General features: G+C 38.7%; 5 gene segments (V, D, J or C); all 5 read right to left on the reverse strand.

Annotated features, from left to right (window-relative positions):
* The window catches only part of LOC127526525 (immunoglobulin heavy variable 3-30-3-like), a 449-nt gene extending 144 nt beyond the window's left edge, over nucleotides 1-305 (reverse strand). Inside the window, 2 exon segments of the V gene segment in view lie at nucleotides 1-149; nucleotides 263-305. The exon segment at nucleotides 1-149 is cut by the window's left edge and continues 144 nt beyond it. Of these exon segments, the coding sequence occupies nucleotides 1-149; nucleotides 263-305 (192 nt within the window).
* An 8,273-nt stretch (nucleotides 306-8,578) lies between these two features.
* On the reverse strand, nucleotides 8,579-45,173 carry LOC114645107 (immunoglobulin heavy variable 3-30-like). The segment is given in 3 exon segments: nucleotides 8,579-8,865; nucleotides 44,903-44,983; nucleotides 45,094-45,173. Coding segments are annotated over 3 exon segments (417 nt in total).
* Nucleotides 45,174-48,990: 3,817 nt separating this feature from the next.
* Nucleotides 48,991-49,510, reverse strand: LOC114645108 (Ig heavy chain V region 914-like). The segment is given in 2 exon segments: nucleotides 48,991-49,346; nucleotides 49,451-49,510. Coding segments are annotated over 2 exon segments (405 nt in total).
* Nucleotides 49,511-64,389: 14,879 nt separating this feature from the next.
* On the reverse strand, nucleotides 64,390-64,925 carry LOC114645109 (Ig heavy chain V region 3-like). The segment is given in 2 exon segments: nucleotides 64,390-64,760; nucleotides 64,875-64,925. Coding segments are annotated over 2 exon segments (420 nt in total).
* Nucleotides 64,926-69,808: 4,883 nt separating this feature from the next.
* LOC114645110 (Ig heavy chain V region 3-like) lies at nucleotides 69,809-70,392 on the reverse strand. The segment is given in 2 exon segments: nucleotides 69,809-70,218; nucleotides 70,330-70,392. Coding segments are annotated over 2 exon segments (459 nt in total).
* Between the last annotated feature and the right edge of the window lie 1,697 nt (nucleotides 70,393-72,089).

Here is a 72,089-nt window from a genome sequence, read left to right on the forward strand (position 1 = left end):
CAGTCCTTTACCAGGAGGCTGGCGAATCCAGTGTGCACTGTAACTGCTTAAGGAGAAGCCTGAAACTCTGCACGACAGCCTTAATGTCTTTCCAGGGATTGTTTGTACCACTGAAGTTGTTGGAGTCAACATGACCTGAGAAAAAGCATCTGCAATAAAAGCATAATCATAGTTAAAAAACAAACCATGGTTCATAATCCACAGGGGTCTGATTTTATGCAACATGATACATGCACATACAAAGTAATACCAATATATGTACCTTTTGCCAAAATTATTATCATGAAAAATGCTGTGAAAATCATGTTTTCAAATAAAGCACGATTGTGATTAGTTTTGAGATTTCTGTAAAGTGTTCAGGTTTATTAAATATAAATTGAATTTGACTGAATTTGCATAGCCATACCTTCCGCTATTAGGGTAGTATTTCTAAAATCAGGCCACTTCATAGTGAAAGAAAGCTAAACATATTCACCAAGAAGAGCTCCCTCCATTCAAAACTGTTGCTGGCATTTTCCATAGGTTCTTGGTCACACTCTCAATTCCTGAAGCGTTACCTTTAAATTAAGTTGGATCAGAAAATGGATGGATGTTAAGAAAGTTTCTTATAGCAAATCATACAACTACACCGTATTAAATCAAGTGTGATTCCTTCAAAATATTTTTTCTGAACCTGCTTGTACTGGCAGCTCTAGGCAAAGAGTAAAAAGTCAAAAACACAAAAATGAACCTTTTAATTAAAAAAAAAACACTTTTTAAAATTGTTATGAAAAACAAAAATAATTGCTAGATCATTAGATGTACTTCTAATAAAATATTTTTTCATATATAACGTAATATGTTGAAATATTTTCATATATACTGTATGATAAGAATATTCTATTAAATCAAATATTATTGATTCATAGTGCTATTTTTAATATTTGCAATAAAATGTAACAGAAAATATACATTTTCCTAAAGTGCAATTGAAGAACAGAACAAAGTATTGACAGCTATGGTTTTTAATTGTGTATTACATATTGCTACATTCAGTGCCTATAAATAGTGTTCCCACCCTTGGACGTTTTCACATTTTATTGCTATACAGCATTGAATTACAGTGGATTTAGTTTAACATTTGAGACAGATTAGCAGAAAAAGACTCTTTAACGTCAAAGTGAAAATAGATCTCTGAAAAAGGGATCTAAATTCATTACAAAAACAAATCACAAAAGAAATGATCAAATAAGAATTCACCCTTTCAAGTCATCATTTACCAGATGGTAGCAATTCCTGCTCATGTCTCTCTTGATTAGCTTTAAACATTTCAAAACTGCTCAAGCTCTGTCAGATGTCATGGAGGTTGTGAGTGAAAAGCCTTTTTCAATGTCAAGCCACAGATTCTCAGTTGGATTGAGATCTGGACTCTGACTTGGCACTCCTGGACATTAACATTTTTGATTTTTTTTCCCATTCCTATGTAGCTTTGGCTTTAAGCTTGTGGTCGTTGTCTTGCTAGAAAACACATCTTCTCCCAAGGTGCAGGTTTCTGGTAGAGTTCATCAGGTTCCCCTCTAGGATTTCCCCCAAATTTTGCTGCACAGAAGCAATCCCAACAGGATGATGCTGTAAACTTGCTTCACTGTGGGAATGGTGTGTTTTTGGTAATGTGTAGTTTGCAAGCTCACTTTTTGGTGTCATCAGACTATTGAAACTTGTTACAGCTGACTTTAGGGTCTCCAGTGTACCTTCCGGCAAACACTCATTGAAATGTCATGTACATTTCTGTAACTTTGCCACTTTCCATTAACATGTGCGCCCATGTTCCTTCCTTATTCATGACAGCACTTTCCAAAAATGGATGTGGACATTGTGAGTAAGTGACTTTGCATATTATGTATTTTGCATTTTTTCATGCATGTTTCATGGACGTTTTGATATTGTTTGCTGTTGTACTATATTTAACAATAGAGCCTGATGACCCCGACTCTCTTGGTTAACTGACCCAATGTCTTATTTGTATTTCTGAAAGGATGGGATAATTTATTTTAGGTAGAATGCCCAGTGGGGGCTAGGCGGTCTCATGACCTTGGGATCCCTGCAGATTTTTGTTTTTGTCTTTTCATTCCTCCCAGCTATCAGACCTTACTTTATTCTTTGTTATTTAGTTTTGCTTAATCTTAATTTTATTTTTTATAAACTTTTCTTTCTTCATATTGTAAAGCACATCACTTGTATGACGATGTGTTATATAAATAAATATTGTTGCTGTTGTTGCATTGGGCTCCTTCCATGACCGTTGAATCATAAACTTTCTTTCCTTCTTTCTGCATGAAAACATGTGATTAAAATTTTTTATCGGCCATCACTATAAAGCTTATGGGGTAAGAATCATTTAAGCAAAATATAATTTTTGAGTGGAGTAATCCTTTAATAACTGATTTAACTGGATATCATGAGACTTGGATGTTTTATTGTCTCCCTCCTAGTCTTGTGCTTTTCTTTAATATCCTTTTCAATTAGTTGCTTGGAATTTTCTTTTGTCTTCATTATTTAGTTTAGCCTATCATACTGACTCACCACAAACTCTCTCCTGCCACATGCAGTTGCATTTATATGACAGTCTACTGAAAGCCCAGACAGGTGATCTCCATTGAACTAATTCTGAGATTTCTAAAAGCAATGGGCTGCACCAGTGATGATTTAGGAGTGTCATATTAAAGGGGGTGAATACTTATCTGATCAATTATTTTGTGTGTAACATTTGTTCACTAATTTAGACCACTTTGCTGAGATCTGTTTTCTCTTTGACATTAAAGATTTTTTTTCTGTTGATCTTTGTCAAATAAATAAATCCACTGGGATTTAATGTTGTATAATAATAAAATACAAAAGCATCCAAGGGGCTGAGTACTTTTTCAAGGCACTGCGTATAACCAAATAACAAACTTTCAACACTCAAAAACCCAAATGAGTAAGTCTTGGAAAATTGTATGTATTAATTATGTCAATAATCAACATTAATGACTGTTGGTTTCATTTTATTCTGCACAGATGTATTCAAATAGCTAATATCTAGTATAAGGTTTCTAAAATGATGTTTTTAAATTTTGATTTTTAAAAATTGACCTGTAGTTAAATCTACCTTTAAGTATAAGCAAATCTAGAGCCTAAACAACCATTTATTTTATTATAAGAAGTTTCATTTTTAACATTCAGAATATACTTTATACTGTAAGTATTTGTATAGTTAAAACTACATTGACACATTTTTTTCCTTTTGTCACAACAGGGACAAACTCCCTCAGAGCTCTTTCCAGGTATGTGATACCATCAAAGGCCAAGAGGGGGTGCTGCTAACTGTCTTGTAATTTTCTTACTAAACAGTGCCAAGAAACTACCTAGTGAGTGCAACTGACTGTCACTTTTGGTCCCTGGGTTTAAAAAGGGCAACCACCTGGAAGTAGGCATAACTAGAGCAAGAGGCGACCTAAGATAAGGAGCTCCACGAGTATTGCTCAACAAATGAAAGAGTCTGATTAACAGTGGCTAAACCTTTTTGTTTTCTATTTTGTTTTCCCAGTCACACCATTTTGCATTTGTTTTGTTTAAAGACTGAAAATGAAAGGGGAAAGCTGGGTACTTCAGATGACCACAAAGTATTAAAAAATAAGTCCAGGTAAATGTCTTCATAAGTGAGTAAGTAGATAATCTACCAGTGGTAAGAGGGACTACTAAGGAAGTGATTTAGAAAATGTAGAGGAAGAAGTACTGCTCTGATTAAATAGGCTGAAATCAAACAAATCTTCAGGACCAGATATTATTTAATCTTGAGTTCTTACAGACATATATACACCCTTGACGCATATTTTTGGGAAGTCACTGTGCACTGGGAAAATTCCAAAGGACTGGAAATTGGCAAATATTATCCCAATATATAAAAAGGGTGTAATAGCAGATTCAAGCAACTCTAGACCAGTAAGTTTAATGTGCATCACAGGAAAATTAATGGAAGAAATTATTAAGGAAAAGATAATAAAACATGTTACAAGAACTGGAGTTTTACTGAGCAGTCAACATGGGTTCACGTTTTATCAACATTCTATGAGGGAGAAACACAATGGTATGACCAAAGTGAAGAATATGATATTATTTATTTTGACTTTCAGAAAGCATTTGATAAGGTGCACATGAGAGGTTGGGGCATAAAAGTAAACGAAGTAGGAGCTCAGGGTGATGTTTGTAGATGGATGCAAAATTTGCTCAGACACAGGAAGCAGTGGGTGATGGTGTGACAGACTTTATTAGAATTGACTGATGTTAAGAGTGGTGTTCCACAGGGGTCAGTGCTAGGGCTGCTGCTATTTTTAAAATATATAAATAATTTGAATAAGAATATAAATAATAAGCTGGTTACATTTGCAGATGATACCAAGCTAGGTAGTGGATTGACAGATAATCTGAAATCCATTGAATCATTATGGGGGACTTGGACAGCATGCAGGCTTTGGCACATTTGTGGCAGATGAAATTTAATGTAAGTAAATGTAAAAAATTACATGTAGGAAGTAAAAATGTTAGGTTTGAATACACAATGGAAGGTCTGAAAATCTAAAGTACATCTTATGAGAAGGATTTAGGAGTCATAGTGGACTGGACACTATCAATTTTCAGAGAGTGTTCAGAAGCCATTAAGAGGGCTAACAGAATGTTAGGTTATATAGCACCTTGATGTGTACAGTACAAGTCCAACGAGGTTATGCTCAAGCTTTATAATGCACTGGTGAGGCCTCATCTGGAATACTGTGTGCTGTTTTGGTCTCCAGGCTTCAAAAAGGACATAGCAGCACTTGAAAAAGTCCAAAGAAGAGCAACTAGAGTCATTCCAGAGCTATTGAGGTTGAATTATGAAGAAGGATTAAAAGAGCTGAGGCTTTTCAGTTTTATGCAAAAGAAAATTACGAGCAGACATGATTGAAGTGTGTGTAGGGCACCAACCTGAAATCACACGGACACAGTTGGAAACTTGTTGAGGGTAAATTTCACACAGATATTAGGAAGTTTTTCTTTACACAATGAACCATAGACACTTGGAATAAGCTACCAAATAGTGTAGTACACAGTACAACTTTAGGGATTTTTACAACTAGACTTGATGTTTTCTAAGAATTAAGTGGATAGGACTGATGAGCTTTGTTGGACTGAATGGCCTGATATCGTTTAAATTGTTTTGCTGCATTTTCTCCAACACCTATTCACTATAAATGCGATGGATATTTCAACCTAAACAAATTTATCTTTACAGCCAGATTCAGCAATATTTTAAAAGGTTATACAAAAACTGAAACTCCACCTAAAAACTTTATTTTTTATCTATTACTTACCCTGTGTTGTTTGTAGTAATAGCTAAGAAAACAAAAAATTATGCAGAATGGACACAAAAGTCTTCAATGGGGATCAACACTGGACAAACAATAAACAATATCGAACTGTGTATATACAAATCTCACTTTACTCTTGTTGCATTATCCATGTGACAGATATCCAGTTGTATACTCACAAAGTTCCGGGCACATGTATTTTAGCCAAAATATTATTAAATAAACCACTTCCGGAAGATCCAATCATGAAGGTTTGCTGAAATGAGGATGACCTTTTTGAACTGAAGATTTGCCTACTTACCACCAATACACTATCATTTCACCACCAAAACCTCATCTCCACTTCCTCACCTCTCTTTCTCTTATTAGGTGAGCCTTTCTCCACTGACTTGAAGTTCAACTGCCCTTCAGATAGAACAGTTTTTAAAAGCCCAAGCCCATGACCATTTCTGGAAACATTTCTAGTCCTCCTGAAATTATCTCTGGATCAGAGGCTGTTTTCCAGTTGGATCAAGGATGCATGGCACACACTCCCCTATTGATTTCTGGCGTCCCTGCAATCCTTGCCTAATGTTGATTTTAAAAATCAAAACACTATGACAGTCACTTCAGTGTAGAAAGAATGTCCTTAATATCTCTTATATCTTGATTCCTGTCCTGTATTAACTGCAATCTCTTGCACCCTCCTGCAACTGCAATTCAGAGTCACAGAGGGATGGAGCAATGAAGGAACCAACCCTGAACCGAATGTCAGGCTATTTAAAATTGTATCATATTAGCTTAAACTACCTGGCGCTGCCTTATATGTTCTTATATCTAGAACATCAGCACTTGTTTCTAATGTGAAAATAAAACAATAACATATGTAAATCAATTCAATGTTTATTTAAAAAAATATAGTGTATCATTTTCTTCTTCTATCTTAAGTACATACATATGTCATTGCAATATGGCTAATTACAGTCATATGAAAAGTTTGGGAACCCCTCTTAATTCTTTGGATTTTTGTTTATCATTGGCTGAGCTTTTAAAGTAGCAACTTCCTTTTAATATATGACATGCCTTATGGAAACAGTAGGATTTCAGCAGTGACATTAAGTTTATTGGATTAACAGAAAATATGCAATATGCAGCATAACAAACAGGTGCATAAATTTGGACACCCCAAAAGAGATATTACGTTAATACTTAATTGAGCCTTCTTTTGCAAATATAACAGCCTGTAGACGCCTCCTATAGCCTTTAATGAGTGTCTGGATTCTGGATGGAGGTATTTTTGACCATTCTTCCATATAAAATCTCTCCAGTTCAGTTAAATTTGATGGCTGCTCAGCATGGACAGCCTGCTTCAAATCATCCCATAGATTTTCGATGATATTCAAGTCAGGGGACTGTGACGGCCATTCCAGAACATTGTACTTCTCACTCTGCATGAATTCCTTTGTAGATTTTGAACTGTGTTTTGGGTCATTGTCTTGTTGGAATATTCAACCCCTGCAGTAACTTCAACTTTGTGACTGATGCCTGAACATTATCCTGAAGTATTTGTTGATATCGGGTTGAATTCATCCGACCCTCGACTTTAACAAGGGCCTCAGTCCCTGAACTAGCCACACAGCCCCACAGCATGATGGAACCTCCACCAAATTTGACAGTAGTTAGCAGGTGTTTTTCTTGGAATGCGGTGTTCTTCTTCCGCCATGCAAAGCACTTCTTGTTATGACCAAATAACTCAATTTTTATCTCATCAGTCCAAAGCACTTTGTTCCAAAATGAATCTGGCTTGTCTAAATGAGCATTGGCATACAACAAGTGACTCTGTTTGTGATGTGAATGCAGAAAGGGCTTCTTTCTCATCACCCTGCCATACAGATGTTCTTTGTGCAAATTGTGCTGAATTGTAGAACGATGTACAGATACACCATCTGCAGCAAGATGTTCTTGCAGGTCTTTGGAGGTGATCTGTGGGTTGTCTGTAACCATTCTCACCATCCTGCACATATGCCACTTCTGTATTTTTCTTGGCCTGCCAGACCTGCTGGGTTTAACAGCAACTGTGCCTGTGGCCTTCCATTTCCCGATTCCATTCCTTACAGTTGAAACTGACAGTTTAAACCTCTGAGATTATTTTTTGTAGCCTTCTCCTAAACCATGATACTGAACAAACAATCTTTGTTTTCAGATCTTTTGAGAGTTGCTTTGAGGATCCCATGCTGTCATTCTTCAGAGGAGAGTCAAAGGGAAGCACAACTTGCAATTGACCACCTTAAATACCTTTTCTCATGATTAGACACACCTGTCTGTGAAGTTCAAGGCGTAACGAGCTCATCCAACCAATTTGGTGTTGCAAGTAATCAGTATTGACTAGTGATAGGCATTCAAATCAGCAAAATTACAAGGGGACCCAAATTTCTGCACAGCCAGTTTTTCACATTTGATTTAATTTCATACAACAAAATACTGCTTCACTAAAAATCTTTGTTCGGTAAACACCCCAGTACTAAGATGTTCCCAGGAAATGAAAGACATACCACTGTTATCTTTTTTTGTTGAACGTAGAGTAAATTATTATGCAGGCTGAGAGGGGTTCCCAAACTTTTTAATATGACTGTAATTAAAGAAATGCTTTTTGCTTGACAATGATCACATATTACATCCATTTTTCCAACTACAACTTTCAGATAAAATTAGTCATCGTAATTTTGATGATAATTAAATGCCTCTTATTGCTTATTGGACCACATAATTGTTTGCTTTGATTAGGCATGTTGTATATGGTCATTTTCAAGGTGGGCTTCCTGCAGTTGAATTGTTACCTTAACTCAGCATTTGATATTTGTCTTTGTTCAAGTCGAGATTCTCGATTTGAGTTGTTTATACAGCCACATTAAGGAAAGCTTACTATTTTAGGCCCAAATACAGAAAAGACACACTTTGATCAGGCTTATTTGAGCACCACTTTAGTGTTTTTAGATATCAGTATTTTTTATTTTTTATTTTTCACTGTTTTTCACTGCCTAAGTATTCCTTTTGTTTGTGTGCTGGAGATGCAACCCCATCTGGTCTGGAGATTTTATTTTCATTTTCATAGCTGCAGTCTAACTGTTAACTATATTAATACTAATAAACAAAAATAATTACTCAGTTTCTGGGAAGGACAAGAACTACATCCTTCTCTTGACTTTAACAAAATGTATTGATTTCACTTGATTTTTTTAATTAAAATTTTGTATGAGCGATATCAAGAAGTTCCTCATTGTGGGTGTAGTGCAGTAATATGTGGCTGTGTCTTTAGTTTTGAGGCTGCTCATATCCAAATACAGAGCCTGTTTAGAATTGTCTCTAGAGATTGTAAATCTTCCTTTAATGCTGCTGGCATACTCTGTAGCACTGCTGTCATATTTAATGTAAGCCAGCCATTCAAGTCCTTTTCCAGGCTCTTGTCGAATCCAGTTTAAGTTATAAGCAGCAATGGTTCTTCCAGAACTGTCCTGCCCTGTACCTTGACAGATCAGTCGCAGAGACTCTCCGAGATTTTTGACTTCACTGCTTTTTTGGAACAGGACAATATCCGATTGAACACCTGAAAAACAAAAGAGAATTAGAAAGATGCCATGCAATCTAAAGCAAAAGTACAGGTTATTTGAAAACAGATTAAAGAGCAAAGCAAAAATACAAATGAATCTTGACTTACATGACAATATGGTCATAAACATGAAAATATATAAAGTCTCCATGGCCATTACGTGTGTGAGGAAGGAAAATGCTGAGTGTACTGTAGGAGTGAGCTGACGGAATTTATATGATAAAAACTAAATCACTTTATTTGCATATTGGATACCTCAGATATGAGGGGAATATTTAAGAACTGAGAATCCACACAAGAAAAGGAAAGATACTTACAAATAATAATTCCCTGTTTTTAACTTTTTTAATGAAACTAGCTAATTTAAACATATATACTGTATATATAATTGTATTTCTTGTGGACTGTCAAAGTATTTATAAATATTAATTTGTTACACTGCTTATATACCAGAGAAAAACATCAATAATGGATATAAATATTTAGCATATGTTGGAAGTTATTATAGTTAACGAAAACTAAAATCAAAACTGAAATAAAATTATTAACAAAACCGAAATGAAAAACTAAAACTAAATGAAACTATTAAATTAGCTGGAAAGACTAACTGAAATAAAATAATAATTTACTAAAATATTTTTAATTTTCATTTTTGAATGAATATTCTTGCCATTAGTCTTTAACCCTTGTAAGTTTAAACTCTAAAACAGAAAGTCATCCACCACGAGCCTCCCGCACATATTCATCCAGTGAACGGCGGCTGTTCACACAGCATTTGCGGTGACAGAGCGAGCTGAATGCGGGCGTGCAAAGCGTGTGAAATAGAAAGCGATTTACGTGCTGCCTTTCTTTGTACTTGTTTTATATCAAGATGTAATTCAAACGACTGAATCAGAATGTGATGGTCAACAAAACGTTTACCATATGGACAGAAAAATCATGAGTGAGTAACGTTTCAGCTTATTTCTCAGGTGACTGCTTTTTGTTGACAGCAATTCACCTGTCACTTCGCACAGGAGAAATCATTTTTACTTTCTCATATACTAAGTATAGAGAAAGTATAGTAATCATGAAAAAATTCAACCTCGATATTTTGATGAATCTTGACATTACAGACCTCCCAGAGTCCAAAAATACAGTTTTTTGGAATTGTGTGTGCGTGTATGTGTGTGTAAACATGATAACTCAAAAACGCATGATGGATGGATGAAATTCGGCATGTAGTTGTTACACCACAATTGTAGATCTGTATTAACTTTTGGGCCAAATCCATCACCCAGAAGAAGTACTTTACCTGAACACATACTCGATTTTTAAAATTTTTTTTATTCAGGCAGAGTCCGATTTATTCAACTTTACTCTTATAACAATTGTTCAATATCATATTTATTTGATTTGTTGTTGATGGTTCTTTAATGTACATAATATAAAAATATAATCATTGTCTTGTAGTTTACTCCTCAAATATCCATCCCCATATCTGAGTATACAAGAAAGTCGAGGGGAGACTACTGCCGGTTTTTGAAAATAAAATGGCACTGATCGAGAGACTGACAAGGTCATCATACAAGATCAGCATATTGTTGCTAACCAATCACTTTTGCTTTAAAAACATTGTTTAACAATGAAGTGATACAAACAAAGGTAGGTAGGCGAAGAGAGTCTGCCAAGTGATGAAAAACTAAACATACTAATGGGTTTTTGTATTTATTCCTTTATCTTTTTAGTTCATATTCAAAACTTAAAATACCTGATATTGTGAAAGTAATCCATTAGCAGAATTATATTTTGTCTCTTTTTTTTCAATGTTTTTCTCTCTCTCTCAAAATAGATAGTTGAAGTATCATATTCGTTTTGTTCTTAACTTCAGCCTTATCATACATGTTGCATACCAGGGATTTTTCCTGCTTTACATCCAAACCCGCTTGGGTAGGCTTCAAGTTTCCTGCGATCCTGCTCTGGATAAACAGGTTTAGATAATGTATATATTGTTCTTAATCTGAGATGCTGTCTCTGTTGTTTCATGCCTGTCCATATCCCCTATTACCTGCTCTTGCTCTGCTCATTATGGGTTTACTGTCCTTTATGTTGGGCTATTCAAGTCTCACCACCCCTAACCTTGACACTACATGCTTGTTTTTCTTTGTTTCCCTCAATACAGCTAGGTGGGGTCTGCACACTGATTCAAGTCTAAGAACCCTGTTCTTCCTAATCCCCCATGATTTTCATGAGAAAATATTTAAAAAATTATAAAATTGTGTAAAATTGTTCATATTCAGTATCTAGTTTTGATTATGCTTGTTTTTATCAAACCAGTAAACCATCTAGTGTAGTAAGCTTCCACTAATATTAAACTCATATACAAATCTGTTAAGTGTACAGTTTTGTCTGATTGTGACACAAAATTAAACTCTATAGGAGCTCCATGCCATAATTACTAAAACTAAAACTGAAACTAATAGATATAAAATAAAATAGAAATGTCTTTGTGAAATAAAAACTAAACTAAAACTAAAAATACATGATGAAGGAAAACTAAACGAAATTTCCAAGTAAGGTCAGAAAAAATATAGAAATAAAAACTAATATAAAAAGGCAAAACTATAATAACCTTGGTTGGAAGAATTGATTTTTTTTTTTTTTTTAGTAGAAACACAAGTTTTTAAATATACTAAATTCACGTGTCTTTATTTATTTGCTTTGGCTATGTTAAACTGCAGGAATAGTTGGGTTTAGGAGAAATGTCCACAATAGATAGATTCCTCATTACTCTTTTTGTGTTTTTTGTGAAGAAAACATTTATTTACATTTTTATTATTATCTGTAGAATTACCTTTGTTAGCCATTCTCAGTGATATTTTTTCCATTTGACTCCAAGACTATATTCTCTACTCATGTGGCAGCTCTGCCTGTTAAAATGTACTAATGGTACATTAGACAGGACTGCAACACATACTGCAAGTGACTGAATGAGATATGTAATCAGTAGGACAATGCAGAAAGCTGAAGCAGGGGAGACACCTCAGGGGTCCACATTTTATTACAGTACATTATTGATACTTACAGTGGACATTACAATATTAGTTTAAATATAGGAGTCACAAATTTTTCTAGTGATCTTCATCATTTATTTTGTATTTTCTGAATTGAACGGCACCAACAAATGTCTTACAGGACTGACAAATTGGCCCTTTGAGCTAGTGAGCTCTTAAAAAGTCACTATTGAAATAAAGTTTAATTGACTCACCAACGTGGGATCAGTTCAGAGTGTCCAGTGAACCTAATGTGTGTGTTTTTAGAATCTGATAGAATGAGACATCCCACACATAGTGAATGTGCATGTGTTTCACAAAAAGTGGTGAAGCCAGGAATTGAGCCCAGATCCCTGGACAATGCAATACATTAACACTGACCAGATACATCTAAAACGTCTACCTTACTACAATTCTGTGTTTTTATATTTAACAGAACATGACCTACAGTATAAGCAAAAATGAAAAGCAGAAGTAAAACCAAACCTGAATAAAAAAATCAAATAACTTGCACCAACTAAGTTACAATGCATCCGGAAAGTATTCACAGTGCATCACTTTTTCCACATTTTGTTATGTTACAGCCTTATTCCAAAATGGATTAAATTCGTTTTTTTCCTCAGAATTCTACACCCAACACCCCATAATGACAACGTGAAAAAAGTTTACTTGAGGTTTTTGCAAATTTATTAAAAATAAAAAAATTGAGAAAGCACATGTACATAAGTATTCACAGCCTTTGCCGTGAAGCTCGAAATTGAGCTCAGGTGCATCCTGTTTCCCCTGATCATCCTTGAGATGTTTCTGCAGCTTAATTGGAGTCCACCTGTGGTAAATTCAGTTGATTGGACATGATTTGGAAAGGCACACACCTGTCTATATAAGGTCCCACAGTTGACAGTTCATGTCAAAGCACAAACCAAGCATGAAGTCAAAGGAATTGTCTGTAGACCTCAAAGACGGGATTGTCTCGAGGCACAAATCTGGGGAAGGTTACAGAAAAATTTGTGCTGCTTTGAAGGTCCCAATGAGCACAGTGGCCCCCATCATCCATAAGTGGAAGAAGTTTGAAACCACCAGGACTCTTCCTAGAGCTGGCCGGCCATCTAAACTGAGCGATCGGGGGAGAAGGGCCTTAGTCAGGGAGGTGACCAAGAACCCAATGGTCGTGCTGTCAGAGCTCCAGAGGTCCTCTGTGGAGAGAGGAGAACCTTCCAGAAGGACAACCATCTCTGCAGCAATCCACCAATCAGGCCTGTATGGTAGAGTGGCCAGACAGAAGCCACTCCTTAGTAAAAGGCACATGGCAGCCCACCTGGAGTTTACCAAAAGGTACCTGAAGGACTCTCAGGCCATGAGAAAGAAAATTCTCTGGTCTGATGAGACAAAGATTGAACTCTTTGGTGTGAATGCCAGGCATCATGTTTGGAGGAAACCTGGCACCATCCCTACAGTGAAGCATGGTGGTGGCAGCATCATGCTGTGGGGATGTTTTTCAGCGGCAGGAACTGGGAGACTAGTCAGGATAAAGGGAAAGATGACTGCAGCAATGTACAGAGACATCCTGGATGAAAACCTGCTCCAAAGCGCTCTTGACCTCAGACTGGGGCGACGGTTCATCTTTCAGCAGGACAACGACCCTAAACACACAGCCAAGATATCAAAGGAGTGGCTTCAGGACAACTTCAGTGGCCCAGCCAGAGCCCAGACTTGAATGCGATTGAACATCTCTGGAGAGATCTTAAAATGGCTATGCACCGACGCTTCCCATTCAACCTGATGGAGCTTGAGATGTGCTGCAAAGAGGAATGGGCAAAACTGGCCAAGGATAGGTGTGCCAAGCTTGTGGCATCATATTCAAAAAGACTTGAGGCTGTAATTGCTGCCAAAGGTGCATCGACGAAGTATTGAGCAAAGGCTGTGAATACTTATGTACATGTGATTTCTCAGTTTTTTTTATTTTTAATAAATTTGCAAAAACCTCAAGTAAACTTTTTTCACGTTGTCATTATGGGGTGTTGTGTGTAGAATTCTGAGGAAAAAAATGAATTTAATCCATTTTGGAATAAGGCTGTAACATAACAAAAGGTGGAAAAAGTGATGCGCTGTGAATACTTTCTGGATGCACTGTAAACTCTGACATTTTCATCTGGTGGTATGAATTTCCTTCTTGCCCATTACAATTATTTAATTTTATTTCCATAAAAGAAGAAACTTCTTATTCTTCAAATCTAGCCACCTTGTCAGTAAGTTGTGTTTCATTTTTCTATTTGTAGTGATTTGATCAATCACATCAGACATACCATACTGAAGACAGATGGTCCCCCCTAAAACATGGTGCCATCTCCTAGCACTCCAACAAGTACTGTTTTACCCATGCAATTGAAGTGGGTCCACACAAGACAAGATAAGCTACTAAATTAGTATGCAACTCCATGTCCCAAAAGCTATTAGGGCCCCATAATCTTGTACACGTCATCACTCTTTGGAGAGTCAGGACCCCTTCTGAAAGCTAATACCTTTTTCAAAATAATTGTACCTGTTGGAAGATGCTCTGAAAACCCACTGTAACCTAACATGGCAACACCAGTCCCTCAGGGAAAGTTCTGTCTTTGTTTATGGATTATGGTGGGCTGCTATTCCTCTTCTTAAGACTCTTTGAAATTCCTCTGAGGATCACATTCATCTGACAGCCACTCCTGAGAGAAAAATGGATCCAACTGCTTGAGGTATGTTAACTGAGAAATGAATATAAGAGGAAAGGAATTATATAAGCATCATTCTGCAAGAATAGAGTGAACAAATATATACTCTGTATTTACGTTACACTAATAACAACTTCTCATGCTGTATTATCTGCACTTTACAATCTTTTTGCATTTCTCTGACGCTATTATTTATAGCCGAAGCTCCAGCTCTGCTTCTTACCAAGGACTGAAGACAACAATTTTCCCATGAGACTTCAACTGAGATTTTTTTTTCTTTGGTTCCTATTTACTTGTTAGTTTGCTGGGTACTTGTTAGTCCTCTAACACATGTAATTGCATTCTATTATTATTGCAATTTTTTAATACAACTCATTGTTACTAAAATCTACAATGAATATCTGATAACTGACTTTTTAATTAAGTAATTAAAAAATCTGACCTCTCCAACTTTCAAACCACTTAAGTAACCCCCAAATTGACCTGAATGTTACTATTGGCTATTTTCTTGTTTTTAATCACCAAAGATGAATGCACCACTATTTCCAGAGCAGGAACATCTAAAAAAAAAAGAACATATTGATACTTAAAATTCACATTTTGACTACTTGTACCAAAAACAGTGCAACACACTTCTGACAGTTGAAACACAGCAGATTGTGTTATATTATCCTTTATCTGAAGTTCATAAATCAAACAAGCTATGAAAATTATAATTATATATTCAGTTTAAAAAGTACCAAAATGTATGCAATGCATTCTTGTTTAAATATTAAATATAAAATATATATTAAATATACCTTTTAAGAAAAACAATAAAAATCATGTCTGTCTGTAAAAATATGTATATGTTTATCAAATTCTGTGTAACTCTAGTGGTAAGTTGTCAAGATCCACGGATCACATCCTTTCAGGACCATTAATGCAATATTTGTAAAAGGATCTACATTTTGGTGTTCAAGTAGCCAGCACAATTAGTACTGGTTAGTTAACTTGAGTGTAGAATTGTGTGTTATAATTATTTTTCAACAAATAAAGATCAGGTAGTGCTAACTCATACCTACATTATTAGAAGTTTAACATCTGCCCAGTAAATAGTAAAGTAAATATAAAAAAGTAATGAAGTTTTCTTAGTCAATCCATCAAGTACATCTTGGCGATTTAAACGCAGTAAAACTTTTCACTTTGTATTCCATGTGTTCTCTACACTACACACTTCATTACTTTTGATGCTGCCGTGTCCAGGAGATTTTATAGAACAGAAGGACTATGTAATCAACAATTAAGTCACAAAGTTAAAACATTCCCATGTAGCCGTGGTACTCTTCACTTTGGCAGTGTTCTTGACACGGTACACCCCTACAGAGCTCCCAGGATACAAACTCAAATGCACACACTGCATGGAGTGCAGAATAGAACTGTCTTAGTGAATCAAGCCTCAACCTCTTGTCCAGGAATCAAGACACAGGAAATGGTGGTTGCTAGCGGGATACAGTAGGCTTTGACGCCAATACAGTGTTGTGACTTTTATTATTTTATTATTATTACCATGCTTATATTAGCTTCACCTGTTTGTTGTCTGGTACAAATCTTGCAGTCGATATTTAACCCATTTCCTATTGTCCAAATGACTTGAAATTTTGCACACTTACTCACTTCTGATGACAATACATGAATCAATAATCAGTTTCACTACTTGATCAATTAATCCATGTAAATTAAGAAATTAAATTTTCATATGAAGAATAGTTCAAGATTTCACCAATAGATGGCGCTAGTAACAGATAGCTGTGTGCATATAAACGTCAAAGGAAGTGTTAAAATATTGATTACAAAATTATATTAAAACAAACCCAAGGCTAAAAAGTTGAAAATAATATATATAAAAAAAATACTTTTTAAAAAACACGCTTATATTACGTTAAAAAGTGTACTAAAAAGTAAAAAATAAGTCTCTCATACATCACTCGTAAAATAAAAGCGTGGGCGCTTTTCACCAATCAACATTCAAAAAAGTGGCCACGCTTTTATTTTTTTTTTTATGAGTGATGTATGAGAGAGTTATTTTTTACTTTTTAGTACACTTTTTAACTTAATACTGTATAAGCGTGGTTTTTAAAAAGTATTTTTTATATACATATTACTAGCAATTTTATATCATCATTGAATTAACTGGTTTTGAATCATCTTTATGACATTATCAAATACCACCAATGGTGCTGTCTCTTGTAATAATACATAGGCCTAAAGCACTGTCTTTGAATCATAGTCCCCCTTCCAAATCACCCCCCACATCAGGCACTACTGTAGATGCTTTCCATTCATCAATTCAATTATTCAACAAGTAATCCAGTTGATTAATGTAGAACTATATATATATTCATGAAATTGCAGTTAGTCAGGAAATGCAAAAAAGTTCATGGTTCCAAACCAGCAATGTGTTACCACAGTTATGGAATTCAGTCATACACAAAAAGAAGAAATTCTCAACTCATGATAGCAAGTGAATTGATAGAGCAATGACAACAACAACATTTATAAAGCACATAAATATTTATTTTCTTGCCTTAACCCATTATATTCAATCATACCTGAGCAACACTGAGTTCTTTGGGTAGCTCTTTTATAAATGGATTGTCTAACAAATGTGTTCTTAAATTTTCTAGTTAAGTAAGAAAAAAGTTTTGAAGTAACACTGATACACTCACTAATCAATGCACTGGTGCTCCTCATATCTTTTTGTAAAACTAAAATACCTGTCAAGCAACCCTTATGTGAAATAGCCATATCTTTTTTACTTGAGGACTGAAAATAAATATGCAAACCTGTCTTATTTTTAAAACTTCATGCTGTAGTTTGGGGTCTTGGTCAATACATAAATCATACCTTGGCAAATCTTCTCTCCTTACTTTGTATTTCATGCATTCTTGATACCACACCCTTCATTACATTTGCCTCCAGAAGTAAGGCCTACATTTTTTTCCTTTTGCCAGATGAGAAGAACTATGTAATCTTTGACTCACAAATTTAAAGCATTACATTGTTAAATGGGTTCTCTTCACTTGGGCAGTGCTCTCAACACAGCACGTGACCACAAGTAGGGCCACCTGATATGCTAATGGGGTCACAAGAAAATATTTAACAATAGAAATATAAAACATTAAAGAATGTATTGAATGTGAAGTAAATGTCAATATTTCAAAGAGCTGGGGTCGTGAAAAAGCTCAGATTTCAAAACAGGGTTACAAATGAAAAAAAGCTTGGGAACCTCTGCATTAGGGCATCCGGACACAAACTCAGGTCCATACACTGTATGGAGTGAGCATGGGAACTATCTTAGTGAGCAGAACCAAAGGAACAGCTTCAGCTCAAGTGACTAAATGGGCTTCAAACTGCAAGGATGCCGCTACTTCTTGGTCAGAAAGACACTTTACAGTACAATTAGTCAATTTTTTGCTTTACTGGTGTAGGACAAATTGGGCAATCCCCATTCTGTTAGGCTTTCAAGGCACTCCAGACCTCTTAAGAAAGCAGATTTAACAGGGATACAGGCACCCAGATGCACAAAACTCTCACTTGCATTCCAGACTTGTACCAGGATCTGCCTGGACTTCATCTGATAACAAAGATGTAAATCAGAGTTGAACTGTCAACTTTTGAGAAGTACCTTTGCAGACCTCTGGAGCCAGAAGGAGTGAAATAGGTCCTGTAATTCAAGGGATGACAACCAAGATGGACAGTAGAACCCCTATTAGAAGATAGTGATATTGTAACTGGAAATGACTTTAATCCCATTAGGAGAAGGTTCAGCCTTCCTTTAAAATTCTATGCACCATCCTGAAGAACCTCTCTCTGTCTCTGGGATATTTGCTGGACACTCATTGAACTCCGAGGAGGTTCTTTCAGGGCACACTCATTGGTATTCCTTTGGGGTGGGTAGGGGTAATATACAAAATGACTTTCTGAAACCTGCTCCACTGTCACTGTCCTACTCCACTGATAGACTGAGAAGATCGTTCCTACCCCAAACTATGTGACTCTTCAATTCCACCCGGGGGAGTAAACATTAACATTATACAAAGATATCAGAATCAGCTTTATTGGCCAAGTATATGTACACATACAAGGAATTGGACTCCGGTTTTACCTAGTATTGTCCCTGATGCTGTGAGATTGACTTAAGTGTTCATGAGAGTGATGGCCTGAGGAAAGAAACTGTTCACATGTCTGGTAGTTTTGGCGTACAGTGCTCTGTAGCACCTACCAGAGGGAAGAAGTTGAAAAAGGTTGTAACCAGGGTGTGATGGGTCTGCAATGATGTTTTCTGCCCGTTTCCTGACTCGAGATCTGTATAAGTCTTGAATGGAGGGCAGATCAACACCAATGATTTTTTCTGCAATCCCGACTGTCCGTTGAAGTCTGTTCCTGTCCTGTTTTGTGGCTGAGCCAAACCAGACTGTGATAGATGAACAGAGAACAGACTGGATTACTGCAGAATAAAATTGGATGAGCAGCTCCTGAGGCTGGTTGAACTTCCTGAGCTGGCGCAGGAAGTACAACCTCTGCTGGGCCTTTTTAACAATTGTGTTTATGATTAGTTCCCACTTTAGGTCCTGGGAAATTGTGGATCCCAGAAACCTAAAGTTTTCCACAGCAGACACAATGCTGTTGAGTAGTGTGAGAGGGGGCAGCACTGGGGGGCTCCTCAGTCCACTGTCATCTCCACAGTTTTAAGCTTGTTCAGCTCCAGGTTGTTTTGACCGCACCAGAAGGCCAGCTGTTCGACCTCTCGTCTGTATATTGTCTGTTTTTTTACCTGCATTATTATCAATCTTTAATTTAATATTGTTTTTTGTATCAGTGGGGTGCTGCTGGAGTATGTGAATTTCCTCTTGGGATTAATAAAGTATCTATCTATCTATCTATCCTGGTCTCTGAAGCCAAAAAAAGTAATGAGCCTAGGAGAGCTACAATAAATCTGCCAAACTACTCTTTGTGAACCTCAGATCCAGAAGCTGCCATCACTTCAAAAGCTTTCAAACTCATGCGTCCAAGGAGTAATGTTTCTCCCTAAGTTGCAGACAGCACTGCAAAGTGCCTAACAGTAGAAGGCAAGCTGAGGAAGCAGCAGCAGAGCACTGACAAGGATCATACAGCAAAGAGAAAGAGTGCACTCCAACTCAAGAAGAATCTTCAACTTGAACTTAGACCAACAACAAAGCAACATCTCCACACAACATCAGACATCAAGATAAGTTAAACTATAAACATCAGACAACAAGATAAAGTAGAACTATAAAAATCAATAAACAGCCAGCCTGTATGTTATACAGTATGATTGTCTGTCAAGTGTGTCCGCATCCAGGCTTATATGTCAACATATCTATTCATTTATCATACTTCTATAATCCTTGTGCTGATCAATTAATGATACTATTCTGTTTCTTAAAACGAGTGTGCCCTAGTTACCTTGATATAAGTCTAAAGACCGGAGACAGCCTGCTACAACAGTGAAAGGTAAGGTAAGGTAAACAAAGTAGGAGCCTTGCCAAATTATTTGATCAATGACCGGTATTGCTGAAGGTAAAACTGATCGTTAATTAACCAAGTTAAACATTTCTTTTTCAAATCCCATCATATTATGGCATCCTCCTGGATGGGCATCTACACTGGTGTCTTCACCTGTTGGTCAGTGTATGCTTCTAAACTGACATTTTTTCATTGTTATTGAAAGTGTGCCACATTAATGTAAGTTTACTGGTTTTGCTTTAAATATGGGCAGAACACTCCTTTATTAGGATCATATGAAACACCTAAATGGTCAGGATGAGCAACACCATACTGAGCTTTGGATATCACAGTTTGCTTTTGTTTCTTTTCAATGCAACAAGCTTGTATTTGGCTTGTAATGGTAGTGTGGTTATGCATTATGTTAGATTCTGTAAGTTGTTTTTCCTCTGTGTTTTGAGTTAATAACTAAGATTTCCTTTAAAACTATGACATCCACAATTATTGATTCATCTTTAATGCAAAATGGAATGCTATCTGAATAATAAAGTTATGTAAAGGGTAGAAAGGATATGTTTTTTAACATTTTAACAAATTCTTTTCTTTTTTTATTTGGAAAGGTGTGGGGAACAGCCCGGACACAGACAGGTAGACATGTTGGTTTCATCACACACACGTTTATTATACATTACTTATTTACAGTTCGTGCATCAACCCAGTGCTGCAGCACCATTCACCCCTTAAGTCCTTGGCCACACAACACAATGCCTTCAGTCTCTGGTCTGCCTCCACTCCTCTCCTCTGAGCCCCGTCCTTCTTCCACCTGACTCTTGGCAATGACTGGAGGGAGGCGGCCCCTTTTATACACCCCGGATGGACTCCAGGTGCATCCTGAGGAGCCTCCGTAGACACATCCCTGTGTGGCGGAAGCTCTGGCTGTGTACCCAGAAGTCCTCCGGGTGTCCCCAATCCTCTTCCCCCCAGCACTTCCGGGTGTGGCGGAAGTGCTGAGGTCCAGGGCTCCCAAGGCATCGGGGTGCCCCCTGGCGGTGGCCCCTACAGGGTAGAGCTTCCATGCTCTGTACCCGTGGCCCCCAAAGCAACCAGGGCTGTCGCCCCCTCGTGTTCTGGAGGAGGCACAAGCCCTCCTCCGGTCCTCCTGGGCATCCCGGGCAGGCATGAACCCCAGCCGGGTGCCACAAAGGAAACATTTTGGTAATGATTCTGTATAGGTCACAGTAAGAACTTCCTTAATGTGCTTGTAGTGCAGTAATATGTGGCTGTGTCTTCAGTTTTGAGGCTATTCATGTCCAAATACCCAGCCTGTTTAGAATTGTCTCTAGAGATTGTAAATCATCCTCGAATGCTGCTTGCATACCTTATATCACTGCTGTCAGGGCTAATGTAAGCCAGCCGTTCAAAACCTTTTCCAGGCTCTTGTCGGAACCGATACAAGGAATAAGCAGTAACAGAGCGTCCAGCACTATCCTGCCCAGAGCCTTGACAGGTCATACACAGAGACTCTCCAGGCTTTTTGACTTCACTACTTTTCTGGCTTAAGACAATATCTGACTGGACACCTATAAAAAACAACAGACGTAATGTGAACTAAAGCCAAAATACAGTGGTGTGAAAAACTATTTGCCCCCTTCCTGATTTCTTATTCTTTTGCATGTTTGTCACACAAAATGTTTCTGATCATCAAACACATTTAACCATTAGTCAAATATAACACAAGTAAACACAAAATGCAGTTTTTCAATGATGGTTTTTATTATTTAGGGAGAAAAAAAAATCCAAACCTACATGGCCCTGTGTGAAAAAGTAATTGCCCCCTTGTTAAAAAATAACCTAACTGTGGTGTATCACACCTGAGTTCAATTTCCGTAGCCACCCCCCAGGCCTGATTACTGCCACACCTGTTTCAATCAAGAAATCACTTAAATAGGAGCTGCCTGACACAGAGAAGTAGACCAAAAGCACCTCAAAAGCTAGACATCATGCCAAGATCCAAAGAAATTCAGGAACAAATGAGAACAGAAGTAATTGAGATCTATCAGTCTGGTAAAGGTTATAAAGCCATTTCTAAAGCTTTGGGACTCCAGCGAACCACAGTGAGAGCCATTATCCACAAATGGCAAAAACATGGAACAGTGGTGAACCTTCCCAGGAGTGGCCGGCCGACCAAAATTACCCCAAGAGCGCAGAGACGACTCATCCGAGAGGTCACAAAAGACCCCAGGACAACGTCTAAAGAACTGCAGGCCTCACTTGCCTCAATTAAGGTCAGTGTTCACGACTCCACCATAAGAAAGAGACTGGGCAAAAACGGCCTGCATGGCAGATTTCCAAGATGCAAACCACTGTTAAGCAAAAAGAACATTAGGGCTCGTCTCAATTTTGCTAAGAAACATCTCAATGATTGCCAAGACATTTGGGAAAATACCTTGTGGACTGATGAGTCAAAAGTTGAACTTTTTGGAAGGCAAATGTCCCGTTACATCTGGCGTAAAAGGAACACAGCATTTCAGAAAAAGAACATCATACCAACAGTAAAATATGGTGGTGGTAGTGTGATGGTCTGGGGTTGTTTTGCTGCTTCAGGACCTGGAAGGCTTGCTGTGATAGATGGAACCATGAATTCTACTGTCTACCAAAAAATCCTGAAGGAGAATGTCCGGCCATCTGTTCGTCAACTCAAGCTGAAGCGATCTTGGGTGCTGCAACAGGACAATGACCCAAAACACACCAGCAAATCCACCTCTGAATGGCTGAAGAAAAACAAAATGAAGACTTTGGAGTGGCCTAGTCAAAGTCCTGACCTGAATCCAATTGAGATGCTATGGCATGACCTTAAAAAGGCGGTTCATGCTAGAAAACCCTCAAATAAAGCTGAATTACAACAATTTTGCAAAGATGAGTGGGCCAAAATTCCTCCAGAGCGCTGTAAAAGACTCATTGCAAGTTATCGCAAACGCTTGATTGCAGTTATTGCTGCTAAGGGTGGCCCAACCAGTTATTAGGTTCAGGGGGCAATTACTTTTTCACACAGGGCCATGTAGGTTTGGATTTTTTTTTCTCCCTAAATAATCAAAACCACCATTTACAAACTGCATTTTGTGTTTACTTGTGTTATATTTGACTAATGCTTAAATGTGTTTGATGATCAGAAACATTTTGTGTGACAAACATGCAAAAGAATAAGAAATCAGGAAGGGGGCAAATAGTTTTTCACACCACTGTATATGAATAAACATTACACATTAAAGTTGAAAAGAAAGTGACTTACATGATAAAATGGTCATAAACAATGAAAATATAGCCTCCATAACTGTTATTGAGAAAGGAAAGAAAACACTAAAAGTACAGTAGGACCAAACTCTCTGGATTTATACAATAAAAATAAAGTCATCTTATTTGCATATTTTCCACATCAGATGTGAAAGGAATATTTAAGCATTGAGAATTCATGTAAGAGAAGATATATGAATGCATTGTTTCAATATATTTTTTACATATTGAATCTTATGCGAGCATATTTTTTCTTATGATGAGTCAACATACATGGAAACGTTAATTTGACACAATGCTTGTATACAAGAGTAAAAAAAAAAACGTAAAAAAATAGAAATTTTGAACACATTTTTGTAATTTGCTTCTTCTTCTTCTTCCTCTTCATCTTTGCCTGCTTCTATTTGGAGTTGGTGATGCTTGATCAATATTCTCCATACAGCTAGGTTCTAAGCTAGGTTCTCTTCCATAGTCAAACTCTTTTACTTCGGATCATATTTTACATTATCCATCCACCTCCATAATTTGTCATTTTTCAGAGGAAAATCTGTATACTAGGGCAGCACAGACACACAGTGGTAGTGCTGCTGGCTTTCAATAAGAAGACCAGGGTTCACATTCTGAGTTCTCCCAGAGTTTGCATGTTCTCTGTGTCTGCATGGGTTTCCCCCCACAATCCAAAGACATGCAGGTTAAGTGGATTGGCGTTTCCTAAATTGTCCCTAGTGCATGGTAGGGATGTGTGTTTGCCCTGGGATGGAATGGTGCCCTTGTCCAGGGTTTGTTCCTGCCTTGTCTCCTATGCTAGCTGGGATAGGCTCCAGCATCCCCCAAGACCCTGTTCAGGATCAAGCAGGTTAGAAAATGATTGACTGAATCTATGTACTGAATATTTACATTCACACAATGCATATATGATTATTTATTTTTTTGCTTGTACAATCTGCAGAAAGGCCCAGGATTTGGGCAAATATCAACAGCAGCTCCAACCTCAGCTACTCTTTTTAGTTTTATTTATGTAAAATAAAGACTAAATTGTGTCTCTTTAGAATTACTGTAAAATAATATTGTCTTCACCTTTACATTACCTTTACATTAAGTGTCATTTCTTTCCATTTCATATCAAAACTACACGCACAGTTCATGTAAGTCTACATGTTAAAATGTACAGAAGAGATCAGAAAAATTTTGAAGTGACAGAATGAGCTAACTAAGAAGCAGGTCAATGGAGTAAGCAGGGGAGATGGCACATTTGTTATACAGGGCTCTGAAAACTGTTGATAAATACACTGAGTGCCTTTCTCTGCATGGAGGCCATAGACCACTAAACACTGTACATACCGTTCTGTTTATTTTTGGAAACGGCTTTGAATCTCAAAATCATGGACAACCAGAACAATGCTGGCAACTGTGAACACAAGGCAGGTACAGTACCAAGTCATGATGGGATGCCAGCTGATCACCGAGCACATATCCATGTCTACTCATACCGGAATAGTTTAACTCAGCCCATCAATGTAACCAGCATGAGTACAGTAATCCCTCGCTATATCGCGCTTCGCCTTTCGCGGCTTCACTCTATCGCGGATTTTATACTGTATGTAAGCATATTTAAATATATATCGCGGATTTTTTGTTGGTTCGTGGATTTCTGCGGACAATGGGTCTTTTAATTTCTGGTACATGCTTCCTCAGTTGGTTTGCCCAGTTGATTTCATACAATGGACGCTATTGGCAGATGGCTGAGAAGCTACCCAACTTACTTTTCTCTCTCTCTCTTGCGCTGACAATCTCTGCTCTTGACAGCAGGGGTGTGAGCAGGGGGGCTGTTCGCACACCTAGACGATACGGACGCTCGTCTAAAAATGCTGAAAGATTATCTTCATGTTGCTCCCTTCTGTGCAGCTGCTTCGTGAAGCGACATGCTGCACGGTGCTTCACATACTTAAAAGCTCGAAGGGCACGTATTGATATTTGATTGTTTGTTTTTCTCTGCCTCTGTCTCTCTCTCTCTTTCTCTGCTCCTGACGATGGAGATGTGAGCTGCCATCTTCAACAGCTTTGTGCCGCGGGTGCTTCGCATACTTAAAAGCCAAACAACCCTATTGATTTGTTTGCTTTTCTCTCTCTTTCTGATATTCTGTGCTCCTGATGCGCACTCCTTTGAAGAGGAAGATATGTTTGCATTCTTTTAATTGTGAGACGGAACTGTCATCTCTGTCTTGTCATGGAGCACAGTTTAAACTTTTGAAAAAGAGACAAATGTTTGTTTGCAGTGTTTGAAAAACGTTCCTGTCTCTCTACAACCTCCTGTGTTTCTGTGCAAATCTGTGACCCAAGCATGACAATATAAAAATAACCATATAAACATATGGTTTCTACTTCGCGGATTTTCACCTTTCGCGGGTGGCTCTGGAACGCAACCCCCGAGATGGAGGAGGGATTACTGTATCGTAAGAAATCCCAAGGAGAACAGGCGAACTCCACATGAGAACAGCATCACTCAACACAGCGCCACCTATGATCAAATACATTCATTACATAAATAATCAAATAATACAAAGAATTTTGTTTGGTGGAGTTCATTTGCTTCATTCAGCTTTATAACAATGACTCAGTTCTTAACTGACATCAGAAAAATATGTAACATAAAACCAATACTGTTATTAATAAAGTAACTGGCAGAGTAAAGTCAACTTAACAATAATAATAAAAAAAAAAAAAAAACATTATTCAGAATGTTAGTTTTTTGTTTTCTTTTCTGAATTAAGTCTTTTAAGGATTTGCTAGCATGGAGTTAAAGCCTATCCCAGCAACATTGGACTCCAGGAAGGAACCCATTCCAGATATGATGGTGCAAATTGTAGTGCAAATGTCCTGTTTTTCATGGAAAAATAATGTCTGATTAACAAACCCACACCAGATGAATTTACAGTTGCCAATCAACCTAAACATTTCTCTGATTGTAAATTGTGAATAAAGTACATAAAAGTAAATTTGTTGTAAAAGCCTACAAAAATCTGAGTGTGCATCTTCTCCGCAGATAGTGTTAAAATAAAGTGAATTTAGGTCACTGAAGGCGGCAACACTGACTACAAGCATTTAACACCCTTCTTTAGGTACATTACAATCTAAATACATTGTTTAATGTTTACTACGCTGTCGTCTACCACACATAGATCAGGGATGAACAAAGGGAGGAAAACAAATACTGAACAAAGTAAACCAAACATTTGCACTGTCCTTCTGAAATTTATATTTTTAAAACAAGTTGACCCTTGGGGTGTGCTTAGCAATTCCAGACTCAAGGCACTGATGCACCATTGCATACATTTTGTTAACCCGGTTTAATCCTGTGCAGGATAGTGGGGGGCTGGAGCCTATCCCAGAAAACATAGGGCAAAGGGTAGGAACAAATGCCCTGGATGGGGCACCGGTCCACCGCACACACACTACGGCCAGTTTAGTGTCTCCAGTCTATTTAACCTGCATGTCTTTGGACTGTGGGAGGAAACACATGCAGACATGAGGAAAATATGCAAAATCCATGCAGGGAAGACCCGGGACATGAAGCCTGGTCTCCTTACTGTGATGCAGCATCTGGCACTAATGTAATGTTTTCAAAACCAAACATTCTGGACATTTTTGAGCATAATTCAATATCAGGTGGGTCAGTTGCCCACTTGGGTGGCTAGATCAGTCTCTCAGGTAGAGTTCTGTCTCTTTGTGTGAAGAATGACGAGCTGCCATTTCTCTTCTTATAACAATAAAGGCTTTCTTCTTAAGAATCTGAAGGTACAGTCAACTGAAGAGACAGTTACAACTCCTTCTCTCTGAACTTCCTGGGCTGGTTTGACCACTTGATATATACCCTGTCCCACCTCAGGACACTCCTGCAGTTCAATAAAGAACAGAGAGAAGAGCAGGCTTTGATATTCCAAAAGTTGTAAGATTCCATTTTATTAACTTCTTCTCTGTTCCCAATAAAGAAGAAAAAAGGATCTAAATGTTAAAAACGGAGTCTATTAAAATAAGAGGAAAACAAGTATATTTCATTCATATCAATAATTATTTGGTAATTAGGAAAGTGGCTGGAGTGAAAACCTTCAACCACTGTGGGCCTCTAGGGTAACACTGGAGTACTGGATAGTAGCTTTCTCCACTTAAGCTTTTATTGCTCTTTGTCTATATACTATTAAACTTTGCTCTCAAGCATAATAATAAGTGCCTGGGTCTTCATTCACCACACTGTTAATATTTCAGTATTTCATCCTATTGACTTTGTCTTCAGAAACCTTGAATGAATTTTGATTGAGGTGTTGTCTTAGCCAAGCCTTTCTAGACACTTTAACCAGAGGTAGGTAAATCCAGTAGGATGTGTATCTACTTAAACTGAATCCTGAGACCTGGCATAACAGGTTTATTGTTAAAATTTGCATTACAACCATTGATTACTATAATCTCGTAACTCTGACTTTCTCTAGCATGATTTAGTAACGTAATATACTAAAAAATATATATGTACCATCGAACATCAATTAGTTAAATTAATAATAATATGAAAATCATGTTTTCATGAACACTATCATTAAGTACATTGCTAGTGACATTAATTCTGTTTTATCTATTTAAGTAACATTGTAATCTGTCTGTTTGTCCAAATGTTTGTTCACCAGTTGCACATATATTGCTTGTGTGTTCCCATTGGTTCAGCTTAAAATATTTACTATATTTCAAAACAGGGAGAGGAAATCCATTGGAGGGGGCAATCTAAAACACCAGCACCCTTTGTGGGTACTACAATTCCTATCAGGCAGTAGGAGAGCATTGGGGCTGTTGGGAGAACACCATTATCAGTGCACACAAAGTTTTGTACGAGCCTCAAAATGCAGGTAGAGTGGAGTGTTTTCTTCTCAACTAATCTGTACAGCAGCTATATTGTCCAGCAGGATTAAAGGTTTTGTCTAAGAGTTTGTCATTTTGTTTGTTGTGTTTAGCCATGCTGAACTTCCAAATGACAGTTTTTCTTGTTTATTTCATCTAGATTTCATTTGAGACATGAACGGCCCATGGATTCATTTATTTACAAAGGCTTCCTGTTTATTAATGTTTGATTAAACAACTATTTGTAAAACCACAGTAAAACAGGAAATACAAAGAAATGGCATTTATTGTTCCCGCTCAGCAAAGTGTTACTGCAAATACAGAATCCAATCATGCACAAAATTATCAGTTTAGGAGAGCAGACAAACTGATAATTATCAGAGAGAACCTGTAGGTGATGGATGGGACATTTCAGCCAGCAATGGCAAGAGGGACACCATTTAAAAGATATAAACATCTGCTTTTTCACCTAAACACATTAGACAAATACACCTGGGCAACACTGGGTACTTTAGGTAGCATTCAAATGAATGGATTTTATAATAAATACGTTCTGAGATTTTCTAGGTAAGGAAGACTTGAAGTTTTGTGGTAAGGTAGTTATACTTACTAATCATGGTGCCACAGAATGGCAATATTTTGTATTCTTGATTAGCACATTCAAATAAGAATGTCAGTATACTCTCTGCACATAATGATAAGGACCTTGACTATAAACTTGCCTTCCATAAGTGAGTGTGACTGGGTGCATAAAATTCTTATGCAGTGGGGTGGTATTCTGCTTAAAGTGGGTTTCTGCCTTCCATTAAATTTCAAATCTGTATAAACTTGCATTGTAAATCAGAGGGATAGAATTTCAATACACATGGTAATCTACCCCACAAAAAGTGGGAGAGAAAATGGAATTTCACTTATGTTAACCAATACCACTGCTGTGTAACTTGTAGTGAAAAAGTATTGAGATTCATGGCTGGTTGGTCTCATCCGTTATAGGAGATGGACGTCTGAAGCAGAGCTCCGCTAGCAGCGGCTTTATTTTCCCACGTATTTCATACTATTTAGAGGTATCCTGTATGTAACCCGACCAAGGAACTTCCACTACAATATACAAGCATGAGTAACAAGAAGAAAAGTCAGAAAGAACCGGAAAAGAAACTTAAAGCTGCATCGAAGTCTGGACAGACATCTGGCCCAAGTGCAAGGTATGGCCTCTCGGAGACTGACCTGGAACAGGCAGACGAATGCGCAGATTTCCTAGGACCTCGCTCCATTGTATCGTCTCCAGTCGAGAGTGAAAATGGGAGCGAAGGTGCAAGTGATACAGGTCGCGATGGATCGCCGATTTCTGAGGATCATTCGAGACTAGAAAAGGCCCTGCAGGATGTGCTCTCATCTACTCATCGCGAGCCCTCAGCACCTACTGTAACAGGAGCTGCATTTCCACTCGCAGAGCAAGAAATCCGATACGAACTGTCCGAACTGAAAGAGATGATCTCTACATTGGCAATTGCCATGGCTACGGCCATAAATGAGCTTAAGAAGGATAACAAGAATGAGCTTAAGAAGTCTAACATTGAGCTTAAGAAGGGTAAAAAAGACCGGGAAACGTCGTCTATTTAAACATTTTGACGTGACCTTTAAAAGCATGTTGGAGAAATTAGAGGAACACATCGAAGAAAACAGATCCAATCTGAAAAAACTTGCCAATCAGATGAATGACGTTACAGATCAGCTGGATGACGTCAAGCAGGCATTCACGGCTCGAGTTGAAACAGCGGAACAATTGGCGTCTAACACCGATGAAAAAGCTACAGCTGCGAATTCCAAATGCAAAAAACAGACTTGCAGCCTGGAAGATGGGTGCAGAAGAAATAATATAAGAATTGAGGGTATACCTGAGAAACGAGAAAGCTCAAACCCAGTATAATTTGAAGTAGAATTACTCTCTAAAATAATTTGAGATGATTTTAAACTCGACACTGAGATAGCAGCAGCTTATCGCATATACAGATCAAGCACCTTTAAACCTAGGTCTTTTATTGTGCGCTTTGAGCAATTACGATGTAAGCTTGATGTGATGGCACTTCTCAGACACAAGCAAGAGATTATATTTGAAAATAATCTTATTCGTATTTTCCCCGACTTCTCACCATTAACAGCTGCAAAATGCAAAAAACAGAAAGTCAATATCAAATACAGCCTCTTGTATCCCGCCAAACTGAAAGTGGAAGTTCAAGACCAATATTATGTATTTTCAAGCAAGGAGGAAGCTGAAAAGGAACTAAAGAAGCTGTTTCCGACACTCTTTTGAAAGTTAATAAGGAACCATATTCAGTCAAGGCATGGGAAGGACCTATCATCTGCTGTCGGATCCACATTTAAAGAGACTGGTATTATAATTATACATCCTTTTCTTTACTTGGACACTATATGTTTATGTCTTAATTACAGTAATAGACGTGAGTGTGGAAGTAATTAAAGTAGGGTTTGTTTTTTTTTTTTTAACTACCTTAAAGTAGACTGTTTAACATCATACTCTTGGTTTATTGCTATTTCTACTATTACATTAGGATTTACTATGTTTATTCTAGACCACTTTTTAAAATCATTCCCAGGGTTCATTCTTTTATTATCTTAATATCTTAAAATTGCTGAAGATTATTTTAAGCTTAAAGATGGTTAATGATTCTATTTTTGGCAGATAGTATTTAGAATTCAGCTGCAATAGATATCTCTTTGTTTTAATTCTCAAACGCCGTTGCAGGGTGGGGTTTGTTTTGTTTTGGACGTGCTCTGTCTCTTTGTATGTCAGAGGACTGGGACATTGCTAAGTGGGATCAAGCCTCATGTGGGGAGGCAAAATGGGTGGGGTGGGGTGGGGGATAAAGGGGGGAGAGAAGGAGAGCAGGCTATATCTAATCTATTCTTCTCATCCTTATAACTAAATATCAATGCAACAACAGGCTAAAATGCAATAATTCATGGGGAATTTTGAAATTAAGATTAAAACTGTCTCACTACCAGTTAAGACTATAAAATGACATTAAAAACTCAGAATCAATGTCTCCATGATGAGACAGTTAACTTTGTGAGCTGGAATGTTAAAGGCCTGAATCACGAATTAAAGAGAAAGAAAGTATGCTCTCAGCTAACAGGCTTAAACGCTAAAATAGTATTTTTATAGGAGACCCACTTACTAAGCAAGAATCAGTTCAGACTACAAAAAGACTGGACTGGCCAAATGTTCCATTCTAGCTTTATAAAGAAAACTAGAGGGGTGGGAATTCTCATACACAGAACAGTTCCATTTGTAGCATCAGATGTAGTATCGGACCCTGAAAGGAGATATGTGATGGTCATGGGAAACTTATTTAACAGTAAAATGATTTTGATAAATGTTTATGCACCCAATGTCGATGATAAGGAATTCATGCAAAATCTATTTGCATCCATTCCCAATGTGAACACTCATAAAATTATAATGGCTGGGGACTTTAATTGTGTTTTAAATCCACTCTTAGATAGGACTCCTGTGACGGGGGGACAACATCTAACACTGCAAAGACAATTACACAGTTTTTAACTGACCACAACTTATCAGACCCCTGGAGGTTTCTTAACCTTCCTCTTATGTTAGCTTTCTGTTACTATCTCTTATGTTAACGGGTCGGTTTTGACCCGTGTCTTTAATCAGCCATATTACCCTCAAAACAATTATTTATCATCCAATTTTTTTCCTTACCTCTTGGTTACTTTGTTGCGCTTCCTTGTCCATTAAAAGAATGTTTTTAATATTTTTGCTGTGACCTCATGAGCTTTTACTTTAACAGCATACCTCTCGTTTTCAATTTTAAAAAATGATTAAATGAACCTCAGGAGAATTATTTAAATAAATAAAAGGTTGTTATGTTACCTGACTATTACTGAGGGGTATTAGAACACATCTCTTAAATAAATTTGTTATATATATTTTTTATTATAATATTAATTACTATAGTAACATCTATGGTGTTACGGGTCAAATTTGACCCATATATATTTATTTCAAAGAAAAAGACAAAAAAGTATTTTCAAAAATAACTTTAATATAAATGGAAAGCTATACAGGTAAATCTCAAAATGTGGATTTGCAAGGTCAAACAAACAACAAACAATCAAGCAAATCAAACCAATAGAAATGAGGCACTAGTTCCAAAAAACGTCTTTGTGTCCAAGAACATGCATGTGCATTTAGATGCATGTGTGGCAAAAAGTGACACTTTTAGTGTGTTCTTTGCAAATATATTTTTTGCAGTAGAAGCAGAGTACGTTTGTCTTTCTGTCTTTATTGCTAGGGCAGACCTGACACCTCTTTCTTTTAGAATCAGTTGGCCTCAGTGGGGTTGTGGCTGTTGCTGTGTAGGTTGATGTTGAGGCAGTGCTGGCCGAAGAGGATGCTGGCACTGATGCTCTTTGTGTTGCTGATGGTGTGGAAGGAGTGCTACGTGAGCTCTGCAGCTGTCTGACCAAGGCTGCAGCGGCTGGGTCCCGGGCACCTGTTCCCTTCGCTCAATGTGTGCCTTGACAAGGGAACTTCCTAACTCCTCAAGAAACATTCTCCGCTTGTTTTTTCTGGTTGAGTTCCACCCTAGGTGAATGTGGGTCCACAACACAAATGCTATTGTATGCAGACACATCTAGAATGTTATAAAACACAACCATTGGCCATCTCCTGGTCATTCTCTGGCAAGTGTAGGTGGCAGTCAGTTTGTCCAGGTTGTCCACTCCACCTTTGTTTTTATTATAGTCCAAGATAATTATGGGCTTTTTGTCACTTGCTGATGACACAGCTGTGTCTTTGTGAAAAGTGGACATAAGTATCACACTCCGGTGTTTTTTTGGACAATATGAAACAACCGTGGTGGTGTCTGTAAAAGCAAATTTTGAAGAAAGTGGAGCCCTGTCCTTCACCTGCAAAATTTCGGCAGGCAGCTCAGGTTTATTTTTTTTTACTGTGCCCACCATGGTAAGTTTCCACCTGAGAAGTTCTTGTCCAAGGTCATAGCTGGTAAAGAAATTGTCACATGTGATATTGTGACCCCGCAGTCCAGTAGTCATATCGAGGACTACACGTTTTCCTTGATTTTTCTCAGGAATGCCACTTGCATGTTTGCCTGTGTAAATCTGCAGATTCCATGCATAGCTGGTTTTTGCATCACAGGCTGCCCAAATTTTTATGCCGCATTTCCCTGGCTTACTAGGCATGTACTGCCGGAAAGGGCATTTTCCACGGAAAGGGACAAAACGTTCATCTACTGTTACCTCTGGCCCTGGGTTGAACATCAGTGGAAGGAGCTGCACCCACCTTTCCCAGACTTCCCTGATGGGAGGAAGCTTGTCAGATTTTTCTCTAGTTTCTCTGTTGTCAAATCTAAGGACTCTTGATATCATTCGAAATGACTGAAGTGACGTTGTTGCCCGGAAAATATTTCTGCCTGTCGACGCATCCCAGAGACTATCAGTGGCCTCATTGCTGGATTTGTAAACACCAGCAAGAAGAAGAACACCAATATAAGCATCCAGGTATACCTCATCAATGTCATTCCACATGTCGCCACAAACCTTTTTTCCTTCAAGGTTTGTCATAGCAATCATGACTTTCTTTAGTGACAATGGCATAAACAGATCAAAACATGTCTTGATGTCACTTACTCTCGTCACAGCAAACCTTGTGATTCCAGGGGTCATTTTGATGACATTTGCAGCAGCTGCCCTGCCATGTAAGTCGGGAGGTACTGAGCTCCAGCAGATGTTACCACTTTTGGATTTGAACGTTTCAGCAGGAGTGAGTGCAGCTTCAGCATCGGTGACCTCCTCATCAGACTCATCAGATGTGTCTGTGCCTTCTGGTAGATACTCTACAATGTCTTCCTCCTCGGAAACCTGCTCATCTGTATCACTATGCTGTTCTGTGTCCTCTGCCTCATTTTCAGAAAAGATATGATCCAGAGCTTGTCTTACTGTAAATCTTCTTCTCATTTTTGACTGCTGCAAACAGGAGATGTGTACTCTGCAAGTCACCAACGCTAAACTAAATTTGTCTTATGCAAGCCTTACATGTCTGAACAGGGGGGTATTTTTCGTACGTGGATTACTCGCTTAGCCGGATGTAATTGTTGACGGTTTGGCCTGATCCTGGATCTGTCGGTTTTTTGAAACTCTTGCTGGAAGTGTTGTCATAGCAACACATCCAAATCCGCAAACCTGCTCGGAGCAGGTTTGTTCTGCGTAAACATGGATTAGTTTACACACGTGATCAGTGACGGTGTGGAAGTCATCCAGTCAGGGCTTCGCCGTTCATGAATGAGCGACCAATTGATATTGGTGCGCAAATTATACGAAGAGAATTTCATATAAAGAGGGTTTTGCGCGATCGGCAAGATCCTTTATTGCCCCCGGAGGAAATTCTGTACGAAAGATACCGCTTTAGCCGAGGGGGAATATTGTACCTCAAAGATTTATTAGCTCCGTATATTCGAAGTCAAACTCGGCGAAGTCGGGCTCTCACAATCACACAGACAGTATGCATTGCTTTGAGGTTTCTTGCAAGCGGCACTTTTTTATATACTGTAGGTGATGCGGAACATCTAACTAAAAGTGCAGTTTGCCAGGCAATTCGTAAAGTCTGTTTGGCTCTGAAACATTTCCTTCAGGTTTTCATTGTGTTTCCTGGACACCTGCGTGTGCAGACAATAAAAGAGGCGTTTCATGCCATTGCAGGTAGGTAATACACAGGCTAAAACACCCACAGTTCCATAAAGAATCCCCCAATCAGCCTAACATTCTCATTACCAGGATTTCCAAATGTGAATGGGGCACATGGGACTGATCAGAGTGGAGTTTGATCAAACATTATTTGGAAAATGTACCTCTTCTCCTGATGAATAATCAGACACAGTGTCTTCATCAAATATTTGACCTTCGTTAATATCTCGTTGGTCAGACACAGGTTCAAGGGATATGACATTCCCTGCAACTGACCCAACAAAAAAGAGGGCTATATGGAACATACCTAAAGCACACATGGAGGACAAATATGCAATGACCATCCTTTACCTGAAATGAAGTGACCACTACTTCCTGCCACTGGTTCTGAGGAGGAGCTTCCCCCTGGAATGCCCTCAGAAACAGGGCGATGGGCATTTTGCTGGACAGCCAACTCTTCTGCAGGGGTTAGGTCTGGACCGCGTGGACCTCCACCTGTTGTTTGCTTGTCTGCCTTCTTATTAGCTTTAAAATTAATGTTTTTATATTATATATGATTCTTTATGTCAACAATTCTTTAAATAGTTATATACCAATATTTACCAGTTTGAAGTATATTCTTGTACTTCACTTTAACCTGTTCCCATGTTCTCCTTGTGCTCACGTTTGATCTGGAATTATGACATATTAAATAATAATTAATCTGACACATAGGAAATGAAACGCTGCATTCAGTAAGTACAATGTACACTACTTAGCGTTTAATTTTTTCGGCCACTTTTTGCCAACCGTCTTTTCTGGTCTGGGCTGCTTTTGCAGTGTTACCCCTTATGTATATTAAATCTTGAAATTCTTCGTGTCCTTCGAATAAAAGGTCTTGCGCCGCGTGTGTGAAAAAAAATGCGCCCGTTCTTTCGTCATTTTGTTGCAGCCTATCAAAGACTTGCTGATCATGTTTTCTAGACTCGCTATATATGGGCTTTTCACTCAGCGCGGGTGCGCGCATTCATCTCGTATGATTAGATCCAGCTACACTAATCTAATACACAGCTGCGTTTGAAAAACCGACTTATCTGGATGAGTTTCACTGGCATTAACTCATCCAAGATGAGGCACCTGATCTCGGATGGTTTAAGCGACGTACGAAAAATACCCCCCAGGTCTGTCTTTGTTTGTTTGTTTTGTTTGTTCAGGTAAGGAGACACACAGGCAAAGAGAGAAGCCCCTCAAAGTGTGTTTAGGATTTTTGTTTTGACCCTAACTATTGTTTTATAACCTTAAATTATAACTGGGTCAAAACTGACCCTACCAACACAAAGGTAATAATTTTCACCAGAGCATTTTATAATTTAGTACAATTGTTGTTTTTGTTTTATTTTAATTAAATACAGATTCCTGACAAAGTCAAAAAGCCTTGATGCAATAAACAAAATTAGGTAGTAGTTTTATGTATTTAAAAAGTAAAACAGGTCGGTGCTGACCCTAACACAAGAGGAAGGTAACCCAAACTCAAGAACATATTCGTTCTACTCACCAGTGCATTATAGCTACTCAAGAACTGATTATTTTTTTTATAGATAATAATTTCCTGCCTACGATTAAATCGTGCAAATACGACACAATTGTTATCTCTGACCATGCCCCTCTAGTCTTGGAGCTAAAATCATTAAGCCCCTCACACTCACCTCGTAGATGGTGTCTTAACCCTTTTCTATTAGCAGACGAGAACTGCACAGAATTTATATCCAAACAAATCAGCTTCTTCCTAGAGACAAACACGTCCACAGAGGTTTCTGCAGAAACACTCTGCAAACTCTAAAGGCCTTCTTAAGAGGACAGATTATTTCATATCTTTCCCACTGAAATAAATTAGAAACCAAGAAAGTGTCAGAGCTAAGAAGCGAAATTACTAGAATAGATGAAGAACAAGCCAGGCGTCCAAGTGAAGCTCTTCACAGGAAAAGGCAGGCCCTGCATACAGAACTTAACATCTTAACAACTAAAGAAACTGAACAACTTATTTATAAGTCAAGACATCATTACTATGAACACGAAGAAAAAGCTAATAAGCTTTTAGCTCAACAAATTCACAAACAAGAAGTTCGCAATGCAATACCAGTAATCACCAACACGAATGGAGAAGAAATCATTGACCATAAAAATATAATGCACACATTTAGAGATTATTATAAATCCTTAAATTCTACTGAGTTCAAAGAAGACAACACACAATCTAATGCATTTCTGGATACATTACAGACACCACAAATAGATGCTTTAAGTGCTGAGGAACTGGATAAACCTCTGACGCTATCAAAATTACTAGATGCTATAAAGTCACTTCAAAGCGGGAAATCAGCAGGCCCTGATGGTTACCCCATAGAATTTTATAAGAAATTCTCCACTCAGCTAGCTCCCCTCTTATTGGCAACATTTAGAGAAGCTAGAGACAACCAAATACTACCTCAAACATTTCGTCAAGCATTAATCACCGTCTTTCCTAAACAAAATAAGGACTTATTACAACGTGCATCATACAGACCAATTTCACTCCTGAATAATGATGTTAAGATACTCTCAAAAATTCTAGCTAGAAGGATGGAGAAAGTGCTGCCCTCGGTAATATCATAGGATCAAACTGGATTTATTAAAGGCCGACACCTATCTTCCAATCTCCGACGCTTGTTTAATGTTAGGTTAGGTTAGGTTAGGTTTCTTTATTTAGTCATGTTTACACAGGAAAACATGAAATTTGCCTTCTCAGTTGCATCTAATAACAAGTAACAGACATAATGAAATAAAACATACAAATAGAAATAAGAAAGGTTAAGGTAAGGCAGTTAGATAAAACATATTTACACCAAAAAAAAAAAAAAAAAAGGTAACAGGATATATATCAAAACCTTAATCATTATCTCCGATATTTCTTATTGAAAAGTCGTATGGCACTAGGAAGAAAGGAGTTTCTGGAGCGATTTGTGTGGGTTTTCAAAGCAACTATCCTTCCTGATTTACTGAAGTTTAGTTCTACATGTAATGGATGTCTGTCATCAGTTGAGATGATTTCCAGTTTCTTTAGCATTGCCCTCTGACACACACTAGTCAAATCATCTACATCAGCCCCAATAACTTTAGCTGCATACTTCGTAATCTGCTGGAGCTTTTTTGAGTTTTGGTTTGTCAGACTATTAAACCAGGCAATGAAACTGAAAGTGATCATGGACTGGATCATACTACGATAGAAGGACAACATGAGGTCCTTGTCTACTTTAAATAGTTTGAGTTTATGGAGGAGAAATAAGCGCTGGTTGCACTTAGAAAATAATTTTTTTGTATTTGTATTCCAGTTAAGATTTTTATCTAGGTAAGTTCCTAAGTATTTATATTCATTCACTATTTCTACCTCCTCTCCCAGAACTACAATAGGTGAACATACAGATTTCTGTCTCTTAAAATCAAATATCATTTCTTTATATATACACCAGCAAAATCAAACACCCCAGAGATATTACTAACATTAGATGCAGAAAAAGCATTTGATATGATTGAATGGAACTACCTTTTCACTGCATTGGAGAAATTTGGGTTTGGCCCGAATACTTGTGCATGGATCAAACTACTGTATACCAATCCAGAAGCTTCAGTTTGTATTAACAACATTTGTTCAGACTACTTTAAGCTAGAACGTGGTACCAGACAAGGATGTCCCTTGTCACCACTGCTGTTTGCAATCGCCATTGAACCACTGGCGGTTGACTGTCGAAATTCTTATCAGATAAAGGGGATTATCAGAGAAGGACTGGAACGGAAAATTTCTCTATATGCAGATGATATGGTTTTATATATATCAGACCCAGAAAACACTGTGCCTGCAGTTTTAACAGCGCTCACAGAATTTCAAAAGATATCTGGTCTCAGAAATAATCTGAATAAAAGTATACTCTTTCCAGTGAATTCACAAGCATATAATATTAGATTGGACACCCTACCTTTTACCATAGCAGATCAGTTTAAATACCTAGGGGTAAATATCACAAGTAAACATAAAGCTCTTTATCAACAAAATTTTGCCGTCTGTATGGAAAAAATTAAGCAAGACTTGCATAGATGGTCAACCCTTCATCTCACTCTATCCAGAAGAATTAACATTGTTAAGATGAATATCCTTCCTAAACTTCTTTTTTTATCTCAAAACATTCCAATATATATCAATAAATCATTTTTTAAGCAATTAGATTCAACAATAACCTCATTCATTTGGAACTCAAAACACCTACGTATCCGAAGAGCAACCCTACAAAGACCTCAGGCAGAAGGTGGCATGGCTTTACTTAATTTTCAGTTTTATTACTGGGCAGCAAACATACAACCATAAAAACCTGGACACAAAGAAATGAACATACACAGGCTTGGTTCGCAATACAAGTAAAATCCTGTAGTACTTCTTTATACTCCCTGCTCTGCTCTCCAATAAATGCAAGTTATCGCAAATATACTAATAACCCAATTGCGCTTTACTCACTCAGAATATGGAACCAACTTAGATGGAAAATCTTTTATCCATGGCACCTCTGCAAGAGAATCATCTGTTTCAACCCTCGCAAACATATCCAGTTTTTAATACCTGGAAAAGATTTGGGATTGAAATGCTCAGAGATCTTTATATAGACAACATATTTGCATCTTTTGCAAATTACATTCCAAATTCAACCTCCCAGCTACACATTTCTTTCACTATCTTCAAATTAGAAATTTTGTTAAACAGAAACTGCCCGATTTTCCTCACCTCGTACCCTCCACCATGCTGGAAAAAATACTGCTCAATTTTGAGGAATTAAACACCATTTCCGCATTATATAAAATCTTATTAGAGTCCCTACCTTTCAAAGACCCAAGAGGACATTGGGAAGAAGATCTCTTAATCAATATATCAGAAAAGGAGTGGAAGGTAGCAAAGCAGAGAATTTACTTGCGCTCTATATAGATAGATAGATAGATAGATAGATAGATAGATCTTTATTGTCATTGTCACTTTTACAAAGGAACAACGAAATTGAAGGTGCAATCGACTCAGTGTGAGGAATAAGAGTTAAAAAGACAAAAAGACAAGAAGAGCGAAAATAATAACAAACCGAATAGTAATAAATATACAAAATGCACTTGTTGACTTAAGGTCTATATTGCACATAGGAAGAATAATATGGAGCAGTTTTATTCTGAGTTCAGGGCCATGATTGCTTTCGGATAAAAGCTGTTTTTAAGGCGGTTTGTCCTGGTTTTCATAGCTCTGTATCTCTTGCCCGATGGCAAAAGCTGGAAGAGGTAATGACCGGGATGTGATGAGTCCTGTGAAATGTCTATTGCTTTTTTGCGGCTTCGGGAGGTGTAGATTTGTTCCAGAGTGGGGAGGGTACAACCAATTGTTCTCTCCGCTATCCTGACGACCCTGTGGAGCGCTTTCTTTTCTGAGGAAGTGCAGCTGCCGTACCACACACACAGTCCGTACGTGAGCACACTCTCGATGGAACAATGATAAAAAGCAAGGAGCAGATTTTTTGGGAGGTGGTTCTTTCTGAGAATTCTCAGAAAATACAGTCTCTGCAGCGCCTTCTTTAGCAGCTCCTTGGTGTTGGCGCTCCAGGTCAGGTCATCCTCCAGCTCCATACCCAGAAACCTGAACACCGGGACCCTCTCCACACAGGCCCCGCCAATGATGAGTGGCTGGATGTCAGTTTTGTTTTTCCTAAAGTCAATAACAAGCTCCTTTGTTTTTTTGGTGTTGAGGAGCAGGTTATTGACTGTGCTCCACTCTGACAGTCGCTCCACCTCGTCCCTGTATGCTAGCTCACCCTCTTTGCCCGAGATGAGTCCGACCACCGTCGTGTCATCCACAAACTTTATAATCTTGTTGCTATGGTGAGTGGGAACACAATCATATGTGTAGAGGGTGTAGAGGAGCGGGCTGAGCACACAACCCTGCGGAGTCCCAGTGTTGAGGCTGAGAGCAGTAGATGTGTGGAGACCCAGCCTGACCCTCTGGGAGCGACCCGACAGGAAGTCCAGTATCCAAGTGCAGGTGAGTGATGGAAGTCCCAGATCTGCCAGTTTGGACACCAGTCGTTGTGGGAGGATGGTGTTAAACGCCGAGCTGAAGTCTACAAAGAGCAGTCTGGCGTAACTCCCCAGCTGCTCCAGGTGGGTCAGGGCAGCATGAAGGGCTGTGGCCACAGCATCCTCCGTGGATCTCTTTGTTTTGTAAGCAAATTGAAATGGGTCCAGGTCTGCTGGCAGGCAGGCGATGATATGACTCCGCACCAGTTTCTCAAAGCACTTCATGATGACAGATGTGAGTGCCACTGGGCGGAAATCATTCAGACTGTTCGTGTTGGATTTTTTCGGCAGCGGAACAATGATTGAGGACTTGAGGCAGGATGGGACAGTGGCCTGGGACAGGGACTGGTTGAAAATCCTGGTGAAGTTTCCGGCCAGTTGATCTGCACAGTCTTTCAGCACCCGTCCAGCCACACCGTCGGGTCCTGCAGCCTTCCTTGGGTTCACTTTCCTCATCACCCGCCTCACCTCACACTCTTCCACTGTGAGTATATTGCTGTTGTGAACAGGCTGTTGTGATGGAGCTGCTGTTGGTGTCGCCTCAAAGCGGGCAAAGAAGATGTTCAGCTCCTCTGCCAGAGAAGCGTCTCCCTCAGCGGCCAAGGAGCTGCTGGATTTGTAGCCGGTGATGTGCTGGACACCCTGCCACACCTGCCTGGTGTTGTTACTCCTCAGATGATCTTCTATCCTCTTTCTGTATGCTGCCTTGGCCTCTCGGATGCCTCTCTTCAGGTTCGCTCTGGCTACACTGTAAAGAGCCCCATCCCCAGACCTGAAAGCAGGATTCCTAGCTTTCAGCAGACTCTGGACATCCCTCGTCATCCAGGGCTTCCTGTTAGGATAAATCCTTATGCGTCTGTCCCTGGTGACGTTGTCCGTGCAGAACCTGATGTAATCCAGGACTGCCGTAGTGTGGTACTCCAAGTCTTGGTGATAGAAAACCTCCCAATCGGTTCTCTGGAAGCAGTCCTGCAACTGTTGGGAGGCCTCCTCGGGCCATATGGTAACAGTCCTGGTCATAATGGGAGCTTGTTTCCTGAGGGGAGTATATGCAGGGATTAGAAGCAGAGATGTATGATCAGACTGGCCAAGGTGTGCTAGGGGTTTAGCCCTATAGGCCTGTCTGATGTTTGTGTACAACTTGTCCAGTGTTTTTACTCCCCTGGTTGCACACTTTATGTGTTGATGGAATTGAGGGAGAACTGCTTTCAGATCTGCATGATTAAAGTCCCCAGAAATGATGTGAACAGCCTCAGGATACTTGCTCTGTTTACTGCTGATGGTGTCATGCAAAAGCCCCAGAGCCGAGTTAGCATTAGCATCTGGTGCTATGTACACAGCAGTTATCAGTATAGCATTGAATTCATGGGGGAGGTATATGGGTCTGCATTTAATTGTCATAAACTCCACGTCTGGAGAGCAGTGTCTGGTGACTATGGTGGAATTTGTGCACCAGCTATTGTTCACATAAATGCACAGCCCCCCTCCTCTCTTCTTACCGGAGTGCTCTGTCCTGTCTTGCCTGTGTGCTGTGTGGCCTACTATCTCGATCGCCGTGTCTGGTATGAGTGGATTAAGCCACGTCTCCGTGATCAGCAGGATGCAGCAGTCCCTGATGATCTTTTCCGTTGCAATCCGCAGCTGCCACTCGTCCAGTTTGTTTGCCAGCGACCTCACATTTGAGGAGAAAATGCTTGGAAGCGGTGGTTTGTGTGGCTGCTTCCTTAGCCTCACTAGCACGCCGCCTCGGCACCCCCTCTTTTGTTTACGTTCTTTGCGCCACCGCCGGCTCCTCGAAGCTGGGATTGTAATCCACGGAGAGCCCGGTGTTCGTGCGATGTCGTCCGGAATGTTGTGGATGTGGAGAAACTCGGAGGTCGAGCAACTCTTGCTCCGTAAACCGATAGATAAAATATCCTGCTGGCTATACGTGTATTTATCCAGGCAGGGTGGAAAAAACACAATCTGAGTCGGAGAGCACACAGCCGCAGCGTCTAAGCGCGCCGCCATAATGTAGTATATGCGCAAAACATACAATTATTCAACTAAAAATTATATATCGAGCTCATCTGTCTCGTTTAAAACTGTCCAAAATGTTTCCAGGGCAAGATCCAACCTGCGAACACTGCAACCAAGCTCCTGCCTCACTGGGTCACATGTTCTGGGCCTGCACCAAACTAACATCATTTTGGACCAAAATTTTTAAGTGCCTTTCAGACAGCCTTAGGGTCACAATCCCTCCTAACCCATTAACAGCTGTGTTCAGTGTTCTTCCAGACGGACTTGAAGTGGAGAAGGACAAGCAAACGGTGATTGCATTCACTACACTTTTGGCACGCAGACTTATTTTGTTAAATTGAAAGAATCCTAACTCTCCTCTGATAAGTCAGTGGGAAACCGATGTTTTATATTATTTGAAATTGGAAAAAATCAAATTCTCAGTTAGAGGATCTGTACAGAATTTTTTCAAAACCTGGCAGGATCTAATCAATAATATTTTAGAATAAGAGAAATAACTGTTACCACATTTATTTCCCTTCTCCATTTTTTATTTACCTATATATATTTCTTCCTTTCTTTTGTTTATTGTTGCCTTATTAAAAAGCCCTAAGCAATTCTCCTTTGGCTAAGCTCTCCTTCTCAAGGGTGGGGTTTGATTTGTCTTCAATTCTTTTTTGTCATAAATTAATCTATATGTATGGAATGATTACAATAAAATTAATAAATAAAATTTAAAAAAAAAAAGAGAGATTCATGGCTGACCTTAGATAGCTAGATAGATAGATAGATAGATAGATAGATAGATAGATAGATAGATAGATAGATAGATAGATAGATAGATAGATAGATAGATAGATAGATTCACACCCAAGAAAGCGTGGACTGATTTACTGTTTTACCTTCAAGAGCTGATCAAATGTATAGCTTTGTAATACTCGGGTATAAGAGTTATAACTTTCCCCCTCTGAGTCAGTATGAGGTTCTACATAAACATTTTTTTCATATTGTTACAAAGTTATGCCACATTAAGGAAAGTTTACTACTAAAATGCAGAAAAGACACACTTTGATCAGGTTTATTTGAGAACTGATTTAGTGTTTATAGATGTCAGAGTTATTTTCTCTGTCGTTTTTCACACTTTTTTTATGATAGGAAATTTTGATCTGACATGTCATTCTTTGCTACTCCAGGAGTCCCTGTGTTTGAGTGTTGTGTAGGGAGATACCAGACCATCTGGTGTGGAGATATTATTTTCATTTTATTATGTAACTGCAGTATAACTGTTAAATACATTAATACTAATAAACAAAAACACTTCCTCATTTTCTGGGAAGGACAGGAAATATATAATTTCTTAACATTGACAAAATGTATTGATTTTCTTTAATTTTTTATTTGGATTTTGTATGAGCGATACCAAGAAGTTCCTCACTGTGCTTCTGGCACAATAATATGTGGCCGTGTCTTCAATTTTGAGACCGTTCATATCCAAATACAGAGCCTGTTTAGAGTTGTCTCTGGAGATTGTGAATCTTCCTTTAATGCTAGTGGCGTACTCTATAGTAATGCTTCTAGAGCTAATGTAAGCCAGCCATTCAAGTCCTTTTCCAGGCTCCTGTCGAATCCAGTTTAAGTCAGAAGCAGCAATGGTATCTCCATCACTGTCCTGCCCTGAACCTTGACAGGTCAGTCGCAGAGACTCTCCGGGATTTTTGACTTCATTGCTGTTTTGGTTCAGGACAATATCTGACTGGACCCCTAAAAAACAAAAGAGAATTAGAAAGATATCATGAGATCTAAAGCCATATAACAAGATATTTAAAAAAAAAAAAAGAACAAAGCAAAAATACATATGAAACCTGACTTACTTGATAATATGGTCATAAACATGGAAATATATAATGTCTCCATTGCCATTATGTATGTGACGAAAGAAAATGCTGAATGTACTATAGGAGTGACCTAACGGAATTTATATGATTAAACCAAATTGCTTTATTTGCATATTGGATGCCTCATACAGTATATGAGGGGAATATTTAAGAACTGAGAATTCACAAAAGAGAAGGAAAGATACTTACAAATAGTAATTTCCTGTTTTATGTTCTTTTAGCCAATTTTAAACATATGTGCTTTTTATAATAATTTGTTACACTGCTTATATACCAGAGAAAAACACAATAATGGACATTAGTGAGTGTGACTGGGTGTATAAAATTCTTATGCAGTGGGGTGGCATCCTACTTAAAGTGGGTTTCTGCCTTCCATTAAATTTCAAATATGTATGAACTTGCATTGTAAATCAGATGGATAGAATTTCAATATACATGGCAATCTACCCCACAAAAAGTGAGCGAGAAAATGGAATTTCATTCATGTTAACCAATACCACTGCTGTGTAACCCATAGTGAAAAATTATTGAGACTTATGGCTGACCTTTTTTCAGGGATGTTGGCTCCATATGTGTAAAAAGTGCTACAGTGTTCATTTCAGATAGTTCAGACAACTGGTGTAAACTAATGAAAGTGTGCAATTATAAGTGAAAAAATATTCTTCAACAAATAAAGACAGACAGACAGACAGACAGACAGACAGACAGACAGATAGATAGATAGATAGATAGATAGATAGATAGATAGATAGATAGAATTTGATTTGTCCCCAGGGGAAATTTGACTTTAAATAAATAGCACACACAACAGATTAACTAAAAGGTAAGACAATTAAAAAGAAATAAAACTTCTGACTTGGCTGTCATAGTCACAGTAAGACATTATACAGACATATTGCTGGTGGTTTAAAGGAGCCCCTGTACCATTTCTTGCACATTTCTAACTGAATAATTTGTTGTCTGACAGTTCTGTGTTAGTGTATCTCAGAGAGGATGTCCAGCATTGTTCACAATGGCAGTCAGTGTTGTTTTAATTGTGTCCTCCTCTACTGCCTCCAAGGGGTCCAGAGTGTGTCCCATACCTGAGCCTGCCCTTTTAATTTACTTGTTGATTCAGCGGGCCTCTCTTGAAGTGATGTTACTAAACCAGTGCACCACAGTGTAGAGAATCACACTGACCATTAAAGGAATGCAGTCACCAAAGGAAAAAGAGCCTGCTCTGTCCTTTCTAATATTGTTCTTCTGTCTTCTGAGACCAGTCCAACCTGTCATTAATGTGGACCCCTAAGTAGTTGTAGGAGTGCACCACCTCTGCATCTACTCCTTGAATAGTGACTGGTTACAGAGGATCTTTGGTGTGGTGAAAGTCATTAACCAGTTGCTTGGTTTTGCTGATGTTATGATTCAGATCATTCTCTTTGCACACAGAAACAAAGTTCTCCATCTGAATCCTCTCCTCTGTCTCATCTCCCTTTATCAATATACCCCATAAGTACAGAATCATCTGAGAATTTCTGCAAGTGACATGAAGTGATGTTTTATTTATAGTCACCGGTCCTTGAGTCTCACAAACTACAGTCTGCCTGACAGATAGTCCATTATCAAGGACACCTCAGGCTCATCCACTTGCATATCTCTGAGTTTACCCCTTAACGGGAATGGCTGGATGGTATAAAAAGCACTGGGGAAACCAAAAAACATAATCCTCATGGTGTCCAGGTGAGATTAAGCCTTATGGAGCAGAAAGATAATTGCATGTTCCACTCCAATCTTTGTCCGATAGGCAAATTGCAGTGGGTCCAAGTGGTCTACGACAAGAGGAATCATATAGTCCAAGACCAGGCTCTCAAATGTCTTCATGATGGATGATGTAAGTGCCACTAGTCTGTAGTCATTAGGTGAAAAGGTGTCTGCCTTCTTTGGAACAGGAACAATGCAGGAAGTTTTCCACAGCAGGAATAATTTCTGGAGCCTTAGTGATTGACTGAACAGATGAGAGAGGTCACCACAAAGTTGGTCATCACAGGCCTTAAGAACTTGAGAACTGACTCCATCTGGTTGTGCAGCTTTTCCTGTGTATAGCTTCCTCAGTTGTCTCCATACTTGGTCTTCAATTATGGACAACTCACATTGATGGTCAGAGATGGACTCATCAATGGTCAGTGCAGTTGACGTGGTAGGAGTTGTTGATATAGCAGGGGTGGTGTGGGGAGACTGATCATTGGAAGAAGTTGGCAGTGGGAATAGTGATAAAAGCACCAAAATGCAGGAAGTTCATAATCTTTGCAATAAATGATTTTGTAAATAGAAAAAAAAATCAACTTTTTAAAATCCCTTTATTAAACATCTCTAATCTAAAGAAGGACAGCTTACTGTCAGATAATAGGTAGGCATTCAGGCATAGTAGCTAAGACACTGAACTTTAAAACCAAGCTTGCCAGTTAAATTTGGACATCTGCTTGTGTGACCTTGGGTATGTTTCCTAACCCACCAGTGCTCAAACTCTAACAAATAAAGTATCTTGATGTTGAGTTGTCTTCTAGCCACTCTACTGTAATATAAAATGAGATGGACTGTAGGAAAGGGAAGTTCACTATTCTTCAAAAGAGTGAAAAACACTTTCTGAATAGTCATTCAAGGTATTGTAGAATAATGCCAAACTGCCTGCAAGACAATGTGAAAGATTTCCACCCATCCATCCATTATCCAACCCGCTATATCCTAACTACAGGGTCACGAGGGTCTGCTGGAGCCACTCCCAGCCAACACAGGGCCCAGGGCAAGAAACAAACCCCAGACAGGGCACCAGCCCACCACAGGTGAAAGAGATTTAATCTACTAATTAGGAACTGAAAGAAAAACCTGTCTTTTTTCAAAACTCTAGATGTTTAATCGATCGATAACTCCTTGGAAATTTAAACTGAACAAATGTTTTCTCCTCACTTTGTATTGTCTACACCACACACTTCATTACTTCTGCTGCAAGCATCTCCTATGGAGCTAAAGCCTTCATCTTTTCCCTTTGGAAGGAGACATGGTCTCTATGATCTTTGAGTCAATTTTAAGTATTCCAGTGTAATGAGGTTCTCTTTACACAGTGTTCCCAATCTGGGCTCCAAGAACACAAACTCTGTTGCACACTCTGCATGGACTTTACAAAGGAATGGTCTTAGACATTAAAGTAAATGGAGCTCCATTGGGTCTGGTGACTAACTGAGTTTCTGACTGGGAGGATGTTTCATATTTACTGCGGGAGTCAGATAAATAGTTTAATGGACTCCTGGTACAGTTTCCAGTTTATGAACGTCTTTACTTCTCAGCCCCTGTTGCGTTCTACACTTACATTTTTTTCACAAGAATTAACAGTATGGCATCTTGTTTCAGGTTTACTGATCTGGCTCTAAATGTTGACAGAACAATGTTAGATTAGGCTAAATTAAAACACTTTGCTGACTCCATGGGAATTCAAGTCGATGACTGTAGTCATTTTTAATGTTTATTTTTTTCTATTCTTCATGGCATGCAATTCAATACTACCTAATGAGTCCCTGTGGCTGTGTGGTTGTATAGTTGGATGCAGGCTTAGCTGGTGAGGAGCTTTCGTTTTCAATGCAATCAACACTTTTACAAACAGCTCAACTTGCCCTCTGTTTCTAAACTTAAAAAGTACATCATGCATAATGTGTGTTTTAGGTTAAAAATTATGACTTCCTTAAAAATTGCTTTATTCACTTTTAATTTTGCTTTTCAACTACAACACAGGCACTAATCATTATAATAAAAACACTTTATACAATGACAGGAATGATTTACTTTCTAACATTTGATCAAACCTGTTGTTGTTTTTTGTGACAGAGAGTTTTTTGCAAGATTTTATATAAGCAATAGCAAGAAGTTCCTCATTGTGCGTACGGCACAATAATATTTGGCTGTGTCATCGGTTTTGAGGCTGCTCATGTCCAAATACAGAGCCTGTTTTGAATTGTCTCTGGAGATTGTAAATCGTCCTTCAATTCTGCTGGTGTAGTGTGTAGTGCTGCTGTCAGGGGTAATAGCAGCCAGCCATTCAAGTCCTTTTCCAGGCTCTTGTCGAACCCAGCTCAAGCCATAAGCAGCAATGGTTCTTCCATTACTGTCCTGCCCTGAACTTTGACAGGTCAGTCGCAGAGACTCTCCAGGAGTTTTAACTTCACTGCTTTTTTGGGTCAAGATAATATCTGACTGGACACCTAAAGAAATATAGACAATTAGAAAGATTTCATGTTATCTAAATCCACAGTGCAGGATGTTTAAAGAAAAAACAAAGCAAAAATACAAATGAAACTTGACTTACATGACAAAATAGTCATAAACATGGAAATATATAAACTCTCCATGACCATTATGAGTGGGAGAAAAGAAAATGCGGAAAGTTCAGTAGGAGCGACCTGACAGAATTTATATGATAAAAGCCAAATCACTTTATTTGCATAATGTATGCCTCAGATATGAGGCGGGATATTTAAGAAATGAAAATTCACTTAACAAGAGGAAAGATACTTACAAAACTTAAATAAGCTAATTTGAATATCCACAATGGATGGATTTCTCAGCCACTATTTTTTGCCTCTTTTTGTATAGTAAATCTGTGTCAGTAAATTTGGAAATGCTGTAAAATGGTGAAATTTCCTGTTATCTTCATATTATCCACCCTCTGTGATTTTTTTCTGTTTCACAACAGGACTGTATGCTGTATGCTCATCATGACAAAATGTATTTTTTTGTAAATACAATTCAATTTAATTATATTGTCGCAAGAGGGAAATTTGGTTTGCCGGCAGGTGTTACCAAGAGATCACAATGTAACATTAAAACACATCACACAGAATACAGCCATCAAACATAAGCTTAGTATAAATAAAGAAAATACAGTCAGTCATTTTCCAACCCACTATATCCTAACACAGGGTCACAGGGGTCTGCTGGAGCCAATCCCAGCCAACACAGGGCACAAGGCAGGAACAGATTTCAGGCTTGGCACCAGCACACTGCAGGGCACACACACACACACCAAGCACACACTAGGGACAATTTAGGATCGCCAATGCACCTAACCTGCATGTCTTTGGACTGTGGGAGGAAACCAGAGCACCCGGAGGAAACCCACGCAGACACGGGGAGAACATGCAAACTCCACGCAGGAGGACCTGAGAAACAAACCGAGGTCTCCTTACTGCAAGGCAGAAGTGCTGCTCCAAGAAAATACAGGGTGAGTCAAAATTATGTTAACACTAATGGTACTGCTATGTATATACACAATTTTTGTGGACAATTTATGTGCCACATATGGTACATGTGTTGAACATGATGGCGAACAGGTTGAGACATTCCTGTATATCATCTTGCACATACAGTATGAAGTATGTTTTGTCAATACATTTTTTTCACCATTCAAATGTTAACATAATTTTGACAAACCCTGTATGGCAGTGAGCATGAGCACATAAAAATTTCACCAACATTAAAAACTGACTGATGAATAAAGCAAATAATAACTGTTCATCCTGTGATTTAAGACTTTTGATGTTTATTAATATTGAGTTTAGGTGAATAAATAACAGTTGGAAACAAAGAGTATTGTTATTTATCCTTAAAATCTTGAACCTGTGACCTGATGGCAACAACTGAAATTGAGAATTTAGTGGGTGAGTCCTGTCTGACAAAATACACTCTGCTTTCTGTAAAACTTACTTATTAAACAGGTCTGTAAGACTGGAGTACTGAGACCTTCTTAATTTTTGCTCCATTTTACAATTTGATTTATTCTGTTTTAATTGCTGACAAGTTGGGTGTGCAATGGGTGAGAAAGAATTGGAGTGAGTTGGATTAACAGTGTACCCAAGGGACAGAAAGTGGTGATTGGAGCGGATTTCAATAGACATGTTGGTGAAGGGAACAGTGGAGACGAGGCGGTGTTGGGTAGGTATGGTGTCAAGGAGAGGAATGAAGAAGGTCAGAGGATAGGGGGATTTTGCCAAAAGGATGGGCATGGCTGTGGTGAATACGTATTTTAAGAAGATGGAGGAACATAGGGTTACGCACAAGAGTGGAGGAAGATGCACACAGGTAGATTACATCCTATGCAGAAGAGATGATCTAAAGGAGATTGAAGACTGCAAAGTGGTGGAGAGGGAAAGTGTAGTTAAGCAGCATAGGATGGTGGTCTGTAGGATGATGTTGGAGATCAAGAAGAGGAAGAGAGTGAGGGCAGAGCCAAGGATCAAATGGTGGAAGTTGAAAAAGGAAGACTGCAAGGTTGAGTTTAGGGAGGAGGTGAGACAGGCACTGGGTGGCAGTGAAGAGTTACCAGACAGCTGGGAAACTACAGCAGATGTAGTAAGGGTGACAGCAAGAAAGGTGCTTGGCGTGACATCTGGAAAGAGGAAGAAGGAAAAGGAAACCTGGTGGTGGAATGGAGAAATACAGGAGAGTATACAGAGGAAGATGATGGCAAAGAAGAAGTGGGATAATCAGAGAGATGCAGAAAGTAGACAAGAGTACAAGGAGATAAGGCACAAAGTGAAGAGAGAGGTGGTGAAGGCTAAAGAAAAGGCGTATGATGAGTTGTATGTGAGGTTGGACACTAAGGAGGGAGAAAAGGACCTGTGGGCTAAACAGAGGGACTGAGCTGGGAAAGATGTGCAACAGGTTAGGGTGATAAAGGATAAAGATAGAAACGTATTCACAAGAGAGGAGAGTGTGTTGAGCAGATGGAAAGAATACTTTGAGAGGCTAATGAATGAAGAGAACAAGAGAGAGAAGAGGCTGGATGATGTGGAGATAGTGAATCAGGAAGTGCAACGGATTAGCAAGGAGGAAGTAAGGACAGCTATGAAGATGATGAAAAATGGAAAGGCCGTTGGTCCAGATGACATACCTATGGAAGCATGGAGGTGTTTAGGAGAGATGGCAGTGGAGTTTTCAACCAGATTGTTTAATGGAATCTTGGAAAGTGAGAGAATGTCTGAGGAGTGAAGAAGAAGTGTACTGGTCCCGATATTTAAGAATAAGGGGGATGTGCAGGACTGCAGTAACTACAGGGAAATAAAATTGATGAGCCACAGCATGAAGTTATGGGAAAGAGTAGTGGAAGCTAGGTTAAGAAGTGAGGTGATGATTAGTGAGCAGCAGTATGGTTTCATGCCAAGAAAGATCACCACAGATGCAATGTTTGGTCTAAGGATGTTGATGGAGAAGTGTAGAAAACGCCAGAAGGAGTTGCATTGCGTCTTTGTGGACCTGGAGAAAGCATATGACAGGGTGCCTCGAGAGGAGCTGTGGTATTGTTTGAGGAAGTCAGGAGTGGCAGAGAAGTACGTAAGAGTTGTACAGGATATGTACGAGGGAAGTGTGACAGTGGTGAGGTCTGCGGTAGGAATGACTGATGCATTCAAGTTGGAGGTGGGATTACATCAGGGATCAGCTCTGAGCCCTTTCTTATTTGCATTGGTGATGGACAGGTTGACAGACTAGATTAGACAGGAGTCCCCATGGACTATATTGTTTGCTGATGACATTGTGATCTGTAGCGATAGTAGGGAGCAGGTTGAGGAGACCCTGGAGAGGTGAAGATATGCTCTAGAGAGGAGAGGAATGAACGTCAGTAGAAACAAGACAGAATACATGTGTGTAAATGAGAGGGAGGTCAGTGGAATGGTGAGGATGCAGGGAGTAGAGTTGGCGAAGGTGGATGAGTTTAAATACTTGGGATCAACAGTACAGACTAATGGGGATTGTGGAAGAGAGGTGAAAAAGAGTGCATGCAGGGTGGAATGGGTGGAGAAGAGTGTCAGGAGTGATTTGTGACAGACAGGTATCAGCAAGAGTGAAAGGGAAGGTCTACAGGACGGTAGTTAGACCAGCTATGTTATATGGGTTGGAGACGGTGGCACTGACCAGAAAGCAGGAGACAGAGCTGGAGGTGACAGAGTTAAAGATGCTAAGATTTGCATTGGGTGTGACGAGGATTGATTGGATTAGAAATGAGCACATTAGAGGGTTAGCTCAAGTTGGACGGTTGGGAGACAAAATCAGAGAGGCGAGATTGCGTTGGTTTGGACATGCGCAGAGGAGAGATGCTGAGTATATTGTGAGAAGGATGCTAAGGATAGAGCAGCCAGGGAAGAGGAAAAAAAAGGAAGGCCTAAGCGAAGGTTTATGGATGTGGTGAGAGAGGACATGCAAATTGATGGGTGCAACAGAACAAGATGCAGAGGACAGAAAGATATGGAAGAAGATGATCTGCTGTGGCAACCCCTAATGGGAGCAGCCGAAAGAAGAAGAAGAAGTTGCTGACAAAAAGATTTCCAAAGCAAGGCAGCAAAACAGTAAAGACAGATTCAATAGAAGATTTATAAGTTTCATGGTAGGATCACACTAAAATGGCTCAGCTTCTTTCGACATTAGAGATGCTGCAGTCCCGTTTTTGTAACTGTCTTCTGTATTTTCATTAAAAGTCAGTTTTGAGTCTATGATTCTCCCCTGATATTTATAACTGTCAATAATCTCCACTGCCTGGTCTTTGATGATTGTTTGTTGTGAGTGAATGGTGTTTCTTCTAAAATACTATTATAGTTTTTGTAATGTTTAAATTTTAAATCACATATTAATCACATTACTAGAACAGCATTTTTTCACTTAAGAAATATAACAAAAATTAGATCCCTTATAACTTTTCAAGATGCTGAAAAATTAGTTCACACTTTTGTTTTCAGTCGGCTAGATTACTACAACGCCATCCTCTCAGGACTACCCAAAAAAGACATCAATCGATTGCAACTCGTGCAGAATGCAGCTGCTAGAACCTTAACTAGGAAAAGAAAATCCGAGCACATCTCTCCATTTTTGATGTCATCACATTGGTTACTTGTGTCGTTTAGAACTGACTTTAAAATACTGCTTATGGTTTACAAAGCCTTAAATTATCTCACTTCATCCTATATTTCAGAATGCCTTTCACCTTACACTACAAATCGTAACCTTAGATCTTCAAATGAGTGTCTGCTTATAATTCTAAGGCGGCCTTCTGCTGTTATGCACCTAAAATCTGGAATTGCTGACCGATAGAAATTCGCCAGGCTAATACGGTGGAGCACTTTAAAAAACTGCTGAAAACCCATTATTTTAATATGGCTTTCTCATACCTTCATTTAAGCGTAACAATGATATTCTGTATATGCATTCAATTATTGCTTTTTCATGGCTCCGCAATCCATACTAACCACTACTTTCTCTGCTGTTCTTCTTCCAGTTTTCTGTCCACCACCTGATCAGTGCGTCATGCAGTCCCTACATTGATGGATTGAAGGCCAGATGTCCACATGACCATCATCATCTAATTCTTCCACAAGAAGCCTGAAAACCATGAGGACTGATTGAGGTCATTTATGTTAGGTAGAATGCCCAGTGGGGCTGGGGTGTCTCATGGCCTCTGAACCCCTGCAAATTTAGTTTTTTTCTCCAGCCATCTGGAGTTTACTTTTTGTTTTTCCTGTCCTCCCTGGCCATCAGCCCTTACTTTATTCTTTGTTAATTAGTATTTCCCAATTTTTATATATTTGTTTCTTCATCTTGTAAAGCACTTTGGGCTACATCATGTGTGTGAAAACGTGCTATACAAATAAATGTTGTTGTTGTTGTTAAGTGTAGAAAAGACTCACACACCATTTGACTAAATTATCTACCTCTGGACCGTGACTGGTTTCATTCTTATTCAGTAGTCTTACAATACCTGTGTCATCAGAGAATTTTAAGACAAACCTGTTTTCGAATTTATTAGTGTAGACGATATACAAAAGAAGTGAAAGAATACAACATGGACCCTGTGGATAAGAACAGCATTTCAGATAGACAATCATTTCACTCTTTTCATCCTCTCTGTTATAAAGTCACTCAGCTACCCTGCCAAACTGAAGTCTAAATTACAATCTTTTATGAGTCTCTGCAAGAAGGTTGGGCTGGATGGTGTTAAAAGGTTATGAGAAGTTGCTCTACAAATGGTTATCACAAATGAAGCAAGGTGACAATGGTGTTCTCTGGACCTCTATTGGACTGTTAGACAAACTGAAATAGATATAATAAACCCTGAGTTTTCTATGTTAACCTTCTCTTATAGTTTTGTAAATGATTTCATAGCCAGTGATGTCACAGTCACTGGTCTGAGGTCATTTACCTTTTTAGGGTTTTTGTTTTTAGCTGTTGGAATTACTTTCACCTGTTTCATGTGGAATCATAGCTTATACTGACAACACTATGCAGGAGCATACAGTGAACATTGGTCTGTGGCAGAATATGTTCCCTTACATTCCCAAGACAGCTATAGGTTTAAAAAGAGAATGAAAAAATGGATAGACAACTTGTATAGTTACATTCTTCTATGTATTCATGTAACTTTTAAGGTTAAATGCTTGCTGTATATATAGTTTGTCACACAAGAGTAAGTAGGGGTCAGTGTTGTGTTTCAGCCAGGATTCCTAACCTGGAATGGCTTCAAATGTCATTTTTGTGTCTAATTTCTTCATTGTGTGTGTTAACAGTGTTGATTATTTAATTTCTTTATATCCATGTATATTCTGTAGTATTCTGTGTGTTTTGTGGGTGGTCCCCAATAGGCAGGGCCAACTGTCTGTAAACACAAGGGACTGCCATCAGCGCTATAAAAGTTGGGGGCATCCCACATTTCCTTGTGGTTCACTCAAATGCACTTGGGAGTTATTGAGTATTGCAGTGATTTTTTCTGTTCTTTGGTATATACTGGATATTTTGAACCTGTACTCTATTTTTTGACCATTCTTTGGACTTGAGATTTGGACTTCTTTGCAATAAATTGTCTTTTCCTTTTCTAACAATTCCTTTTGCCTTTTGTGCTTCTTGGAGTTTATCTGCAGTGACAACTTGAGTGCTGCTGAGAAGGTAATGAAAAAGATGACCCAATGGGATTGTCTAATGAATGTCAAAGTATGTAGTGTTGCTGGATACGACAAACCAGGTAATAAGCAATGTGTCATCCCCTGTTATTACCTCACTAACTGTGAAAGTGCCACATGTTGTTTTCCCTACATTTGTATTCCAAGGCAAGAATGCAGCAATACACCAGCTGGGTAATCGGAAGTCTACACCATCATTGATGGAGGACAGATAAGTGACCTACCATGGACAACCCTGGGAGTTAAATATTTAGGACAGAGAGCCAGATCAGATTCTGGAGAAACTTTGAAGGTATTCAATTAGAGACTAGCAGGCTGACCAGCTTAAATGAGAGAACTATGCAATTATTAGAGGTGAAGACACTAATCCAGCTGATTTGCACACTTCTACAGACCTTGAATACTCTAAAGAGTGCTGTACAAATACTGCAAGCAATCACCAACGTTACTGTTGGAATTAGTAACTGACAACCTGTAAAAGCTGAGAATAGAGGTCCTGCCAACAAACAATTTGAATGTACAGACAAGCAATTCATGTGCAGTAAACAATAAGGAAACACAGTGTGAAGGAGTCCCTGCTATATGTGAAGGGAACCAGGTAGCACTAGTTCCAACAGTGGCACAAACCCATGACTGCACCCAAAGCTGAGGAGATGACAACCCAGATTTAGAGATCACAATGATGTTAAAAATGTGAGGATGAACACAGGGAAGCTTATGTCTATAAAAGCTCTGTTCCCTTTCTGAGTGGGTCAGTTAATGTTTACTGGCCTCTGTCATACGCTGGACTCTCTCACACTCTCTTAGGACTGGCTGCTCTCTTTTCAGGGGCTCCTCTCAGATGGACGCAATGTTGTAAATGAACAAGCTTCATGTTGAATTTAAAACCTGTTCCCCTACCTGGATGGGAGGCTGATATAATGGATGGTCTCAGTGGCAGAAAACTGAGCAGGAATGGCATTCAGTTAGGAATGGTTGGTAATTCCTTTCCTAGCCTCCTGCATTCAACTCACTTCTGCGTACACCGAGGGCAGTGTCCTATCTGTTGAGACAACAACATCAACAATGTGACCCTATTTGAATACCTGTAGGGCAGCATGCTAGTTGTGGTTCTGTAGGGTTGGCCTGTTGGGTTCCATGGGTGTTGGCAGAGAGAGATATTGGGAGGTGAGTCTGTCTTTGGGTGGTTCTGCTTGACCTGGAAGTACCCCCAAACAAAAAATTTGTTTGAGCCCAGACTGAAGTCTGAGTAATTGTGCATAGGGTTTGTAGGAGAGGGTCTATGATGTCCCCTAGTAGGCACAATTTAAATAAATGATATATCTCAAAAACTAATGCAAAAAAATCAGCAAATTAATACTTCTGGTCCCATGACAAAACAGAGCCGACTTTAAAAAACTATTAAGCTTAAATTTCTACATATGTTGTTGTTGGACAAAGGCCAATGATTTTTGAAGAAAATGGAAATAAGTACTGGACCAAATTGAACCAAAAACAAGAGGTCTGAAGCCTAAACAAGACAAACATGATGCAACTTGTTTGATAAAGATAGGTCAATTTTTTTGGAGGTTATCGTTGTACACATGTCTTTGGTTAAGGGTGGAAATCTCAGAATCCACTTGTTATAAAATGTTCTTTGGTCTTTGCGTGGATGTACTCATCCAGGAGCTCTACACAATACAAAAAGTGCATCATTTTCTGATTAATTGTTATTTTAAGACATGAAACAAAATTTTGATTTGCCACAGGCACACATAGAGATGCCTTTATAAAATCAACTTTTCTCAATATTTTGAACATTGTAGAATCAAAATCTGAACCTTACTCAAAAACAAAACTTCTATTTATATGGAAGTAAGGAAGACAGATGAACCAAAAGCATCTTCAAATAGGACAAAGGCCCCAACTTACTGAAAAATCTCAGAATAATTAAATTTTGTCTTACTCTTAGGAGAAGAAGTAAAAGCATTTAATCAGTTTTCCTAATTCAGAAAACTACTATGAACTTCACCAACAATAACTTGTTAGGAGCTGCCAGAAGATGGAATTCAGGCAGAGATCAGTAAATACATCCTGGAAACGCAGGGCAACAATCATCTCGTACATTGATTTGACAGAAATTAAACAATATTAGTAACAAATCTCATAAGTGGAGTGATCATTTGATCAATTCATTTATGCAGAGAAGCCATACGCTGTCAGCTGAAATTAAAGTGTTGGTAATATTATAGTTTTTAGTCATGGGGATTCTTACCACTCCACGTGACGTAATGTCAAAGCAAGCTGCATTAATGGAAATTGTTGGTTTTCCTGTAGTTGTTGATATGTTTGACAGCATACACATCAAGATCATTGTCCAGTTAATCCAAAATGCTGCTGCAAGAATTATTACAAGAACAAGAAAATATGAACACATAACTTCAGTTCTTAAATCCTTACACATGGCTCCCGGTTAAGTTTAGGGCAGATTTCAAAATCCTCCTTTTAACATATAAAGCCTTAAATGGCCAAGGTCCGGCTTACTTGTCTGAACTTATCGTGACTTACAAACCAGAGCGCACATTAAGATCTCAAGATGCCAGTCATTTTATTATTCCTTGGAATCATAAGCAAACAGTGGGAGGTCGAGCTTTTAGTTACAGGGCATCTAAACTGTGGAATGGTCTGCCTGCTACTATAAGAGACGTCCCTTCAGTCTCAGCTTTTAAATCCCGGCTGAAGAATCAAAACTTCAGTTTAGCATATCCTGACTAGAGCTGCTGATTAACTGTACAGACTGCATCTCTGTTGTTAGTCATTAGCACTAAAACATAAGTAACATGATAGTTATAATTTGATACTAACCCTCACCTATTCTGTTTCTCTTCTCGGTACTCAAATGTGGCACTTGGTGCCATGGCCCACCTGCCAAGTTGTTTTGCCTGCCTAAGGTAAAGTCATACCTGATGGAGGATCGCAGGAATCGTGAGGTAGAGGGGTCCTTTCATCCGATTGGCTGGCCCAGCGCTGTTTCAGCTGTGGAATGGCCAAATGGGGGAGGCAGCTTGATGGCCGAGGTCTCCAGGACTCTAAATATATCCAAATCATATTGTGTGATATCATCTACTGTTAAACTCTGCACCGTACTTGTAAAATTTTTATTTTTGCACTGTATTGAGGATTTGTTCTGTTCTGTGTATTGCATTGTATTGACCTCCTTCTTTTTGACACCCACTGCATGCCCAACCTACCTGGAAAGGGGTCTCTTTTTGAACTGCCTTTCCCAAGGTTTCTTGCATTTTTTCCCTACAAGGGTTTTTTTGGGAGTTTTTCTTGTCTTCTTAGAGAGTCAATACTGGGGGGCTGTCAAGAGGCAGGGCCTGTTAAAGCCCATTGCGGTACTTCTTGTAATTCCATGGCAGTATGTGGGGCAAATGAAAAACTTTAACATGGGCCAGCACTGGGCCATTACTCATTTGCTTTCTGGGAAGCTACATCAGAGGAAAACAAGAGTATATTATTAATGTGTTCCCAGTTCCTTCTTTGTTTACATTGTTATATAAGAGGGTAAGTAGTCCCAGTAGGGATTTGTAAGAGACAGGAAACAACAGTGAATTGGTCAATAGGCCATCATAGAACACATTGATAATTAATCAAACACATACCATTTTAACCATCACTAAATGTTTTGGGATATGGGCTCCATATTCACTTCTGGTTCATGTCCAGCCATCTACCATGGGTCAGGTTTTTCATGTTCCATCTAGTTCTCTGTCTGTTTAAAGTTTGTACATTTGTTACTCTAAGAGCCCCCATGATCTGCCACATCCTAAGGGAAAATTAATTAGCAGACAAAATTTTAATTTTCTTGTTTGAGTTGATATGTTTGAAAAATGTTTTGCAATCACCTGAAGTTTCATCCAAGGAAGGTTCTTGCCTTACATCCAATTCAGTCTGGCATCTTTGTAACCCTGGGCTAAGCAGACCGCAGATTAAATGGATTGAAATTCAATATAAACACTAAGCTGCTCCAGTAAAAGTGGAAGAGAAAATAAAATTTCAGCCATGTTCATCAGTTTCAATGCTGTGTGACTCTAGTGGGAAGGTATCAAGATCCACAAATCTACATCCATTCAGGACCATTGTCATCATTACATTTTACGTTGTGCTACATTGTTTAGAGAGAATGTGCCTTTTTCAAACTATGGTCTCCAAAGCCTTATCAACATGCATTCTTCCATTGTGAACTTATGTTGCCAGAATCTTCAAATTCAGAAGTTTATTTTTTATGGCTACATCAATACCTAGTGGTATTTGTTCTTTGTCATAATATTAATACAAATACATTTTATTAATTTAGCACCTTTCCCATGCTCAAAGCGGTTCCTGTATTCTCCCCAAAAGGACATGCTGTAGAAAATGGGTCAATCAAGGAAACGTGTTAGCAAAGATCAGGAAACATCTGGCATCGACATATACTTTCCGCTAATCTGTATTCCCATTGCAGCTCTTATCAGCCCCTTTGTTATCCACTGCTGTGGCTACATGTTTGTAAATATGGGTCCAAACAAAATCATCTCCATTGACTAGAATATTCACTTTCACCTGTGCATTTAGAGAACCTGGGTTTGGGGTAAGGATGCTTATTGTTTTTAGAAGTGGTTTTACATGTCATTGACATTTTTTCCATTTTGAGATACAATTGCTAAAAACCGAATTTAGCAATGAACTGCTTATCACTCTTGTACCATATATAGACTTTCTAAGATATGTAAAGATTTTATTCAGGAATTTTCTGATATGTCTTATAAAATACTGATGTCAGGTCTTTTTAACATTTCTGTTAAATTTAAAAAAAGAAGGTTGGTGAGTTTTTTCAATTGCTCGATTGTTCTAATATTCTTCAGTCTGAAAATGGTCCTACTCATGTGGTTGATCATATTTTTCATCTGGGTTCTCTGCTAGTGATGTTAGTAATGAAAATGTGCAGCTTATCTTTATGATCTTATGTCAGTTATATTAAGTGCTGAGGTACCATCTGAAAGAGTCATTCCTTGGATTTCAACTGTTAGCCTTTGTGCTTTTGTGCTCCAATGTAAATGTTTTTTTCTGATTCTTATGTAAATTCTTCTTTTGTTAGCTCTGTGTCAACGCACTAGAGTGCAGAAGAATTAGTTATTCTTTTAAACATGACATGCAGATCCACAGTTGATTCTGTTGCTTCTGTGGATATCCGTTGCTCGCTAGGGTTTTTAAATTCTGCCAAGAAGATTGCAGTGGAGGCAGATGGAGGGCCCTTCTGGACCTTCCCCTAGAGTAGGAGGCATGGTATAAAATGAGGCAAGCTGAGGGAAATGGTAGCTCACAATTCTTCAAAAGATGAGAAATAGTTCTCTGTCTGAGAAGGTGTTTCTCATATCAAGAGCAAAGTGTGGAGAACAAATGGAACTGGCCCAGATCCAAAGCATATCACCTCATGTGTTAAACATGGTGGTGGGTGTGTTATGGTGTGGGCATGTATGGCTGCCACAGGTACTGGCACACTTATCTTCAGTGATAATTGAACTGATAACAGCAGTGGCACAATTAATTCTGAGGTGTACAGAAACCTCTTATCTGCTCAAGTTCCAGTAAATGCATTTAAAGTCGTTACACTGTGCTTCATCCTACAACAAGATAATGATACCAAACATACTGCTATGGCAATGTCAATGTCAATGTCAATGTCAATTTATTTATATAGCACATTTAAAACATAGTAATGCTGTGGTCAAAGTGCTTTACAATAATAGAATAAAAGAAAAACAAAACAACATAAAAAACAAATAGAAATAAAATATATGAACATAAAATTAGATACATAATAAATAGAAGTAATGTTATATAATCACAAAGAGGAAACCATCAGTTTTACTGAAGGTCACGGAATGCAAGTGAATAGAAATGAGTCTTTAATCTTGTTTTGAACAGTTCAATTGTAGACGACTCAGTGCCGGATTAACCAATAGGCACATGTAGCATATGCTACGGGCCCCGCAATTTCGGGGGCCCCCAAATGGTGGACCCAATATTTAATGAAAAAGTGTAGCATTGAAAAACTGGTCTTTAAAAATATTATCTTTACGTTTTTAAACTGTAAATTTCTTACACAACAAAACTTTAGGGGCCCAACACATAAAATTCACATAAATATTATAAGATTCTTATTATAATCGAGAGTAAAATAATTATTTAGTCCGGTTTGAACTGTTCAGAATCTAAACTTCAGATGATGCAGACCAAAAGGGCCCCCAAATTTGAAATGTGCTACGGGCCCCCAAAGCTCTTAATCCGGCCCTGAGACGACTCCTTTATGTGATGAGGTAAGGAGTTCCACAGGCGAGGAGCAGCAGCTGCAAACGCTCTGTCCCCCTTAGTTTTACACTTGGTACGAGGGACAGCCAGAGACAGCTGACCAGAAGATCTAAGCACTCTAGATGGCTGGTGTAAAACACACAATTCAGATAAATAGGCAGGAGCAAGCCCATGTAAAGATTTAAAAACTAGCAGCAAGATTTTAAAATCAATTCGAAAACTGACAGGCAGCCAGTGTAAAGAAGCTAAAATAGGAGAAACAGAGTCATACTTTCTTGCCCCAACCAGAAAGCGAGCGGCAGCATTTTGGACCAAATGTAACCTGTGTATCAGAGATTTGTTAATCCCAGAATACAGCGAGTTGCAGTAATCGAGGCGAGAAAAAATAAAAGCATGAATTGGCTTTCTCAAGATCCCTAGAAGATAAAAAAGGCTTGATGTTACCTAATAGAGGAAGTTGGAAAAAGCAACTCTTGACTACAGAATTTACTTGTTTCTCAAAAGAGAGGTTACTGTCAAAGATAACACCAAAATTAAAAAAAAGACAAAGAAAGAGCCGAGAAGTTCAAGACCAATTTGGGCTTTAGCTGATGGACCCACTATAAGCACCTCTGTTTTATTTTGATTTAGATCAAGAAAATTATTAGCCATCCAGGATCTTAGTTCAGACAGACCTACAAAATGGAAAATTCTTGAATGGAAAGCCAGTCTCCCAATTTAAATACAGTTGAACATGTCTTCCTATTTGCTGAAGAGAAAACTTAAGGAGACATGCTCTCGAAGCAAGAAGGAGCAGAAGATGGCTGCATTAGAGGCTTGGCAGAGCATCACCAGAGAAGGTTGTCACCACCTGTGATGTCTATGAATCGCAGACTGTAAACAGTCATTGCACGCAAAGGATATACGGCAAAGTACTAAATATGACAGGTTTAATAGACCTGCCATTTCTGTGTCTCAGACATTTAGTGCACTGAAAAAATTGGGGCATGTAGACAAAGTGTTGTCATTTCCACATGTTGTAACTGAAATGTGTGCAAATCCCCTTACATTAAAGTTTACAATGTGCACTTTAATCACATCTGAATTGTTTGATTTGTAATTTTAAACTGTGGAGCAGAAGAGTAAATCAAGAAAAAAACATGTCTTTGTCCGAAACATTATGGAGGGCACTGTACATTATATAAGTGTGGCAGACGGACGGAGCATAAAGATGGGGGAAAACAGCTACTGAGGGACATGGCCTCCTCCAGGACACCAGATTCCTGCTGGGCACCATGGGATTTGGATTTTGGCTTCACAGCCCTGCTGGGTACCGTGGGTGCTGCCAGGAGATGCTGCAGGGAGATCTGGGAGTCTTTACTTCCCGTATAGCCCGGAAGCACTCCCAAGTCACAGGGACGGAAGCCCCAAAGTACTTCCGGGCTGAAGAAAAAGCGAGTTCTCCATCTGACCCTGGCAAGTGCTGGCAAGTCACGTGAACGGAAGAGGAGAAGCACTTCCGGCTCAAGGACTATATAAAGAACTGCTGGAGACCCAGCAAGCGAGCCGGAGTTGGGAGGTAGAGGACAGAGCTTGCTGGGAGGTGTGGAGGAGAGATTTGTATTGGTTGATTGTGTTATTATTATTGGCTTTGCCTGTTTATGGTGGCGGCGGTACTTCTGGGCACTGTAACAAGAGGAAAAAGAATTAAAAACCTTCTTGGTCATTTTACTCTGTGTTCAGTGTGTCTGTCTGTTGGGTTGAAAGGGGTCACAGCGACCCATAGGGTCTTACATAAGTTAATTTTAATGTGTATTTTGAGTTATTAACTAAGATTTCCTTTAAAAAAATCTATGCTTAATTTTATTTATTTATTATTAGTTTGGTAGAGACACTGATCATAATAATAAAAACAATTTATACGAAGGATATGAAGGATGTTTTTTCTAAGATTTGACAAAATTTGTTGTTTTGCTTTAATGTTGGTTTTTTTTTTTTACTTTTTTTGATTTTGTATAAGAAACAGCATGAAGTTCCTCATTGTGTGTGTAGTGCAGTAATATTTGGCCGTATCTTCAGGCTTGAGGCTGCTCATGTCCAAATACAGAGCCTGTTTAGAGTTGTCTCTGGAGACTGTAAACCTTCCTTTAATGCTGCTGGCATACTTTATAGTGCTGCTGCCAGGGTTAATGTAAGCCTGCCATTCAAGTCCTTTTCCAGGCTCTTGTCTGATCCAGTGCAAGTCGTAAGCAGCAACAGTTCTTCCAGAACTGTCCTGCCCTGAACCTTGGCAGGTCAGTTGCAGAGACTCTCCTGGCTTTTTGACTTCACTGACTTTCTGGGTCAAGACAATATCCGAGCGGACATCTAAAAAAATAAAAATAAAAAATTAGAAAGCCTTAATGATCTAAAGCAAAATAACAGGGTGTTTAATTCAAAATATGAAAAACAAACTAAAAACATAATTGAAACTTGGCTTACATGACAAAATGTTCATAAACATGAAAATATATAAGGTCTCCATAGCCATTGCTATTGTAAGCAAAGTGCATTAGGGGTGACCTGCCTGAATTTATATGATGAAAAGAAAATTGCTTTATTTGCATAATGTAGGCGTCAGATATGAAGGGAACAATTTAAGAACTGAGAAATCACATAACAGGACAAAAGATGCTTACAAATCAGAATACCCTGTTTTAATCACTTTTTTAAATTAAATAATTATATTTTTGTGCTTGTGAATTGTTTCAGTATTTATAAATATTAGACTGTTACATTGCTTATATACCAGAGAGAGAAAACGCACAATGAAGGACATATATAATTAAGACATTTTGGGACATTTACTGACTTTGAGTAAAAATATTAAAGCTTTTTAATGTATACAGTTTGCATAACTTTATTTGCATTGTCTGTCTGCAAGCTGCAGGGAGACTCGGGGTTAAGAGAAATGATTCCTCAGACACTCTTTTTTGCCTTTTTTTGTAAAGTAAGCACTTTTTGGTATCTTTGGTAATACTGCAAAATGGTGAAATTTCCATCACCTTCATAGTAGCCGCCCTCAGTGATATTTTATTTTTATTCATTTCACTTCAGGACTGTGTGCCTTATGCTTTACATGTTAAAATGTACTGATGGTACCCTTGACAAGACTGTAACAAATACTGCAAGTGACTGAATGAGCTAAGTAACTAGTAGGGCAATGAAGCAAACAGAAAGAACAAAAACAACACAGGGCTCCAGATTATCATTAAATTACAGTACATTGCTGATCATTAACTAATATTTATTTGTTTTTTGAAAATACATTCTACTTTAGGATCATATGGAGTTATAGCTTATACCGACAATACAAGGCATGAACCCAAATGGACTGGAGAAACACCCAGTGCTGTTTCAGATTTATTAACAGTTTTTAAAGACTGTGCTGGAGCTGAGTACATGGAACATAATTAAATTTATTTTATATAGTGCTCTTCACTAAGTGCTGGCACAGAGTATTGTGACAAGTTCACCGATAGATACCTTACCCGGCTGGGATGCCTCTATACCAGAAGGACTGGGGGAGAGAACATATTCAGTGCATTACTTCCCCAGGAATAATAGATGGCAGCCCCCCTGGGTTGTAGAAGTGCCTCAGACTCCTACAGGGTTCCATGGGAGTTGGAGTTTTGTGCAGCCCTGTTGGGTTACGTGGGTGGTGCTGCAGGTACTGTTGAGCTCCATGTGGCAGTACTTTCGAGTGTTTTGTGCTGTGAACTGTGCTGTAATAAATAAAAATAAAAAGCGTGTGCTGAACTTGTGTCTTGTGTCTGTCTGTGTCGGGTTTGGGCAGCAGGAGCAAAATTACAAATTACTAATTACATAATGTGTATCCATAAAGACAAAGATTTGTTTAAAGAGGCAAAAAACAAAGGGGTTTGAAACTGATTAACAAAAATGGAGCCCGGCGATATCTATCCATTAATGAATTTTTGTAACTAGAAAGTAGAGAAAAAACAGTAGGGGAGAGGAAAACATAACTAATGAGATCAGGCCTCTGGATCAAAACCACTTTTTATTCTCCACATATTGACAGCTAGTGATAAGTGAAGTGCTTCGCGTAGAGTTGAATTTGTAGCTCAGTGTTTCAATACACAAAAGTGCTTTAAGTGAAGTTTGTTTCATTAACAGAAAAAGATGTCTAGTCCAGTGTTGAAGCATTTACATGCTTTAATTTCATGTACATCTGACTGCCATTGAGCATTTCAATAAAGATTTCTACTGAACATAAAAAATCACAACTTCATTTGCTGTCACCGTGTGAGAATTTTTTGAGCTGTCATACATTTTCTCTTAGTACAATGCCAGGCTTTGCAAAATATGGCAACAATCCTGGTGACCACAATTTTCAAGATGGATGAGAGACAGGGAAGAAACTTGAATGGTGCTTGGTGAGTAATACAATAATAATAATAATAATTTTTTTTAGTGCAGCTCCTCAACCTCTTGTGCCGGAATCAAAACACAGGAACTGGTGGTTGCTAGCAGAGTAGGGTAGGCTTTGATGCCAATATATTGTGAAAAGCAGTGTCTGTGAACTCCAATTCCCCCTTGCCTAGCCCTGCAGCCCTCTCTCCTGTAGATGTTTTCTATTTATGGATTCAATTATTCAACAAGCTATCCAGTTTATTAATGTAGGATTAAATGTATAATCATGAAACCACAGTTAACCAGGAAAAACAAAGAAGTTCATGATTCAAAACCAGCCAGGAGTTACCACAATTATGGAATTCAGCCATACACAGAAAGAATGAATTCTCGACTTATAATAGCAGATGAATTGATAGAGCAACGACAAAAGAGTCAACATGGTGTGAAGACAACAATCTATCTCTCAATGTTGACAAGAAAAAAAAGATAACCGTGGACTTCAAAAAATCACATCCTGCCCACATCCCACTCAGCATCAACGTTTAGATGTGGAGACTGTTAGGAGTACCAAGTTCCTCGGTGTGCACATAACTGAGGAACTTATGTGGACGCATAACACCTCATCACTAATCAAGAAAGCCCAGCAGAGACTACACTTCCTGAGGCGGCTGAAGCGAGCAAGTCTTCCCCCTTCCATCCAGCATAAAAGAAGCAGGCAGCAGTCATGAGTCTCAGACCATACTTCTCTGTTCTCTTCTATTCTCATTTACCCAGAAATATATAAATGCTTCAATCTCTTCATAGATGAACATGATGATCAGTGAAACAATGGTGCATGCCAATTTCCTCTGCAGAACAAATAGTGTAAACACATTTACTTTGGTTTAAAAATGGTATTGTGGTTAGCTATCAAAATATACCTGATTAGAAACCAATGTCCCCAGAACTTGTTAATTTTCAAAGGAAGCAGGCAGTTCTGTATGACCACATTGTGTGTAGATGAGATACTAAATCAAAGCAGTCTGACTATTCAAAGCAGGTGACTCTTTAGCAAGACAGGTAAATATTTATGTCCTGTAGATAGCCATCAACAATAACCTGTAGCAGAATTTTCCAGAAATTTTGCCTTTTCTTTAAACACTGATTTATAGCACACTATACTAAGCAACACACAGAAATGTCATTCTGAATTCTAGCCCATTACACTTTCTTGCCTTAATCCATTATACAATCATACCTGAGCAACACTGAGTACATTGGCTGGCTCTCTTATAAATGGATTGTCTAAAAAATGTCTTCTGAGATTTTCTAGGCAAGGAAGAAAGGAGTTTTGAAATAACACTGATACACTCACTAATCAAGGCACCGGAGAGTGGTGACATTTGGTATGATGATTAACATATGCACTGTTCTCTGTACTCATGACAATAATGATCTTAAAAACCAATTTGTGACTATAATCTTTCCTTCCATGAGTGAGTGGAAATGGTGTGTACAATTCATATGCAGTGGTCTGGCATCCTATCTAGGATGGGTTCCTGCCTCGATTCCACTTTGGTCCTGAATCCTTATGACTGTAAGGATTGTAAATCAGGTGGTTGGAATTTCAACTCAAATAGTAAGGTGCCACAGTAAAAGTAGGAGAGAAATTGGAATGTCAGTTGTGTTCACCAACGCCACTACTGTGTAACTTCTAGTGATAAAGCTTTAAGATTCAGGGTTGACATCTTTTCAGGGCTGTTGGCTCAATATTTTTACAAATTGGTTGATTTTTGATAGTCAAAGCAAATTTTGATAACTGGTAGAAGTGTGCAATCCATCCATCCATCCATTATCCAACCCGCTGAATCCAAACACAGGGTCACGGGGGTCTACTGGAGCCAATCCCAGCCAACACAGGGCACAAGGCAGGAACCAATCCTGGGCAGGGTGCCAACCCACCGCAGGACACACACAAACACACACCAAGCACACACTAGGGCCAATTTAGAATTGCCAATCCACCTAACCAGCATGTCTTTGGACTGTGGGAGGAAACCGGAGCGCCCGGAGGAAACCCACGCAGACACGGGGAGAACATGCAAACTCCACGCAGGGAGGGCCCGGGAAGCGAACCCGGGTCCCCAGGTCTCCCAACTGCGAGGCAGCAGCGCTATCCACTGCGCCACCGTGCCGCCAAAGTGTGCAATTGTGTGTTAAAATTATTTTTCCACAAAGGAAGTTGCTAAAGGCATCACAATACAGAAAGTTCATAATCTCTGCAATAAATAATTTTGTAAGCAGAAAAAAATAATATTTTAAATCACTGTATAATATTTTAAATCACTGTATAATATTTTAAATCACATGCATCCTTATTCTAAAGAAGGACAGTTCATGATTATATAATAGGTAGGCAGTGTGACATAGTTCTTAAGACACTGAACTTTAAAACCAAAGTTAAATACTGTTTTGTTTTTTCCATTATATTTCTATTTCTCTTTTGTTTTCTCTGGATTGATTTTGAAATTGTTGTATCTACAGAAAACCCAGAATCTATCTTGAAGATGTGATCAAATGTACAGCTTTCTAGGACTTGGGTAAAAGCTTCCCATCACTATTGGTGTTTTCCCCTCTGAGTCGATTTGAGGTTCTACACTCACATCTTTTTTTTTTAAATACTGTTGCAAAAGTATGCCACATTAAGGAAACTTAACTGTTTTTGACTCAAATAAAGACAAGACACACCCTTTATTAAGGTTAATTTTCACTACTATAGCATTTTTAAGTATTACGACTTGTGTATTTTTCTCTCTTTTATGATATGAAATTTTGATCTACCATGTCATTCTTCACTACCCCTGGAGTCTCTGTGTTTGTGTGGTGTGTAGGGAGATGCAAGCCTATCTGGTGTGGAGATTTTATTTTCATTTTAAATTCATAACTGCAGTATAACTGTTAACTATATTAAAAATAATGACAAAAACACTTCATCAATTTCTGGAAAGGACAGGAACTACATCTTATTTTTGACTTTGAGAAAATGCATCGATTTCCCTTTGTTTGTTATTTGGATTTTGTATGAGAGATATCAAGAAGTTCCTCGTTGTGCCTGTAGCACAATAATATGTGGCCGTGTCATCAATTTTGAGAGTCTTCATATCCAAATACAGAGCCTGTTTAGAGTTGTCTCTGGAGATTGTAAATCTTCCTTTAATGCTAGTGGCGTACTCTATATCACTGCTGTCAGGGCTAATGTAAGCCAGCCATTCAAGTCCTTTTCCAGGCTCTTGTCGAATCCAGTTTAAGTTGTAAGCAGCAATGGTATCTCCATCACTGTCCTGTCCTGAACCTTGACAGGTCAATCGCAGAGACTCTCCAGGATTTTTTACTTCACTGTTTTTTTGGATCAGGACAATACCTGAATGGACACCTAAAAAACAAAAGAGAATTGGAAAGATATCATGAGATCTAAAGCCGGATTAAAAGTTATTTAAAAACAAAATAAAGAGCAAAGCAAAAATACAAATTAATCTTGACTTACATGACAAAACAGTCATAAACATGCAAATATATAAAGTCTCCATGGCCATTATGCGTATGAGGAAAGAATACACTAAAGGTACAGCAGGAGTGACCTGTGGGAATTTATATGATAAAAACCAAATTGCTTAATTTGCATAATGTAGGCATCAGATATGAGGGGAATATTTAAGAACTGACAACTCACAGAACAGAGGGGCAGATATTTACAAAGAATAATGCACTTTTTAAACCTTTTATAACTAAAGATATTTTTTTTTCTTTTGAATTGTAAAAATATTTATAAATATGAATTTATTACACTGCTTATACAGTGATCCCTCGCTATATCGCGCTTCGCCTTTCGCGGCTTCACTCCATCGCGGATTTTATATGTAAGCATATTTAAATATATATCGCGGATTTTTCGCTGCTTCGCGGGTTTCTGCGGACAATAGGTCTTTTAATTTCTGGTACATGCTTCCTCAGTTGGTTTGCCCAGTTGATTTCATACAAGGGACGCTATTGGCAGATGGCTGAGAAGCTACCCAACTTACTTTCTCTCTCTCTCTCTCTCTCTCTTGCGCTGACGTAGGGGGGTGTGAGCAGGGGGGCTGTGTGCAGCTGCTTCCTGAAGGATATGCTGCACGGTGCTTCGCATACTTAAAAGCTCAAAGGGCACGTATTGATTTTTGACTTTATTTGTTTTTCTGTGGCTCTCTCTCTCTCTCTTCCTGCTCCTGATAGAGGGGGTGTGAGCTGCCGCCTTCAACAGCTTTGTGCCGCGGTGCTTCGCATACTTAAAAGCCAAAAAGCCCTATTGATTTTTTTTTTGACTGCTTGCTTTGCACTCCTTTGAAAAGGAAGATATGTTTGCATTCTTTTAATTGTGAGACAGAACTGTCATCTCTGTCTTGTCATGGAGCACAGTTTAAACTTTTGAAAAAGAGACAAATGTTTGTTTGCAGTGTTTGAATAACGTTCCTGTTTCTCTACAACCTCCTGTGTTTCTGCGCAAATCTGTGACCCAAGCATGACAATATAAAAATAACCATATAAACATATGGTTTCTACTTCGCGGATTTTCCTATTTCGCGGGTGGCTCTGGAACGCAACCCCCGCGATGGAGGAGGGATTACTGTATAACAAATAAAAACCCAACGTAGACATAAGCATTTAGTATATGTTGGAAGATTTGCTTTTTTTGAGTAAAAACATAACAAGCTTTTAAATATACACAATTGATGTGACTTTATTTATTTGCTTTGGCTATGTCAAGCTGCAGGAAGAGTCGGTGTTAGGAGAAATGTCCACAATGGATGGATTCCTCAGTCAATCTTTTTTGTCTAAAGCAGGAGTCACCCATCTTATTAGTGATCTCCATCACTTTTGTCTTCTATGACTTGAATGCCATCAACAAATGTGTGACAGGCAGGCACAAATGAGCCTTTTGTGCTAGTGAGCTCTTCAATAGTCACTATTTAAATGAAGTTTGACTGACACACCTACATATGATCAGTTTAGAGTGTCCAGACAACCTAACTTGTGTGTCTTTGGAATCCATATTACTAACCGAGAATGCTAAACCGGATGATGGACGCAGGCACATCCGGCCATGGGCTGTAGCTGCAAAAAGACGTACTACACAGGCGCAAAAAGAGTCCGCGAGAGGCGGATGAGGAGCCGCGAGAGGGGGACAAAAGAGGCCGCGAGAGGCGGATGAGGGGCCGCGAAAGGCGGACAAGACTACAGAAAAAAGGTGTGAGCACAGAAAAAAGACAA

The sequence above is a fragment of the Erpetoichthys calabaricus genome, chromosome 2, assembly GCF_900747795.2.
Source record: "Erpetoichthys calabaricus chromosome 2, fErpCal1.3, whole genome shotgun sequence".
NCBI classification, from domain to species: Eukaryota; Metazoa; Chordata; class Cladistia; order Polypteriformes; family Polypteridae; genus Erpetoichthys; species Erpetoichthys calabaricus.